A 57,136-nucleotide genomic window follows, 5' to 3' on the forward strand; every position below is an offset into this window, starting at 1 on the left:
AAGCAGGAAGGATGAATGTTATTTTTAAGCACTTTAAGGCACAATGGATATGTGAAAAAACACATTTTTATTTGGGTATGAACTTTAGTACAACCTCGGGTATTAATAAATGATTTCTTTTTTTTTCTTGGAAATATAAAGAAACAGTTTCACAGAAGAGACCTTATTAAAATGTCAGCACACAAGATATTGAATAAAGATTTGGTGTGTTGAGGACTTGACAAAGCCCATGACAAGTGTCTCGCTGTTAAAAAAAAAAAACAGATAATAAATAAAATGTAAAATAGCTAAAAAATGAATTACACACTTCATGTATGCAAACAATGCTCTTCTTCTCTTTTTAATAATTACACTTTCACATTGTCCAGAAAATGAAGATGCTGAACATTTTATGCAATTTACACAGGTTAACCATCCACTGAGGGTATTGATTTGCAGAGGCCATTAAAGCGCATTAACGGCTGTGTCATTTTTGAAAAGACCAGTTATTTGAGGGATTTAATCCAATATCCATCTTTTGTGTATTTGTGACTTAGACAAAGTTTCTTTTGCTGAAAAGTGTATTAAACATTTAAAAGAAAACCAATCTGTGAACTGCCATTGTTCAGCCTGCCTGTTTTACAGCCATAGTGACAAAATGACAGGATCGAACTCAGCCCTAGCATGATTGTTTTTTACTCTTTTCCCACAACCTATTTTACAGACTAAATAACAAAATTAGGGAAACAATGGTTTACAGTTGCATTACATTCTGTCTAAAACACAACTCTGCCAGTGCATTCATGCTTTTAAGTGATCCAATGAATCCCAATGAATCAATCTGGGGCCCGAAATGCTTCCTTAAAGCCTATTCCATCCTTCAAAGCATCTGCAAACTGATTATTAGTAAGTAAGGACCCGATCAGCACCACTAGGTCCCCTACTGGTAGCAGGAGTTTATCAGCATCCTCTCTCCAACAGACAGAAAATCACTTTTATGAAATACTTGGTCTGCAAAGAGATGTCAAAAAGTTAGATTTGTAGTTATCTGGTGCTAATGGCTCAACAAATTGCCACTGCTTTTTAAAACATGTTAGGAATAAAGGGACTTAAATTAAAGCAGTTTTCATAATTAAATAATAAAGATTAGAATAAAGTGACTGATCATAGCAGTCTTAAGCAATGTTTGCAATGCAGCTGCTAGCCCGATGTACATTTGGTTTGTGCTGTAGTTTTTTTTTCTGCAAGGTCATTTGTTTCCATAGTTACTTTGGCAGGATATTTTTACTTTACATAATTTATTTTATAATATGACAGCTTATAAATGCCCTCCTTGCACTCTTCGGACGTAATTCACGGTGTAATTTCAGCGCTATACAATGCAGTTCTTCACTTGGTTCATTTACTCTATGGAGCATACTGACGTTGTGAAAATGTGCGGTAAGATTGGAAAATGCCTCTTTAAGTCTATTTACAATATGGCTACTATTTGTAAAAGATGAGTACAAAATGACACTTCAGTTGGATCTGGGAGTAATCTAATCCTGAATTGTTTTTATTTAATTGTCATTTTATTGATAGAGAAAAAAAGCACACCTTTAAGTAAACAATGAGTCAATGCTTTTTGCCAATATATATATAAACCTATATACATATATTGGCCCTCCCACCACATAGGGCCATCTTTTAAAAGAGTCACACAAAGCTGCATTTTATGCTTTCAGAATGCACCTTTGTAGAATACAACGCTAATAAAAAAAATAAACAAAAAAAAAACATAATCATTAATAATTGAGGCATATGGTACAACACAAATGGATAGTTACAAAAAAAATCATGTTGGTGTGCAACCCATGGATGAATGAAGAAATAAGACAGGAGGTCTGCTTTTTTTCCCCCCTCAACGTAAGGGATAGCTGTATCTCTCGCACTCAGCTATCTTGACAGTGCATGCTTCTAAGAATCATTGGCAGCCCCGGGCTATTTACTTGCTTGTTACCGTATAAACAGCCAAGGTGAGCCACAGCAGCCCCGCCTTAACCCTCTCAAAAACCTTTGGCCGTCACATCCTCTTCTAAAAGGGCGGGGATGAGGCTGGCTAGGCTGTTTTGAAGTCTATTTTGTTACAAAATGATAATCGGGTAATTTAAGTGGCATCAGGTCGCAATATACATTTTTTTTCTAATAAAAAAAAAAAAAAAAAGCTTTTATGGTCAATTTCTGGATCAATCTCAAGAAAATACATGGTCAAAAATGTTAATTCTCTGCTGTAAACATACAAGGTTTGGTTTAAAAACTACTGTTGTTTGGCCTTGTAATGTTGGGTGTGCTCTGATAGGCTCTGTTACAGCCGACGCCCACAGAAGGCAAGGATTTGGTTCCTCCTTCTGTCCAGGGGGAATCCTTGTTAAGTTTCTTTGCCCTTTGCATCTTACTATTATACTCGAATTCAGTGGGGTCATCATATCAGATCTAACCGCTTTCTTGAGGCAGGCCACTATCCTGTGGCGTTTATGTTGAAAGAGGACTCTGTTTGAGATTCAGAGCATGCCAGTTCCACGTACAGAACCCTCCCACATTCAATTACGCCAAGGTGAAGTTTGATTTGCATTCGATGGCACATTTAAACCAATAACTAATAAAATTAAATTGATGCCAGAAATGAGAATAAATCAAGGCTTTAATTTGATTTATTTGTGTAACCCAGCCTGAATTTCTTGCTCCTGAATGTTTGTTTTCCCAACCGTAAATTATCACTAGTAATATAATTTGAAATCTAAATTCAATTTAGTTATGATTGATGCAGGCACTAACTGGGTACTGATTTCTGGGGTTTTCGGGATACAGGTAGTGTGGTAAACCATCCTTTCCCTCTTAAGATATCGCATCTTTTTCTTCATTCAACACCGGCATATATACAAAATAAATACCCTTTGCTTTGTAAAGACACTTTACAGTGTACACCATCTCAGTGATGTGGACAGGCAACGCCCTCCTAATCTCAGATAAAAACAGATTCTTTTCATCACAGGGGCAGAAAAGTACTATCACTGTTATCCCTAAATGGTGTTTAGGAATGACGCTAACCAAATAAATCTCCTTACAGATGTCAGAGCATACATGGATGCCAGAATGAAACTGGCAACGTCCCAGCAACATCCCAAGACCCTTTGCTGACTGAAACCCCCCACCCCACCCGCATTGAGCTCTGTTGCAATGGAAAAATCAGATCTGTGTCTCTTGAACATTGTCTTTCGAGCTGGCTTGGATTAGTAAAGGTTCATGCACAGAACTATGCAAGGAACAGATTGCGGAGGCGTGGCTATAGGGGGCCTTGTAAGAGTTGTAATGATTGTAGTGGTCATGCTCCAAAGGGGGCAGTGTCAGGTGACCTCCTATAGAGGGAATCCCAGTGAGCTCCTCATCCACGTTTATGATCTCAATGGTCTGTGTGGGACCATCGAGGTCTTGCAGATGGTGCTGCTTTCGCATCTTGTAGAATATTATGAGCATGACAGCAGCCATGAGTGTTATAGCAACAAAGCATCCAATGATTATTTTTGTAGTCTTCATGACCTCATCCAGGCTCTCCACGCCTTCCCTGTCTATGTCCGGTATGGTGTAGGCTTTCTCTGTTGAGATGGGTGTCCCCCTGGTCGTGGAAGTGGACACCCAGCCATTGGCTGACTGCACTGGGGTCTTTCCTTCGTCATTTGGTGACTCTATTGTTTCCACTGTGACGGTGGTGAAGTAGCTAACGCCGCTGTTTTCTATAGATGTGACATTTAGTACAGCGGACGCCGAGGTGTTGCCGGCCATGTTGCTGACTATACATGTATATATCCCTGTGTCCTGCTGCGTGACATTAGTAAAGTTCAATGTTCCGTCATTAAGGACAGAAATTCGTTCTTTGTACGCCCCATGTGTGATGAGGGAGCCATTCGGCGTCAGCCAGCTGATTGAGGTCAATGAATTTGTTCGACATTTAAGCTCAGCAGCCGTTCCCTCGGTTACATTAAGGTCTGTGGGGGGCTCCACGATGACAGGGGCATAACACTGAAAATAGCTGTGGTCTAATTCTCCGATGTAGCGACCCCTGTAGTTGGAAGGTGAGTAACAGCGGGCGCAACAGCTAACGTTGGCCGGGGCGACCTCCTTCAGCCACCAGCTCAGCCAAAGTATGTCACAGTTGCAATTCCAGGGATTGTGGTGCAAATGCACTCGCTCCAGGTGTTGCAAAGGAGTGAAGAGTTCGTGCGGAAGGAAGGTGAGGTTGTTGTGGGCCAGGTTGAGCTCAACAAGCGACTGCAGGTCATCTAAGGAGTTCCTTTCGATGCTCTGGATCTGAGCGTGCATCATCCACAGCTTCTTTAAGCGGCTGAGCCCTTTAAAAGAGCCAGGTTGCAGCACAGCTAGCTGGTTCCCCGACATCTCCAGTTCATCCAGCCGGACTAAAGGGGCAATGTTGGGGATCTCCTTGAGGTTACACATGCCCAGGTTAAGATACCGCAGATTAGTCAACCCTTTAAATGCTCCCTGCGAGACATAAGTCAGACGTTTGAGCTCGCCAAGGTCGAGTCTCTGCAGAGAGGGCAGCCTGTTGAAAGCGTACACATGGATGCTCTCAATGGGGTTGTTTCTTAACCACAGCTCTTTAAGCTTAGACAGGTACTCAAAAGCTGCATTGGGAATGGTCGTAAGGCGATTATCAAAAAGCTCCAACGTACTGAGACTGGCAAGGCCATTGAAAGCTCCAATCTCGATGTTCCGGATATGATTCTTGCTGAGCTGCAGGACCTCAAGATGTCGCAAGTGTTTAAAGCTGTCCACTTTGATGACTTGGATTAAATTGTCCTGAAGGTTCAGGAAACGTGTATTGCTGGAAATGCCATCGGGAACGTCCTTCAATCCTCTGCGGGTGCAGATGACCTTGCTGAATTGGTTGCTGCAGGAGCAGACCGAGGGACAGGTCTGTGCCCGAACCAGACCTGCCACCACCAGTAACTGGAGCGCTAGCAGCAGGACGAACAGAGGGTCTGACCAGGCTCCTTTCCATCTAGGACCTCTCATCATCTGGTTCCGATGGTAAGAGGTCATCGTGTTCAAAAGTCATAATTTATCAGCTGCAGTTTCTCTCTCTCCAAGTAGGTGTAACTGGGCATCCTGAAATGAAATAAAATAATTAATGGGTGTTAAACTACTATTAATTTCATATTACCATCATATTTACCAAAATATAATTTATCTAGTACATTTATATTTACAGCATTTATCAGACGCCCTTATCCAGAGTGACTTACAATCAGTATTACAGGGACAGTCTCCCTGGAGCAATTTAGGGTTAAGTGTCTTGCTCAGGGACACAATGGTAGTAAGTGGGATTCGAACCCGGGTCTTCTGGTTCATAGGCGAGTGTGTTACCCACTAGGCTACTACCACCCCTGTACCACCCCTACTACCATCTAGTATTAAATACAAATATATTTTAACATCAAACATATAATATAAAATATAATTCAAATGCATTGATGATAAATGGACAAATATAATTTATTTAATCATAAACATCAATTGTCATTGAAGTCAATTTGGGCTGCAATATGCTTAAATATGTTCAAAGGTCCATCAAGGTGACTGATTATATTAAAAATGTAATCATATTATCTGTAAGTCACTCTGAATTATTATTCAAATTATTAAACACACACAGCAGCTTTGAAACCAACTTTACAATCTTACTGAATTGCAAGTTAAGTGTTTCTCATTTTTTCCCCAGGAAGATGTTTTACTGCAGTCTCAAACTCTTCAATTTTGAGTTTGCATGGCCCAGGGTTGTGTGCTGCCACTGGCCTTACTGGGATTAAAATTCGTCCTTTGATTTGACCACTGCAAGACAGTCATATTTTATCTTGAGACATTTCAACATTGTTCTGGCCTTGGGATATCAGATGTGTATTCAGCAGTGTACAGTTTTCCATCCATGGAGTCTTCACATAAAGCGCTGAAAGCTACATTCATGGCAATAGGTTGCTCATGTGTGACCGGAAAATATTTTCTCTTTTCTTTCTTTACCCTAGAAAATGTTGATCTGTTATTTGCACAAGTGGCTCTGTCAATATGGTTTTCTAGAAAGAAGATATTATTTCTTATTCAGTAAAATCAGAACGATCATGATATGCATTCTGCAGAAATGGAATACCAAAGCCTGCTTCCACTTTGATGGGCAGTTCCGCATAAAGGAAAGTGCTTTCAATTTCTTTATCTAATACAGTACTGTGCAAACATTTTAGGCAGTTTATCTGAACAGCAAGCAATTTGGTTGGAAGAAGGTCTTCAGTAATGCACATTACTGTACAGTATATTACTGAAGGGGTCTTCAGTAATGAAAACACTCAAGTGTAAGGCCTATTATGATTTTCTTGGCAAATTTACCATGATATGAAATGAGAAAAAGCCAAAAAATAATATATCTTTTCTGATTTTGATTATGTTCAATCTATATATGCTTACAGAAGTTTGACAACCAGACCTGCTTGTTCTTATTTTTTAACTTTTAAATATATTTAGGTTGCATTTGACTTTGATATAATACCTGTACATACATCCATATAATATGAAAAACAGTGTATGGAAAATGACATTAAGTACTTGATGTAAGACTATTTACACAGTGACTTTTTGGTGATTGTTTCGGGGTTATGTTCCATCGGGGTGCATTGCATTTATAGCACATATATAGAATATTATCAGAGTAACACAGCAGCATGCAATGTGAATAAGGTGAACTGCCACATGTCACTGTAACTCCAAGATATGGCTGAATTTCAAAACCCTACATTTCACACCAGCAAGTCTATTTAGTGACAGTGCTGTAAGGCTGCAGTTTGTACCTTATTAGAATGTAGAATGCACCCTGAAATTAAAGGAATAAACATAAATTAATATAAAAGATGTTGACGGCAGAGCAACACATGTGAGATTAAATCGAAGCGTATTTCCCTTGTTCATCAGTACAGGTATTCTCATAGGAATATTTAATTAATTGTACCTCTCTAACATATGCAGCGTCGATTACCGTAATGAAATTGGTCATCAGATTAAATCATGGGAGAATTTTCCTGTGGCACCCGTCTCAGATTAGATTGTAGTAAATCCTAATCTGTATTTCCATCATATGTTAATTCTCATATGTGTGCTAAACCCAAATTATAGAAAATAATTATTCAGAAATGATCTACCTCCAGAAACCTGTGCATTTCAAGATAAAACCAGCTACAGGAACTGCTTTACTGTCTTGGATCATGTCTCAGGGTGAAAAAAAAATAGTGACCAGGGTTAATATTTTGATGAGCTAATATAAGTCATACTTCAGGTGTGTAAAAAACTGTCTTTCTCTTTAACTTGGCTTCATACAATTAAGGAAACATTAAAGAAATAGATATGTTTTGTTAAATGTATGTTTGCTGGTGAGAAACATGTGAAAGCATGAAGGTGGCAAAGGTCAGACCTTTTGATGGCACGTTAATAAATACCTGAATAACTCTTCACAATCAAACCAATTCTAGATATTATTCTATTATATGTTATAATAGTCACAGTCAAACATATTCTCTCAGATATTTCTGGGAAAGCAGAACTAGTAAAACACACGACAACTCATTACATAATGAAGTTGTTAATGAACCATGGCACAATTCTTAACAATTTATTCCACATGCAATGTGCTGCAAGATGTGCTTTTACGATGTATTACGACAGATTGTGGTATCGCACAGAACATGAAAATACAGCAGCAGGAGTCAATCTCCAGACATTATATAAAATTTTACTAGCAGTGCAGTAGTACAGGTGCCAAGGTGTCTCTGCGCCGTTTAAACAGAAGGAAATTCTGTTTTGGAAGTCCGTACATGCTTCAAGTTGCTATCTAGACATCTTTTGTGTAAGGGATCCTCGCCCATGGGGGGGCAGGGTGGGTACAGGCTTTTGGGATGACCTTTCAATATGTGAGGGATAAAGGATCCTCCCACAAAGATCTTTATTATTCGTTGACTGAGAGGTCTTCAAAAAACCTGCACCCACAACAGCCCTCCATGGATCAGATTTCCCACCTCTTCAAAAAAAGATGAGTGGGATTACGTGGACAGGGAGAAAAATATAAGGTCCTCAACAGCAAAGTGTGCAAACATTTTTTTTTTTTTGCAGAAGAACACATTCATATAACACAAAAAGACATGCATAATAATATCCTTTTTTTACACTGTAAAATTGTAATAATAAAACATTTACAAATAAGGCCTTAAAACCTCGAGTGGCCATTCATGAGAAATAATATTATTTAAGATCCAAAGTACTAAAGTGCTTGCGTCTTAAAGACGCTAAAAATAAGACAACTTGGGCCAGTGGCTTGACAGTGATCAAGTGACCTGCTGCTGCTAGAGCCACTAAAAAGAGCGAGCAGACAGAAGAGCCGTGAAAATGGGACCTACTGTTCAAAACCTGTTTCCTGAAAAAGATACTGAGATCCAGACCACGTCTCATTAATTTAAGAAGAATCGTTTTCATTTACTGCAATAATCCCATGTATATGGCCATTTCTTTTTCAGCATGCCACCTAATTTGTAACCGTGAAACATGGAAGCGTGTTATTTTAAATTCGTGTCCCAAGACGAATCCTCAGGCTAAGGGGCACACGCTGTGACTGAAAACTATTCCATCCCACCTGCTCCTTCCTTCTCATCCCAGAAATAGTCACCCAGTTCAACCACAGTGAATGGGGAAGGGGTGTGTTTATTTGGTAGGGGCGTCACAGAAACCTGCATCTGAATTTCGAGTGATATCCGGCCAGGCTGACATGACACATATTGTCCAAACACAGAGTGTCACACATTTATCAGCCATTCATGACACGGCTGCAGCATCCACTGGTACATTGATTATAACTTTCGGCCACAACTGCGCATGTCTCCTTCATCTTTTATTCCACATAACTTTAACATTTACAACAAAAAGCTTCACTGAAAGTCTCTGTTTTTTTTTTATTCCCTTTCAGACACACGCAACACATTACTATAGGAATTAAAGTGCAACTGCTGTATATTTATTGTATTTGCATGGCACTACTTCAGTTCAGGCCTCCATTCTGCCCTAAGCATTTCGACATCACTGTAATGTAATTTTGCTAAATGTGACTACTAGAGTACCTCGTATATTCTGCTATTACTGAAGTTATGTAAGTTTAGCCCAGACGGTGAGGCAGGATTTTCCACTCGACTGTGAAAGAAAGGAGGAGTTTCTGCACCCCCCCCCCCCCCCCCCCCCCCCCCCCCCCCCCCCCCCCCCCCCCCCCCCCCCCCCCCCCCCCCCCCCCCCCCAGAGAATCTGGCCCTGTCACCTTCAGTTTGGTCCTGAAACGGAATACTAATTGGTCCTAAGATTGTGTGACATATCTGCCAGTCATTTGCCAAAACAGTCACTGTCGGCAGCGAGATCCAAATTGTTGGGAGCATTTGCATAGCTTTGATCCAGCAAACACGCTTTACATTACAATGGCTTGCAGCAGAGTAGGACAAACTTTCATTTTGTGAAAGATTACATATGTGTTGGGGGGGGTCTTAAATGCGTGCTCCATTCAGACACGTCATAAAGAGCTAGTTAATATATCGGCCGACCTATTAGTTCTAAAATACATCCTACCACATGTACATACACACTTGTTTAGTTGGTTTTTGTGTCTTATTTCAACATTTTCTGTCTGTTGTGTTACACCATTTTCCAACACTGTCGCTGTCGGTTGCAGCAACATTTTAAAACCAAGGACATATTCAGGGTGCACGCCTTGATCACGTTATCTTCCATGAATACTAAATACTTTGCTGGCTTAACAGGGCATGACTTCTTCCTACCCTTGAACCTTCCACAGGGCACAACAGAGGCTGAGTGTCACACGAATAAATGAATATTCACTCAGGGATTTCTTATCAGCTGACCAGCCCCAGTATTGCAGCTTCACAGAGCTGGGGATGAACGGTGCAGAAAAAAGGTAGAAGGAATGACATTTGAAATTGCATTTATCCTTCTCTGGATGTTAGCATGCGTGTGTGTGTGTATTTACGGCTGCATGCGTGTGCTGGTGGATGTGTGAGTTAAAGGAACAGAGAGGGAACGCGATCAACTTTGGCATAATGCATCAGTAGTCGGAGCACATAGAGCATGGAGGCACATTCATTATTCATGAGCTAAGTCACCATGTATAGTAATTAAACACAAAATCACAGTTGGAAATAGAAGTAGCTATTATAGGTAAGGCCAGATTGTGCTGGCATGGTAATTTCGGTCATTAGATTCACAAGATGTTCATTTCAATATGCATGAGATTTAGTGTAAGGGGTTATTGCAAAAGAGACATTTTTTAAGGACATATTCCTAGAAAGCAACATAAAAATGGAAGCACTGGCTAAGATTCATCTGAAATGCTTGCATAGATCAATATATTCAACATGGTGACTCACGGAGGTACACAGATGGAAAGAGGGGGCAGGAAAAGAGAACGGGATGAGCAATGACTTGATCCCCTCGCATAGGCACAAAATGCAGGAGCAACTCTTCACATGGAACTCATCCCCTGCATACAGATTGCATTGCACAGTGCAGTCCTCTCAAAGAGGCTTTGGTGGCAAGGTACGCTGTCGCGGCCATGCATAAGAAAAGACAATGCGTGCCACTGCAAAATGTCCGGGCTGCGGACCCCCGAGAAGTACAAAGAAAGGCCCCATTTAGCACGCACGGGTCATTATCAGTACAGGTTCCATCACCTGCTTATCTAGTCATAGACAGAAAGGAGCGCAAAGGCCTGAATACGAACAATAAATGTCTGTGAGACGGCGCAGAAGGTGCCTTGGCCCCTCAAATGGAGGGACTTTCTGGATTAATAGGGAGATGAATGCAATGCCCTCTTCAGTGTAGGCTTCCATCAGTCCAGAGATAATCCTCCAGGACATGTTGACTCCATTTATGGGAATGAAATGTGACTGAACTGCTGCCACAGTCTGCCTATCCATCACCAAGATATATCCTTCTCATGCATGGACATGACTTACGACGTCTTCCTACATCAAACTCATATTCCCACTGCTGAGATTTGGAGAGTTTATCTAAAGACATATAGTATTTTGTGCAAATGCCCCGAGCTCAGAGAGAGAAAGACAGCGATGGAATGACAAACAGCTATAAAATGGCTTGATTTTTCCCTGCTTAAAATGATAATCTCAGAGTAGCTACACAGGCCCTTTAGTAATTAATATTGACTGCATGAGGCAAGGACAACTGAAACACTCAGCTGTGAGCTGTCCAGAGCACATAAATTCGGTGCTTCTCCGGCTTTTGAGTGGATTGTGTATCATAGGAGAACACAGCATGTCCCTATCTATCGTGTTAGCTCAAATTAATGCTCTCAGGCAGGGTATTTGAATAGCATCTGTTCATTTTAACACTATGAGGCAAAGAAAATAAAAATAAAAGTAAAACTGTAATTTCTGTAGTAAAACTCAATTAAAATTAAATAAACATTTAATGCAGATACATTACTGCCTTTAATGTCCACTCCATTTCCCTATTTTTTATTTTACAAATTTTAAAGTGTTCTGTCCTGGTGCAGGAAGAAAGGAGTGAAAGATGGTTGTGAGTAGTCACATTGGGCGTGAATTTAGTCCAAGGTGTTAAATTGTGCCGTAAATCAGTTAAACGGCTCAATCCCCACCTAGATGGATCTTTTCGCATCGCTCTCTGATGCTGCCTGGTGCATATCCAGTTTGCCAGATGCCCCTCAGACAGGGTATTCCAGATTGTCAGTGCATGGCGTCAGACATCTGCTGTAAGACTAAACTGCTGTAGCACTTTTGTGCTTTCACTTCATCTGCTGTCTCTTGGGCCATGTTCCATTTCCCAGCATTCAAATCTGACGTGTCAGGATGTACTTTTATAAATAATAATCACATTTCATTATTAACTCGCTTGAGATGAAAACAGATAAATATGTTAAAATGTCTGTGAAACCCAAATTTGTATTTGTAGCATTTTCCCCCTACTTTTCTCTGCTCTAAATATGAATTGCCTCACACTACTCAGTGCAAAACCGAACATGTAGTTCAATCAGACTGCATTTGAGATGAGTTTGCAATGATGCTGCATATAAATGTCGAGTCCAGTGGTTTTCACCATTATGACTAAAATTAAAGTGGTGTCGGGTTTTATGTTCTTACTATGAATATTACTTATTATTGACTGTCCATGGTCAATACTGCAGTCAAAGCATATTAACCGCAGTACATTGAGGATATTAAGATTAATAGCTACACTGCATTTAAAGACACAGCAACTGTGATCCCAAAAACCTGGGTACTCCAGTTCCGGCTTGAAAACCAAGACACTATATGACACAGATATGACACAACAGAGCCTTAATCACATACATCAGGGGTCACGAGATCTTTTCATGTTCCATCTTCAGGAAGCAGAGAGGGTGAATCCGGTCTGATGTATCAGGGGTTAGCCCTTCAGGACCAGGGATGGTACAGTATAACATCAACATATCCTGATAAACTTGTCTTCATTTTTGTGAACTGCACTCAACGTGTGTTTTTTCCATATGCAATCCCAGGTGTAGCAGGTTCTTTCATATCCCTTTCAGTTGATCATACTTCTGAATAGCAGATCATATTTTTAAGAAGCTGAAGATGAAATGCTGCGTGGTTATGTGTGACTCATATGAGTCAGGTAAGATAAGAAGTTGTTCATGCAGACATCCAGATGATTCCCAAAAGAAAAAGTATCTGCACCAGATGGCACATGTCTAGTCAAGTCATGCCATCAGAATAAATGGACATAACAAGCAGTTAGTTGTGCAAATTAAACCTACAAAAAAGGCTATCATCTTTTGTTCAATATTGGGGTTTGTGTGGAGTTCAGGTTCCATTTTAAATGATTACCAAACAGCAAACATATAATTCAAACCTGAGAATTCTTCACTTTGGCTAATTTTGACCTTTTCAATGACATCACACTAAAACCTGCACCCCCCGACTGGACCCCAAACAAGATAAACACCACATAAGGGTTAAGAATTGGTTCAGGTTCAGAGGTTTGACCTATAGAATAATACCAGGATAGAATCCTTTTGTTCTTTTCCCCACAATACCAGTATGGGACACAAGCCAGATGATAAAGTGTTTCTACAGTGAGGCAACTCAGCTATTTTGGAAGTTCCTCTTTTTAGCCAGAGCAAGCTCCAGCACGGACTGTGCTGTTGGGCCAGACTCACCTCTTCCCTGTTCCCTCCAAGAAGCCTCAGCTGCCCTCAATGGGAATTAAAGACCGATCACAGCTTTGTGAGCCAGCCAAGCTAGTCACTACACACCTCGTAAATATTTGGGGTAAATATTTTGTTCCAGACATCCTGGGCATAGGAGGAGATTTGGGCGAGCCTTTTATGAACATGCAATATTCTGCAGTTTGGCATGGGGACTAGCAGATTGTCTCTTTAATCCTTTTGGAAAAAAGCAGCATTTCTGCCATTATCAGTTGGTTCAGGACTGTATGAGTTTGGGTGTTGGCCAACGGTACTAGGAATTTAGGGCCTGCCCCAAGGCAGTTGGTCACAGCGTGGCGGACGTCTGGTTTCATGTGATGTACATTTCTTCCAATGATCTATTGTGCAGTGACAGACTGGCAGGATGAACATCAGCAAACGAAGCAAGTAATGAGTCTCTCATTCATAGGTTGATATTAATTCCATAAAGAGACCTGACATTGACATTCTCTACCAATTTTCGGGACAGAAAACTGAACATATTAGGTGCAACCTGACACATGCTACACCTGGAGCACATGCATCAATGTCCTCCGCAAACACCTGGTCCAGCCCATAACACTGGTAATTAGTGCACATTCATTAAAGCTTTACCCCTCCATTTACCTTCCTGAGCATTTCCTGCCAGACCGAGGACCAAGGACCGAGATGAGTAGTAGCCAGATTTATGGCACTCAGTGTGTATAAGGTTTTTAGTACAAAAGTACCGGTTCTGTCTTGTATGAACAGATTGGCCAAATTTCCAGACCCCCCCCCCCCCCCCCCCCCCTCATATTGGGATTATGCAAATTAATAATTTGTCTTTGCTTCCTGTCAAATTCTTCAAAAGAATTAGGTACTGAAGTACAATAATTCAAATAAAAAGTCGTAAAAACGTTTGGAAATACACTGTGGTCGTGCTCCTGCATGGGGACCCACAGCTCATTTAACGTTTCTCCCGCTCTAATGCACTTAGGCTCAGCTCAACTTGACTGCTTTGCTGCAGAGCGCCTCTACAACTAAATGCTCACCTAATTGCGCAAAACAATTGTTAGATAATTAGCTGAATTAGGTTGAATCGGGTGGGCTTAAATACGCAGTAATGTTCTCCCCAAAAGACGGCCTTCTGGAAATTACAGTAAACAAATGCTTTCGCCCACTGACGCGAAATGAGCAGCGCTTTGCCTGCAGTTAATGGAGCAGGTAGCTGGTAAACGATGGGAAAGTCACCTTCAGGTAAACTAGTCCACTTACTATTTAAATCTTTAGTGGATGTAGCATTGACTACGGGTGCATATTTAGATGCTCTGCAGCGTGGGTCGAACCCTGAGGCTCGCTGCCTTCCATCCTCGTGACCCCTTTGGCAAATTAACAGTTGACCACACAACTTAAAATGTGCATTTAGAACAGTTTCCTCTTCGTCTCCGCCTTTAAATCGGTGCACCGTCACACAGCGTACTAAATCGAGGCCACAATGCTGCGTTCATATTTTTGGGGGTTCGTTAGTCACCGATTACACGTTTTGGCTGCCATAAACGGCCGGCGCTTTCCTACGTCGGCCTCAACGCGTAACTCACAATCCAATCGCATTCAAAGTCATTTGAACCTTTAGCTCAATGGCAAGTAATTAAGTAACCCGGCAGATTCGGATTTGGCCTTTAAATATGAATCCTGGCCACGAAACAAGCCAGAGGCCTTTAAACGTGGCGTGTGCGTTCATTATCAGAAGGATTGAAATAATTAGCTCAACAGACATCCACGAAGTAATTGCTGTTAAGGATTAAGTGTGTATTAAGATAGGTGTGCTGCTCGCAAATATGCGCGTTATTTAACCCCTTAACCTTCCCAGACAAATCCTCTTAATTATTCATCAGCTACGTGGGACAAATGCAGCAACTATATGGAATAGACACGTGGAATGGGTGTTCTAGGCGAGTGGATGGATCCGGACCATATTTTATTAAAAGGCACATGAATTATGCGGTATTCCAGGATGTTATGGCCTTACATTTGTCTTCTTAAAACCCCACATACATCCATTTTTGTGCCACTTGGTGCGTTCTACGTTTATTTATTCACTGATCCTACCACTTATCCGCAGATTTGCACAACTGCCTCGCAGTCCCTCAAAACGAAGAGAACTGTGCGCTTCACGTTGCAGCACCTGCCTGGGCCGGACAGCTCCTTCCCTCGTCCCCACTCGCAGGTTCCACAGCAGCCCACCACCGTGAATCATCCCGGAATTACATAATGTCGGCGCAGGAGCCCCGTGGACGCGTGGAATAAATAACGGGCCCCGGCGGCGGCCACGCTGGGTCGGGATCTGGGGTGGAACGTTCCACGATGAGGGCGCACGGCGCACTGTTGAACGTTCCTGACGTGCATCTCTCTCTCTCTCTCTCTTTTTTAAACTTGAGCCTTACGCCAGCGAGCGTGTGTGTGTGTGTGTGTGTGTGTTTCTTATTGGACGGCTCACCATAAAGTGCATCCTTCAGTAGCCCACGCGTGATGTGAATATTAATGATCTGGTGTCGTAGTCTGAAAAAAAAGACGATAAATGTAGCAACAGAAAGGGGGATCGTTCCGGGCACTGTTGCACTGCCAATGCCGATCCCAAACGCCCCCCCATAATCGATACTAAATGGATAGATCGGCTGATAGATCGATAGATATACGAATAGACGTGAGCGTGAATAACGTGACCGTGCTGTATAACTTGTACAACCCCGGTACCTACAGGATCGACCCCCCCAAAAAACGCGTGAAAAACCCCACTCACCCATCTCTCCAGCCGAGATCTGCAGGCGGCGAGGAACCGTCATCCGCGCAGCATTTCCGCGGCGATCAACGTGCGCAGGACGGGGTCTGTGGAGGGGAGGGGGCGCGATCAAATCCGACGGGGAAGGGGGCTAAAAGTCGATTTTAGGACTGATTTCCTGTCTCCGTCGCCCCTCAACTGGTATTCCGGTGAGGAGAATCCGCGAGAAACGGGGTTCAGCCCCCAACACCACCCCTCCAGGAGCGTATCATTAATAATTATAATAAATATGACGCCAGTCACCCAGAATGAAAACTCCACCGTCCGTCTACCGAGATGTTTCCGCTGCAGGCAACTTTCGACGCGCCTCGTTCATTCATTTACGAGCTTCCGATATCCGTCTTCCACGAATAAAAATAAGGATAGAAATCCAGCCCCGACCGCGCAGGGTTCCACGATCCACGATCCACGATGCCTCGGAGGCCGCTCGGATATTCTGTGTCTGCGGCACAGAGCCTCATAACAAACCCAATATTACACACACACACACACACACACACACACACACACGCGCGCGCACCCACAAAAAGAGGGGGGGGAAGCGCCAGAGCATCCGTGTGTTCCTTTATTCCGATCTAGCCCAGTTTTTGCTGCAGTCCCCGTGAACGCAGGATGGACCCCGTCTCCCACCCACCGACCCACCGGACGCCGGTCGCAACTCGAACGGACACCCCTTCCCCCATCAGAAAAAAAAGGTGGCTGAATGAAGTTAATCCCACTTCATAAATACCACTTAAGCGTGATTTTTTTTATTTTTTTATTTTTTAAAGAGAGCCGACGAAGCAGCATTGCCACCTACTGGCGCATCAGGACCATCAGAAACCTGCAACAGCAGGAAAAAAAGGAAAAGATCCTCACCTGAGTAGGGCCAACACTTTCAATCTGGATGTACGATGGAACCCCTCCTTCATTTACCTTCTCTGGCCAGTTTCCTGGTGTCAATTAAGAAAAAAAAAAAAAAAAGCCTTAAGCCCGCCCCTCTATACGACTGTATAGCACTCATGGTTCTCGTTGAAGCACGCCGGGAGCCGAGGGGCCGTAAGATGTGGCCTGAGATGTGAGCCAAGGCCGCCCGACGCAGACAACTGTGTGCATGTGCCTGCGGAGAGGCACGCGCCCTCCTCATCTGGACGCGTCGTGGCGTGTAAATAAGCACCGGAGAGCTTGGCTGCTTATTATCCCCTGCACACACTTGTTAGAAAGGAGCCTTGCCTGATGCATTAGTGGCTGAACAGAGTAACCCTGTTGTGTCAGCACAAATCATTACTCCCCACTGCTGGAAAGTAAAAATAGAGCAGACTCACCTTAAATATTATTCGCACCATTCAGCATTTTTACCACTTTTTTTCCGTATAGTTTCATATATGTGCCGGTATGGCATTTTATTTATGTTACTTTACACACCGGTGTTCTTCTTCCAAATATGCAGCATGCAGTTGATGGGTGTTCAGGTGTTACGCCAGCGAGCGTGTGGCCTTTTGTGCATGTGACATATATGGCAAACCACCTGTACCATGACCTATGACCTTTCAATTTGATTAAAAAAACAAAGGTACAATTGGCTGCTTGCACAAGTGTGCACACCCTTAAACTATTTATTTGTCGAAGGTCCTTCTGATGGTCTCGTTTTTTTAACAGGGCTGTGTAGGCCTTTTTTATCAATCGTATGCAGGCAAGGAAGTGAACCCGTAATCGGAAAGTTGCGAGTTCAAATCCCAAACTGCCAAGGTGCCACTGATGTCCCCTTGATCAGGGAACTGTCCCCACACACTGCTCCCAGGGCACCTGTCGTGGCTGCCCACTGCCCCCTCAGGGGACGGGTTAAATGCAGAGACCACATTTCACTGTGTGCAGTGGGTGCTGTGCTGTGGTCTGGCACATGTGACAACTAATCACTTTAACCTTCATTTCCGAAGACAGGAATAAAACATTCTACAGTTTCACTGCAGCTACATCTATTAATGACATTTCTTGCATTGATTATGTGACATTTGTAAGATGGAGCTTCTTGCATAATCATTCAAACATAAAAGATAAACACGGCAGCGCATACTGTGTTGGACTTGAAGCATCTGCTCTGCGGTAGTGATTACCAAGCCTTTACTCTGTTTGTAGCGTTTTACCTAGCTGTCAGATCTGAAGTGGCAGGCCGCAGTGTGCTGAACAGAAGACGCCCATCAGGCACCTTGACAAGCCGCCTCGAGCCTTATGGCGATGAAGCAACAGATTCAAAGGGCGACTAGAGGAGAATCTGGTCCCTCAACTGGGCTTGTGGTGACAAGGCACGCCCAACCCCAGACCAACAGGCGGTCAGTGTCAGTGCATCTGCCACACAAAACACCTGCCTACCTACATTTATTCTAGAAAATACCCTCAAATGTAATCTGTACTGAGAGCCAATGGCAGATCAAATCATACTTTAATACATTATTCATTTTCAAAGAGTGTGGCCAGTATGCCCTAAAAGTATTATCATAACCACTGCAGACATTCTCCTCAGCATTCATCATGAGACAACTTATATTATTATACATATATTATTCTTTTGAATTAGCATGGTGATAATCATTGTGGAACAATGATCAATTATTGAAGTTCCAGACTCATGTTTTCATGAAACTGGGGATAAAAATGTTCCAAAAATGGTTAATTTTGCAAGACAGTTACTTTTTTATCTCCATCACATTACTCTGAAAGTGGTGAGAAGACACATATTGCCCCAGCAGTACATTGTACGTTATATAAATAATCAAGTATATTATTTCTTTACTTGAAGTGCAGAATCTTGAAGGCCTGACTCCCTTCCCTGTCAAAAAAAAGCATTTACAGCATAAACTATCATTTGTGATGTAAAGGTTCATCATAGACGCACTTTGGTGTGAAAACATACCCAAATTAGGATGTAATGGTGGTAGCACACTCGCCTGTGAACCAGAAGACCCAGGTTCAAATCCCACTTACTACCATTGTGTCCCTGAGCAAGACACTTAACCCTGAGTTACTCCAGGGGAGGACTGTCCCTGAAACTACTGACTGTAAGTCACTCTGGATAAGGGCGTCTGATAAATGCTCTAAATGTAAATGTAATGGGGAAAAAAACAGATGCATACAGTTCTCTTGAGACACCGGTGCACATTCATTCTCTCTGTATGCAAAACACTGTCATTAATGCCTGGTTGCACTTACATTGGACTGATGTGATATGTGTCATAATACAATTTTTTGGTCGGACAAATGTTGTGAGCGCAAAGAAAAATGTCTTAGAGGAAAGCTGCCTTTAAATTATTAATCTGCATTGCATTGCACTTTTCTTGATTTCATGCCTCCTCACTCAAATATTTACCAGCTTCCAGGAAAAGGGAAAATCCATACGATGAAGTTCATATGGACAGTAAATCTTCGGAAATCTTAAGACTCGTTCCACATAATGCATGGACATAATATATATTACAAATGTCATAAAAACGTCCGTCATAAAGCTCAGCCAATAGGATGCAGACCGTATTATCCTTATTGGGTGTATGTTTTGGATATGGATGGGATTTTATTAGCATCATGATAAAGTTCTGTTGTTAAGGTTGCTGTTTGCTGCTTTCCATCATAATATACAAAGTGGTTGGTGCTTTACTCATACAACTGATTCATATGTATGATGAACTGTCCTTTGATGTGCTGATGACATAACATGTGTAAGTCACTTCTTCTGCTCCCAGGAGACACAGTCTTAGAGAGTCAGATTGTGTTTCCTTGTACCTGTGACAGGAATATGTGCATGTGGATGGTTTAAGAGGCTTTTATATTTCTGAAGTCATTGTTCTTGTAAATCTTTTATCTGGGTGAGTAAAAGACATCTCATGGTGAGTTTCCAGTCAAGCCAGCCTCTCACGCTGTGGAAGCCATGCTGTCCCCAGCAGTATTATATTCCTTTATACCAGCAAAGACTCTCGGGTTCAGTGTACCAACCCACAGTAACACTTTTTTTTTTTTTACTTCTGAAGACTCCTAGGCTGGCACATTCAATGCATTTCTTCCAAGTAGTTACTGCATTAATAACATGCTGTGTATGGTGCTGATCCTTGGAGTGTGACAATGTGACAGTGCCAAAACACCCAGAAGGAAGAGTAGTGCGTCACAGGTTTGCTCTTGTCAGTGGAATTTATTTTCTTAATTCATAACAGTGAATAATCACCAATCAAACACGAATGCAGTGAGATCACAACTGGCCACATCAATAAATGGGCATTCTTTATACATTTACATTAATGGCATCAATCACGCTTATCCAGAGGGGGACAGTCCCACTGGAGACACTCAGTAAGTCCAATGGTAGTACGTGGGGTTTGAGCCTGTGACTTTGTGCTCTTCTGGTTTGAGTGTGCCACCCACTATGCTACAACCTCCCCTGAACATACGGAGAACATGGTGTTGGTTGTAGTGAAGATATAACCATGCTGATGGTGCAGAACTGTGGTTGGCCTTTTGTGTTGACATTCCACAACACAGTGTGCATGCACCCTGTATTGTGTTTAGAAGAGCACATTTTTTTTATCAATAACATGTAGAGCAGTGCTTTTATGTGTATGGTGAAAGAAATGCCAAATGTCAGGCTGGACCAGAACATTCATTTAACTGTCGGAAACAAAAGCAAGTTTTAATGAAGTTCAGAATATCACAGATGTTGTCTTACATTTTAGAAAAATGTAAGACAACAACTGAAACACATTTCGAATTCAACACACGTGATAATTTTTTTTTTTTATAAAATGCATTCAATATAATCTGTTTGCAATGTCATGCGTTCATAAGTGCATTTTAAAAGTCATGTGCATTTCCTTTTGAACTGCTTGTCCCCATACTTCTGAACGTGGCATTTTTGTGGCATTTGTGTTGCATTTAAAGCACAATAAGTCCATCCAGGGTTTTTAATAACTTGCCTATGTATTCCCTGGACACAGACTTTGTAGCCCTGATAAATCAAAAAATCACAACCTTATCTTAAATTGTGCTGGCGTAAATTCTGAGGGCTCATTCAATTTCCCTTGGCTTGATGCCCAGCGAGGGAGTCTATTGAAGTAGCCTGATTTGCATTCACTCGCAGAACCAGGTGACACAGTGTAACAGCGTAATATATTAATACTGAGACAGAGACAAAATAAAAAAAACTCCAACAAATGTCACAAATGTAGAAAAGATTATCACAACACAGATTAGTGATGTGTACTGACAACATTTATGGATGAAAACCACAACGGTGTCTGTTTGGATCCAGATTAGCCCTAGATATGAATTTCCAAATGCATTTCAAATTGTCAATGGACATATAGAAATGGAGAACATATTCTCTATGAAGATGTAAATCAGAAAAAGGGATTATGGCTCCCAGTGTTCAGATATGGAAGGTTGTCCAGGAACAAAATCTGTTTAATGCCTTATATCCATCACATCTGCTTCTATTGCTAAAAATTAATATCAGCAGTTATTATTAATATTAAAATAAAATGCACCCTTACATGATAAATGTCTTTTGAATCTATGCAAAATAACAAAAGAGTCGTTATACAACTGCGGTGGTGAATGTATGTATGTATTATTGTTATAAGGGATACACTAAAGAGAATGCAATAAGAATTTATTAATCATTTATTCTCAGTGTAACCTAACTATAATACATAACATGTTCATGAACAAAAAAAAGGCATCGTTCTTCGAACCCTAATAAAAATGGGAACTGGGTCTATACTGGGTCTTCGCACAACAGGAAAAACAGTCTGTAAGTTTTATTCTCCACAAATGGTAAAGAGTACACACTCTTAATTTTCTCCTGTATGCCATATGTGTTTTCCTATATGCTTCGAATGTCAAATGTTCTGCAGATGCAGAGTGTTTTGTATTCAGTTGAGGAACATTTAAATACTTTTGATAGCGTTACATTTTCACTGTTATGCTGATGCCTGACCCTTCTGTGACCTGGAATGTCAAGTTATTGATTGTGGCTGCTTCTTCTGACACTCCCACTGAGCAAGGCCCTGCTGACACTGTGATGAGGACGCCTTTGCTCCTGTCAACAGAAACAAAGCAGCAGAAAAATATGACAAAACCAACAGCAGTCAGGACAAATACGTCCATGCTGGATGCTTTGTGACACAAACCCTGAAACAAGTGCCATTTTGTGCAGCTTTGCACATGTCCAACATGAGCACCACAACATTTGGATCACCCATTGGGTGGTTTGCCCTTTTGCCACCATGTCAGCTCTGTCAAGTCAAGACATGGACTCCACTAGACCCCCAAAGCTATATAGTGATATCTGGCATAGTTACAAGCAGTTCCTTTAAGTCCAGTATGTTGTAAGGTGGTGCAGCCATGGACCTTCTAGCACATTCTGAATTTGGCGGACACATCAACAAATCAATTTTGTTCCTCAAACCATTCATTTACATGTTCAGAATGTGGCAAGGCACATTACATAAGCACATTGGTGGCCTGTAATTTACACAGTCCCATGCCTACAGATCTGTGTATCAGAAGCTGCATTAACCTATGTGAACTTCCCACAACGACTGCAGGTTTGGAGATGCTATGACCGAGCCCATCATAATCCATCATCTTCATGGCCAATCTCTTCACTCGCTGCCTAATAAATCCCTCCCACTGCCTAGTGCCATTGTAATGAGATAATTCATGCTAATGCTTTGGCTGATCATTTTATTAGTAAGATGTCATTTCATGAGATGTTGAGACTGGAGTAGCCAGAGGTCAAAGGCTGAGTCACCAGTCACCAGTCACCAGTGTAACGGTATAACATATTATTATTGTGATTATTCCACATTATGCCTACACCTTTGTCTTTTGTCCAATATGAAATTGTCATAGAATGACAATTGGGTGCAATTATCAGTAGTGTATTTGAAAAACTATAATGTATTTATGCAAATGTCATAATGCAAGATGTGCAATGCAAAATTAATTTTGCTAGTATTTTTTCTTTCATTTACATATAATGAGAATTGCTTTTCTAAAAAAAACTCCATAATCCATCAATGCAACTAATTCCCCTTTCATACATTTAAAGTTCATAAATCCATACACTGAAATCACTGAGGCATAGACAGACATGGATCTCGACAGTTCTTACTCCCCAAACAGGTAGAGTGGCCTATGAAATGTTCATTTTTATGCCTGTGCCTTTTATTACTGGTAACCCCCTGCAGAAAAGGCATAGCAGATGGCTGCTATAAAGAACAGATCCCTGAAGGATTTCCCCAGTGTCTCAGCATCAGAACTTTAGATAAAAGGAGACTGTTCTGATTTTTCCCTTTTTCCTATATGAACAGGAAATTAAAGTATCCACACTACCAAACCTAAAACTTTCTCTGTTTTCCAGGTTTCACAAACTATGATTTCTGACATAATGTTGACTTGCCCTGAACTGCCCTTCACAGCCTTGCTCAGACTCAGTATATATCAGACAGAATCAGCCTCAGAATCCCAAAAAGGGAGGATTTAGTCCATCAATAAGATACATGCATTACAAAAAACAGCAAAAACCTAAAAATCTTGGATTTTTTGGTCACCTGACAACATTATTCAATATCACACAACAGTCTGCATAATCCATACTTCTTCTGAAGTCAAGATGTTCAGCTACATTAAACTACAAAATGTAGAATTTACAGGCTTGTGCGTGTGCATGTACATGCTTGAGTATCATTTTTGTAATATCTTTCCAGCAGAACACTGCATGAGGACTCTATATAAACAGAGCCACGTATTTGCAGTGGAGTAATTAAGTAGGCCAAAGGACACATCGTATATTCATTCATCTGCCCTAGAAGGTTTCTGAACCTCTAGGGCCTAGGAACCACAGAGTGGCATATGGTCATCATATGGTGTCATCGGTTGTGTGATGACAGGGTGATGAAACTGGGCACTAAGTAAACCAGGTCAGATCACAGGCATCTGAAAAAAAAAAGTTCAATCGCACAGCAGTCTCCCACCAGCAAGTCCTAAAGTAATGTTTTGGACAAAAGTAATGGGGAATCTCACATGCTCAGTAGCAGCAATGATTCATTTGGCTGTTAGAGAGAGAATACTGAATCAGAAGAGCATACTGGGTGCAGACGGCAGGACGGGGCATCATTTTGAGCATTTTTTGACTGTGCCCTATAAATATACAGTTTTCATAACTGTGTCCATCCACACGCAATAATCTGGCATGCAGACATGATTGTTTTAAAGGGAACCCAAAATTGCTGTGGAAATGACAGCGCTGTCAGCACCAATGCTGTTCCTCAACAGGCGTCCCAATTCTTTTTGGAGACGCTGTCTGCGTTTCTGCCTCCGCACTTCAGGCTTTTAACTTTAAAGTGAATTAAAAGTGCAGTATGTCATCTGAGGTTGTTTTTTGTGTGTGTCTCAGAGGGAAAGCATGATTAATGTTATTCACTATGGCGAATCAGTCAGTACGCAGAAATGTATTGGGCTGACTCATTTTCCCAAAAGGATGGGTTTGTATTTAATCTTTTTCTCCTATGTGCACAGATTTTTACTCCCTCGGGATACATTTTCTAGGCGTAGTGCACTGGATGTGTTCAGGAATATCCAATTAACCAGATAATCTGTAGGTTTCATTTGGTAGCACTGGGTCAGCCTAGTAAGCAAAGGGAACCGTAATCAGAAGGTTGCCAGTTTGAATCCCCAACCGCCAAGGTGCCACTGAGCAAAGCACCGTCCCCACACACTGCTCCCCGGGCGCCTGGCATGGCTGCTCTCTTCTCACTAAGGGTGAAGGTTAAAAGCAGAGGACACATTTTGCTGTGCTGCCATGTTCCACAATGATAATCACTTTCACTTCACATGGTCCTCAGTGTTAACAGATTACTGCTTTTAAAAGAAAGTCAAATCAAAGTTAAGGAAGTCATCAAGGCAGAATTTTTTTATTATATTTTTGGCAGTGTATTTTTGTGCAATTTTGGGATGAAACAATCAGGTGACAGTGTTTGTGTGACAAATAGTGTTGTAGTCAAGACCACCTAAACCGAGACCAAGACATTGCCAAGACTGGCGGTTAACATCCAACCTCTGCAACTCATACAAAATGCAGCAGTAAAACTGATCTTCAACCTTCCCAAATTCTCCCTCACCACCCCTCTGCTACGTTCCCTACACTGGCAAACATGGAGTAGCACCATCCTACCTCACAGCCCTTATTAAACTTCGCACTGCACCTCGTATACTTCGAGCCTCCAGTACTGCTCACCTGGTCCCTTCATCTCTGAAGGTAAAAGGAAGACACTCATCTAGACTCTTCTCCAGCTTGGACCCTCGGTGGTGGAATGAACTTCCCCTTGAGGTCAGAACAGCTCAGTCACAGAGTATTTTCAAACGGCAGCTCAAGACCTTCCTCTTTAGAGAATATTTAGAATAACTTGTAACCTTCTTATTGTCTGACTTATGTACAGAATCTACAAAAAGATTGTATTCATAGTTGAGGGTCCTAGTGAACCAGAACTGATCACTTCATGGTAACTTGAAAGCACGTTGTAAGTTGCTCTGGATAAGGGCGTCTGCCAAATGCCTTAAATGTAAATGTAAATGTATCAAGACAAAGAAGACTTGAGGGAACCGATTCCAAGACTGCCAGCAAGACCAAGACTGAAAACAGACTAAAGCTAGAATCAACAACACATAACTCAGATCAATTGTAGACAAAAATGGCTCTCAAATGTTCAGTGACACTCTTAAATGCACTCTTAAATTCTTCTAGTGAATTAGTAAGGCAGTGCTGGTTTACTGATCTACAGACTTAACAAATGGTAGTGTACATAGACCCAAAAGTACCATGAACTGAGAACAGGTTATTTCAAATTACTCTAAATTCTTACTCTAAATTCATTTACATATCTCAAGCTCTCTAAAAAAGATACACAGCTCATGATGGAGAGGACTAATCAAGTTTTATTTTCATTTTGGAATATCATACAATGAAATAATTTCTGCTCTTGCTGCTCTGATTCTAATCAGCCAAACTCATTTTCTGGGTATGCTGCAAGATAACTGGTTCAGTGGACGGAAGGACCACACAGACTTCGGTCGTGTTATTAACTTCATCCAGGAACAATTACAAGGTCCGGGGAAAATTGCACAGGAGACAGTACTTCTCAAAGGGACCGAATTATATTTATCACATTGATGCATACGACAAGTTAAAACCTTTTGTCATGTGTATTAATGGGTGTATCAGTGGCTTCTCACAAAAAATCATTTGTCTGAATTACTACAAAACTAGCAGTTACCCAAGTGTTATTGGGGGCAATTTCCTAGAAGCTTTTTATAGAAGAATTATTAAATAACTGTCCTAAACATCTGCCCTAAACTAGTTAGTTATATTACTTTTCATTTTGCTTCATCTCCAGAAACTGACCGGTTGCATCTGAATTTAGGTGCGTAATAAATAATGATTCTGTTCAGTGAGGATTTTTTTTTACCCCACTGCTATGTCAGAAACCAAGACAAGATCGAGACCACATAGCATCGAGACCACAAAATATTGGTTGCGAGACCAAGACACTAGTGATAAATACATATGAGTGGGTTTAAATCCAGAATGATGAAGTAGGTTGTGTGAAAGCTGTCAGTCATCACTATAAAAACATCAGTAAAGAACACATTCTGGGAGGCAGATAAACACAAAAAAATAAAGTTTTTTTTAAAAAAAACTTTGTCTGTGCCATTCTTTCAGTCTTTTTATTATATGGAGCAGACACTGCTTATGCTGTGTCCTTCCAAGAACACCATATACAATGTTTTAGATTTTAAATATAGGACTGTGCCCTCAAGGGCAGGCACTGGAGGCCATTACATGAAAAGCAGGACTGTGCATGCGGGTAAGCAAGTATCCATTGTCTGGGGAATTGTTCATTTTGCATTACTCCCTGTAATTTGATTCTGATTGGACTGGACACGCATTTCCTCCTTTAATTGCTAATTCAAGGAGAAGGTGCTGGACAGGGCAATGAAGTCTCAGACATGATTTGATCTAGACGACTCAATTGTCTTGTAGAATCTTGTTTCTTTCTGCACAATGCTTCTGGGTGCTCCACATTCCTACACAATTCAAAAATATCAATGTTAGGTGGACAGGGGATGATGACATACTGGTGCATGTTCCTTGTTGAACTGAACTCCCAATCTTCTGGAAGGATGGATTTATTGTATTAAACCAAAAGCTGTTAATTCCAAAAAGTATAATGAGATTATTGAACAAAACACAAAAGCAAAAACACAAAAGGAGGCCAGACAGTGTACAAACATGACTTTATCTTGGAGTGTTACTGTAATCAGCTGCTATTAGAGTGAAGGAGATCTATTTATGAAAAATCAGTATAAATCAAATGGACAAATAAGACTGAGTTTTAATTTAAATAATTTTTTCTCAATGGGGTTTTGGTGTGGACTCTCTGATGGTCAATTTATTTGTGAAAAGGCTCCCTGATCCGGTCTTTCGCAATTTGAGCCGGATGAATCCTGGCACCGTCATCTTGGAATTTGCCTGTGCCATCAGGGAAGAACCAGCTACTCATTGCATCAGTCAGGGTTTAATAACCCTTCATGCAGTAATTATCCAATGTGAGGCTCTTAACTGGTAACTGTGTATCGTAAGCACGACAAAACCATACGTCTGTAACGAATGCAGCAAACTAATTTGTTGCAATCACACCATGTATTTTGCATACCTGCAACCTACAAATTTAATCTCTCACGAGTTTCAACAATCATAGCAGTTACACTCACAAACTCACGTCCAGGAATCTAAAACGAAGCACTTGCTGTCGACAAACAGTGTTGCATCCAAACCCCACAGCACAGCAGCTTCATTTGTCAACAGATTGTCCTCATCTACTCGAGTTTTTTCTACTGAGCACCCTTTAAAATAAATTGATTAGCAAATCACGACTAATGGCTTTCATGTTTTGTTCAATCGAACAAAAAAATTCAAGAACAGCAAACATTCCCAAAGCCAATTATTTTTACTAATGAGATTTGTTCCTTTTACTTCGCATTCATTTTCATTATATAAAGTTGCAACTGGCAATAGTCATTTATGAATCACTTAAAATTATGTGCCCCCAAATAAAGCTCTGTAAATTTAATCCAGGTTTCATTTAGGTAGTGTTGCTAAAAACTACTTCTATTTTTTCTATTACCAGTAGACACCACTGCTCTACACATTTCGCGGCCATGGCTGCATGCAAATTAAAACGTAGTGTTTCTGAAATCTCACATTTACAAACCCTCCTCATGTCTGATATAATGGCACTTAAGTAACCCCACAAGTTTTTTTATTCAACCATGGCATATCGTAGCACCAAATGTAAACAGAAAGAGCAACCGCATTCTGCCGGAAGCTTGTGCAAAGACAGCTGGACATTGTGAGTCTTCAGTGAGATTAATTGATGGCTTGAGATATTTATGAGACTCTTCTTTCAGACAGGGAGGCAGGGGGCAGTGGTGGCCTAGTGGTTAAGGAAGCGGCCCCGTAATCAGAAGGTTGCCGGTTCGAATCCCGATCCGCCAAGGTACCACTGAGGTGCCACTGAGCAAAGCACCGTCCCCACACACTGCTCCCCGGGCGCCGGTCATGGCTGCCCACTGCTCACTCAGGGTGATGGGTTAAAAGCAGAGGACAAATTTCACTGTGTGCACCGTGTGCTGTGCTGCTGTGTATCACATGTGACAATCACTTCACTTTAAAGGAAACCTTCTGACGGTTTAGAACACAGAATGAGTGTTAAATACAATCAAATGCATACAAAGTATGTCCGTACAGTTGAACACTTTTTAATATACTCTTGATAAGAAAAAAACATTAAAATATAAACCAAAATGTGTACTTCACATAATTACATTACATAACATTTCTCTTATGCATTCTGATCGTTCACGTTGAACATTATAAAATGTGTATCAGACAATGCCTTTTTCTTCTGTTGGGAGGGATGAAGGATCCAGACCACACTGTTTCATCTGCACAGCGATGTCAAACAGGTAATCGTAGCATTCACACCTAGGCAGGACAAAAGGCATGACATTTTTAATTCCTTCAGATATGCCCTTTCACGCGCCAGATTCAGACCTTCGGTTTACTGTGAGCTTCAAAAGCCCAACTAAATCATAGTAAAGACACTATACTGAACAAGAACTGATGAATATCTGACTAATACCACATCTTACATTGTTTTAGCTTTTTCCCAGGATTCTCCCCATACGTAGACACCATGTCGACGGACCAGCACTGCACACGAGTCTGGATACTGGTTCATAGCAGAAGCCATGCGCTCCTTCAAGTCTCGCTCCTCGGGAGTATTCTCCACAATAGGAACCACCAGAGTTTCATCATACCTTTGAACACAAAATGAAATTGTTACGCACGCTCTCACTCATCTTACGAAAGACATTTTAAAAATTTCTTTGTAATGAAATATTCAAATGGTCTATTCCCAAAACAGAATAAGCCATCCAACCTGTAGTTGGTCCCAGAGTTTCCTTTACGAATGCCCTTGATCATTTCTTGATGAGTGATACGAAATTCCTTGCCCGGAAACAGCAGTGTTGCCATAACAGCCGCTTTCGAATGAGTATGAATGACGGCCTGCGCCGCTGCACAGGAAGAGAAAAAAATAAAAAAATAAAAAAGGCAGACAAGCAAGCTGTATTCAAAATGCCTTAATAGGGATGAGGCTATATTCCCCTTATAGTAATGGTTTGAAAAAATATTCCTCAAATTTCATTAATTATGGTCAGTATAATTACACTAGAATTACTAGATGATATAACAGATATCTTACATTTGTGAAAATATGTCAGTGTGTCACTTTCAACGATTACTTACATCTCATGGTGTATGCATTCATGAACAAAGGAGTGCACTGGCTTTTCTTCAGCTTCTTCCAGGGGGGCGGACAGCTGATGTCTTTCTCCTCCATATCACAAACAAAGATGTCTTCTGGCTGGAGGGAGCAGTCAGTCATAGTTCTGTGGTTCTGCGAAATCCCGTTCGTTCGCCCCAATTCATGTGTGGCCCTCTGATTCACTGAATCATTCTGATGTGCACGCACATTTCTATAAACCATTACACTGCAGTATGACGGAGAAGCTGTTCGTGCGTGCTGGAGGGTTGGAAATAGATAAATAACGCGGGCATGGGCACCACGCACGCAACCCTGTCAAAAACTTACGTGTATTCTCTCCTTTTGCACTCCAGAAGGGGCTATGTAGATCTTGTCTCTGTGTACGACAGGTGTTAAAATAAAAATGAGATGATACGGCATGAGCTCAGTCTTACTAATGGCTGTAAATAAAAAAAGATCCATTAAGAGAACAAGAGAGGATGACACATTTACTAGGAGGGGCAGGGGGTGTATGAAGTGACAGGTTAGGAATATTGGTCCATAGGGTGCCTTTAGCAGCCACGGCTTACGCTACATGTGGCATGATGTCCGGAGGAGGAGTCAAAAAGAGAGACCCAAAATATATCAAAAAAGTGCTCTTCCTTTATTTCTTTTTCCCTTTTTCCCCCCAAAAGTGATAGAAAAACGGGCAAATATAAGGTATTTGGTACAGGTAAAAAAAAAAAAAAAAAAACTGAAGCGTGCTACAACTCTACACGAAAAGAACAAAAATCACCGACAACGCAAGACATAGAAAAAAAATTGGGGTCAGGCTAAACTAAATGGTCCGGCACCAATACTTATGTTTTTGTCCACCTGTAGCCCCTCCTCCTGCATCAAACCAACACTCCCCAAACACAATATACAAATTAAACCTTCAACATTCTTAATCAAAGAAAACAGAAATGGTATCCCCCATATTCCCAATCAACTCCTAACCAAAACACCTAAACGTGACAACCAAAGAGTAACAAGCAGCCAAGGTTTTATCATGCCGGCAGAGGTTTTATCATGCCGGCATAATTGAGAAGCACTGCCTTAAACCCACAGTAGTCACAGTAGTACAACTTTTGAAACCCTGCACCTTTTTTGCCTTCAGTTTTATCATTCACTCAATTTACTTACATATACAGTAGAGGCCAAAAGTTTGGACACACCTTCTCATTCATTGTGTTTTCTTTATTTTCATGACCATTTACATTGGTAGATTCTCACTGAAGGCATCAAAACATGAATGAACACATGTGGAGTTATGTACTTAACAAAAAAAGGTGAAATAACTGAAAACATGTTTTATATTCTAGTTTCTTCAAAATAGCCGTCCTTTGCTCTGATTACTGCTTTGCACACTCTTGGCATTCTCTCGATGAGCTTCAAGAGGTTGTCACCTGAAATGGAGTTCCCAGAGGTGTTTAGCACTTGTTGGCCCCTTTGCCTTCACTCTGCGGTCCAGCTCACCCAAAAAATCTCGACTGGGTTCAGGTCCGGTGACTGTGGAGGCCAGGTCTCTCCACATGTGCTCATTCATAGTTTTGATACCTTCAGTGAGAATATACCAATGAAATGGTCATGAAAATAAAGATCATTATGATGATAATGAAAAGAAGGATTAAACACTGAGCTGTACTGAGAAATAATTGTGTTTTGCAGACCCAAACAGACTTGCATGTTCTATGACCATAACACATGGCCATGAATTTGAAGCCAGACAATTTTAATAATTTGCCCTGACCCACACCTGAAATAATAGCCCAGGTTATTTAGCACTTCCCCATCCTCTCTCATTTACAGCATATCAGACGGACTCATTCAGACTTACAATCAGTAGTTACAGGGAAAGTTGCTCCCCCTGGACACAATGGTAGTAAGTGGGATTTGAACCTGGGTCTTCTGGTTCATAGGCGAGTCTGTTTCCCACTAGGCTACTACCACCCTCTCTCTCAGCTGAAGCGTACAAAACAGCCCTGATCCTGACCACTTGTTTCATCGTTCTATTCTCAACCCCAGTTTCTTACAAAATAAGAGCGTCACGCCGTAATGCCCTAAAACACATCCACGTGTATTTACATTTTCAGCATTTGGCAGATGCTCTTTTCCAGAGCCCACTGCTCACCAAGGGTGATGGTTAAAATCACAGCCCTCTCAGGTAGGAGGGTGCTGCTGACCATTCCCTTGCTTTGTAGGTGCACATCAGTATTTTGAACCTCATGCGGGCAGCAACGGGAAGCCAGTGAATTATAGATTTTTTTTTTTTTTGCATATTGCATCTCACCCATGTTTCAGGCTTATTCCTCCCCCTGTGCCAGTAACCCATCCGAGTTGATAAAACACCTTGCACAGCTCCGGGATCAGTACTCGCGGGTGTTCTTTATTCTGCAGAGAAGACGCAACGCAAATGTAATGCGAACTTTTACATGCAACGTGCAAAGACAACACGTGACCGCGTTGTAAACATTGCACCGGGCTTTTTTAAAAGTCGCCTGTCAAGGTACCTCTGGCTCGCAAGGCTGTAAATCCCCGTTGTCTGCGGCCGACATTGTTAAGGTGACAGGCTGACTGTGTTCCGGTAAACAGCGTTGCAGAACGGACGAAAAAGCACCAGCATTAGCACATAGCGCGAACCGCCGAACGCGGACCCATTTAGACGTCTTTACTTCGCCTGACGGTTTTGCACATAAAACTTTAGACATGGCTGCGTTATAAAAATACTAACTAAGAGAATGAACAAGTTAAGGTCGATTGGAACCTTTTACAAATGAGAAAATAAACGAATTTGTTAATTTTGTCGCTACTTCTAAAGGTTTGAAACGCAGTGCTCCTGAAAGTCGACCAATATATAAAAAAGACACATTTCATTTTAAATGAAAGATTCATTTAATCAGGAAAATAAATAATTTGGGTCAGGTAGTATATTGGGCACCTTCGTAAAAAACAGGTCTGCATAGAAAACCTACCGCTTGCGTTTTTAATAACGCTTTAATGCCATGTTACACAATCAAGCAAATTCGATTGCAAAAGCGTGACGTTGAACTTAGTTATTGAAGCGAACGTACAACAAGAGAGGGTATCCTTGTGTTTGAGCAAATAATCCTTTTACGGACAGCATTTCCCAGTGTTCCTCCCGGTGCAGTCACGTGTTGTCAAACGATGCGTCTAATTGGCTTAAATGTTAGCGAACGGTCCTTCTATTGGGCAAATGAACGCATTCATTACGCTTGTGTTGTTGGGTGTACAGTAGAACTTGCCACCAAGACGTGAATGTGAAGTGCAGTTGCGTGTTTAATCTGATTACTGTACGTACAGCAGAATAACGCTTGTTGTCAGTGTTTTATGTTTTTTTATGTTTCTTATTATTTATTTTATGGAAGCATGATGGACATTCAGCATGACATCATGTTAGATGTATGTAAGAGTTAGATGGAGGGGAAAAAACAACGAAAATGAACAGAGACAGTTGCCTTTATTTACATTTTTTTTCATATATATTCATACAAAATAGAGTAAATAAACATTTAAAAAGTGGAGCTTGATTATGCCTTTAATTCACATGTTTTAACATAAAAGGACCAAGCAGGTCAGTAAGAAGGTCAGTGAGAACAGCTACACCTGCCAGGTCCTGCCTGAGCACCCGACGTCCCCAATAAAGTACTTCTTATGGAAAAGACATTTGCTGAATGTATTCTCTACCTGAAACATTTTTTTTGCATTATTTCACGTTATAACATAAATATACAATAAAAGTATTTGAGTCAATAACTAATTCCATCCTATTAAAGATGAATAACAATTTACAAACCTAATTTTCATAATCCAATTTACCATGGTTGTTACAGACAGTTGAAAATGTTTTACTCATACTAGGCTGGTCTAAAATGTTAAAGTTCATTCATTAACAAAACCAGTGAATATGAATACTAAAGATAAACAGCATTGAAACACCAGGTCTAGACTATGCCAAACAACAGTACAAACATCATTTTGTTCCCATTGTTTTCCTATTTTCTTAGAAACCACAAAACAAAAATGCTATCAGATTACAAAAAGGTTAGAGAATGTCAACAGATTGCATAATTCAATGTAATATATGTTATATACACAAAGTGCAAGGAGGCACTTTAATAATGAGCATTTAAAATGGAGGTGCAAAAGAGGAATATCTGTCATTTTTGGTACAGCAGTCAGTTTGTAAAGATCACCCTTTGGTTTTACTTATTTTCAAGTTTATATAAAGTACAAATGATACTGTCTGTATCATTAAGAACATAGCTGTCAATAATTTGTCACACTATTTATTGTCTATTCTCTGTATATGCAAAGAGAAACATGCTATCAAGTATCATTTGCAGTAGCAATATGTAGATGTTTCATTACTATTGCATATAAAACTCATCAGTAACAGAGCTATGGGATTGTTATCAGCACGGTCATAATCAGTACACTGACTGTACAGTTCGCGACATCTTCAAGGCATGGTTTTCAATATACAGTAGCAAATAAACAAAAACAAATACATTCACATCCTAATAATTGAGCAAGCCAAATTACACAAACTTAATCCTGACTCATTCCATCCAACAACAGTGGGTACATTCTATTGTGGTCAGGTTCAGCTCATGAATTATTTCAGTTTTTCCATACACTGTGGCCCTTTTGCAATTGCTTATTTGGTATTATATCTAACAGTTGAGGGTATATGGAAGTCTTCCTTTACATTGCCTTATGTCTTGTGGCTGATCTTATGAGCTAACACCGAGAGACTAATCACCCCAAACAGACACCTACACACAGACTCTGTGCCCTTCCCATACCTTTGCCTGTCAAGCTGTTATGTCACCTTCACAACAATGGAGCTGCTACATATATTGCATGTCAACATTTTGCTCGTCAGAAGGCAGTAGGCTTAAGAATGAGACATTCTTTGTCAAAATACAAGTTAGCCAAAAAGGAAATAATTCAAATTGGGCTAATTCTTAGACCCACTCAAGCTTATTCAAATATAAATATGAGGTGTGGCCATTCAATTTACTTTAATATTTCCAGCAGACAAGGCCATCTCTCATCAGCGCACATGTAGTCAAGACTATTTTGCTTTCAGCAGAGCTTTCACTTTCAAAGTACATTTGCCAACAGGTAAGGCTCATAGGAACCCCTATTAGTGTGTAATATATTGCAAAATGTCCATCTGGTTTTGTTATTGAAAGCATTAGTAGTTCCATGGCAAAGTCTGCAATATGTAGAAACTGAATGCAGAATGCATAAACTTGAGGAACTCAGGATAAGGCAGTGCTGGATCTGTGTGATGTATTACTCGCGTATCCAAGGTTCCTCCTCAACAAGAGAGAACTCCGCAGGGGAGCCGTTTGAGGCCAAGGTTACCTGAAAGCAATTATCATGAACAGCTAACTATAGGACGAAGGCACAATAAAATGCATTTTTCTTTCTAGGATTTGGAGCAGAGAACCCATTTTGTTTGTTTGTTTTGTTTGTTCATTAGCTTATCAAACCCAGCCAATAATTTTGCATAATTTAAAATAGAATTATAAATTATGAATAATGTACAGCATATAGCACAGCATCCTCAATGCATAGTTTTGTCTGGATTCTCTGTCCAAACACATGTAAAATATTTAGTAGGGCCATGTTCACTGTCACATCAGCACAGGCAAAGGATTTCATGACACAAGACAAAGCTTTTCACACTACTGGAATAAAGCAAAAATACATACAACACCAAAGGAAACTTGGCATGTGTAAAAACCTTTTTAAATAGTGACCATGGAATGTAACCACTGGTACAAAAATACACTGCTCAAAATAAAGGGAACACAAAAATAAGACATCCTAGATCTGAATGAATGAAATATTCTTATTAAATGCTTTGTTCTTTACAAAGTATTTAGTTGATTGTGCTGACAACAAAAATCACACCAAAATTATTGATGGAAATCAAATTTATCAACCCATGGAGGTCTGGATTTGGAGTCACACTCAGAAATAAAGTGGAAAAACACACTACAGGCTGGATTCAGGTCTGGGGAATGAGGAGCACAGGGCACCAGTTCTCTGGCAAATGCCAAACGTGCTGCACGGTGTTGGGCTGTAAGCTCCCACCTGTGGACTTAGGGTCCTCATACCACCCTCATGCAGTCTGTTTCTGACCGTTTGAGCAGACACATGCACATTTGTCATATTGCAGGGCTCTGGCAGTGCTCCTCTGCCTCCTCCTTGTACAAAGGCGGAGGTAGCGCTCCTGCAGCTGGCTTGTTGCCCTCCTACGCCCTACTCTGGTCTATCTCCTGGTAGCACCTACATGCTCTGGACACTACACTGACAGACACGGCAAACCTTCTTGCCAGAGCTCGCATTTATGTGCCATCCTGGATGACCTGCTCTAAGCATGAGAAGTGGTCTGTGGTCACCACATGCAGAACTACGCCTTTATTGGAGACATTGTGATTGACTTGGAGTTACATTGTGCTGTTTAAGTGTTCCCTTTATTTTTTGAGCAGTGTATATTAACCCCAAGCACTGACTGTCAAAGCAAATTAAATAATATAGCAGCCTTTTTGTCTTGTATATATCCCATTTCTTTAAAATCGTACGAACAAATTGCACACAAAAAAGAAAGAAATGCAACCAAGTATGCTACATCTTTAAATACATTTCTTCCTCATCTTCAAAGAAAAGTGCCAAAAAGCAACTTGCCATTTTCAATAGAGACCATACAAACACATCCAAACAATTTGTTTGGTGAATTGTCCAGGTCAAGATGGCCTCAAAAACGTACTCACACAGGGATATATTTTTTTCATACAAAGGAATGTTCTGAAGCCAAGGGTCACAAGTATCTCTACATGCAAGTCTCTATATCTGTAAGAGTGATATGTACCTTGCAGTCATCTATCAGAACCTGTGGGCAGGAGTTGTGAGCCGCATATACACACTGGTTGGTGTTGTTTTCATAGAAGGACTGTGACTTGACCATCTCCAGATCATCCCCTCTAATTTGCTGGGCATCAAACATGTCCAACTCATCTTTGGAAAGGTGGTACACAATTCCTGCCCCGTAGGAATCTCCAACAACATTAACTGAAGTCCGGAAACGATCCCTGTTTTGGGCAGAAAGACACACAAAAACATGGACCCATGTTAAATTAGCCATTCACGTTGATGAAGAAAATCACGCTACTCTGACGGTACAAGCTTAAACTTTTGCGCCATGTACGGCTGTAATAACAAGCGAACGAACAATCATAAGATTTTATTTTATCATCTTGTATGTTATGGAATTTTGTGTTTGAAAATAATTTTAGAATCTCTCTCTTAGTTTATTGTCTGGTTCTTCATGTTTGTAGACCTGCTCTGTCTATAGCTATTTTTTTTTCCCAAATAAGCAAGTAAATGGATGTTCATCTTTCATATTAAATATAAAATTAAGGTCATCTGTCTCTTAAGCCAGAAAAATGTGTTTTACCTAAAATAAGGAATAATCGTGATTAATAATTGTGATTACAATATTGATAAAAACAATCGGGATTATCATCGTGGCCATAATCATGCAGCCCTAGTAAGTATGCACAGAGTGTACTCACAACAACCAGTCAACTGCCACCAGTAAACTGATGTCTTGTGTTGGCAGTCCCACAGCAGTAAGGATGAGGAGCATGGTCACCAAACCTGCGCTAGGAATGCTAGCAGCACCCACACTAGCTAGGGTGGCAGTTAAGCTAAAGTGAAAAGAATCAGTTTGATTAGGAGGACGGAGCAAACATTAACGGAATGTAACGAACATTCCAAGTCGCATGTCTGTTCAAACATACCTGACTGTGATGATCTGGCCGTAATCGAGCTGGATTCCATTCATTTGGGCAATAAAAATGGCAGCCACTGCTTCGTACAGGGCTGTGCCATCCATATTTATGGTTGCACCAACAGGAAGCACAAATCTTGTCACCCTCTTGTCAATGCCAAGATTCTCTTCCAGGCAACGAAAGGTAACAGGTAATGTTCCAGCACTGACAATGAAGGAATATGTAGGCAAAAGGTCAATGTTCTGCTTTAGATGATGAAACTGTCCAGTAATATGCATAGTCTTTACTCTTTTGCCTTGCTGCTCTATGAAGCTAGTGAAAAATGTCATCATATAACAAGCTTAGAATGAAAGACCTATCAAACAGTTATAGACACAGACATGTACACATGACGTATTATGAGAATTATGTTTTTGAACATCTAGGAATTGCATACAATTTTTAATTGCATGCTTAAATGGTTTATTCGTGCATATTTTAAAAGATAAATTTACCTGGATGCTGTACCCAGAGCAGTGACCCAGGCCTGGAAGAGGCCCATGAAAAATGTAAATGGGTTTTTCCGAACAATAACAAAGTAGATTAGAGGCAAGAATATGCCACCATGGATGATGAGGCCAATAATGACAGTAATCATGTACATCCCAAGCTGCCGGGCCACCACTTCTAGGTCGTTGATGGAAATAATTTTTCCACAAATGAGACAGGCAATTCCAATCGGAGAGTACCTAGAAAATGAGCACAGATGATCTTGGTTTTGTTTTAATTAAATCATAATTGGCTGATTATGGAATAGTAAGCAAAAATGTAATATGTTGTGGCTAAAGTAAAGTCAGAAGGTGAACAGATGTATTGTACTCTGTCTGCTTAAATAACCAGGCACATCAAAATATGAAAAATTACATCACGAATAGTATCTTTTGTGTATACAGTCACTTTTATACAGATAAAGATGGCCCTAAGCAAGGAGCTATATGCATGGGACTTGTTTGCTAGTGTAAGGTCAAAGGCAAAGGCATCCTCAGGAACAAAGTAGTAGTTTTTTGATGTGTAATTATTTCTGTCACCCACAACGTGATCTTCAATAATGTTTAAAATGGGAGGAGCCTGATGACTGGCAGTTCGAACTCATGCTGCTTCATCTTTAATGATTTAAACATGTGCATATCAATATGTTACATGTGCAAACATGATTAAAGATTGTTTTTAAATATCTATTTATGTAAATGTATGCAAATAGATAGACATAGTTGACGTGTTTGTAGAAACATTAGAAAACACCAACTGAGATCGTTGTTTTTTAAACCTAACCGTCAGACACTGACCACATTATCATCCCGACAATCCTCATTACGATCTCATTAAGGACATTGAAGAAGTCCAACATCAGTTTGGCCTTCTCCCCCATCTTTCCCATGCAGATCCCAAATGCAACAAAGAAACCAATGAGTCCTATGGGAAGACAAAAGAATCAATATGATCAATAATGGCCTCAGTCAGTAATCAGTTGAATAATCTCAGATTCAGCATTGGAGTGCAACGTCTGTAGTCATGACAGTCCCTTACCCAGCACATTCATTCCACTCTTAAACTGAAGAGATTTTTTAACAGTGTATGTCGGTGGTGCCTTGGTAACATTTCGTCCATTTCGCATAACAGTTGGAGCAGCAACTTCTATCCTGTTCGTAACGGTTTGTATCTATAAAAAGAAAATAAACAATGCTGGCTTTGATAGAGCAGGGACATTTAATTATTAAATAAATAATTATCCTTTCATTTGTTCAGTCTTGACTCTACCGTGTTAAAGGTAGTAAAGTGATTAATGACACAGTGAAGTCACTTTTTCCACCAGTTTCTACATGTAGGCCACCTGAATTATGCTTAATTTGAATAGTACATTTACATCAATGAAACAAAGAGACCTGTCTGCTGGGGATGATTGTCTACTAACAGCTGACTTAAGTATAGTAGAGAAAAATGGAGTGCAATATTACAGAGGCTCAGAATGTTCTTTCTAAATACAATATTAAACAAAATATTAGTTAATTAAATACATTTACATTGATAGCATTTAACAGACACCCTTATCCAGGGTGACTTCAGAAGTTACAAGGACAAGCAAGTCAGGGTTAAGTATCTTTCTCAGGGGCACATTAAAACAATTGCTTTCTTTAATTTATTGCACTAGTTCATTATTAAATAATTTTAATTAAATGTATGCTATTATTTCATTGGTTTTATCAAATATGTCATTAAAATGTCTATAAAATAGTTGTTTTCTATATTCTACATTCAGCTATTTTTACAATAATAACAATTGTTAATATAGAAGTTAATATTATTTCAATATTATTTGCATATTAAATGTTTTGAAAATGACAAAAACAAATGTTCTACATACCTGCTGGAAACAAGCCTGTACCAGATTCTCTGGAAAAAGGTTCCTGATGAGGTCAAAGAAAGCATCTAAACTTGAGACCTCATCATTTTTCTTGCCCTCTCCAAGGTTTGCCTTGAGCTTAGGGTTGCCCGGGTGGATGGCCAGTACTAGGACCACTCCCAGTACAGCAGCTATTACAGTGGTGGACATGTAATACACCATGGCTCTTGTACCCAGACGTCCACTAGACTTTGCGTCTAATCCTGCCAGACCTAAACAGAAATTGCATCCTGCTTTGACACGAGCATTTAAACTGTGACATGAACTTATGTCAGTGTGAGAATTTGATTATGATATGTGATGTCCTGGTTAAATACCTGTAATTAAACTTGAAATGATGAGAGGCAAAATAAGCATCTTTAACATCCTCATTAGAATGTCTCCAGGGAAGCCAATAATCATGATGACATCTGCAGGAAGTGGTGAGGCATAGCGTAGTAAAGAGCCAGCAACAGATCCCACAACCACACCTGCAATGAGAAAACCTGATCAGCTAGACAAAATAAATAGCCTATTCCATGTCAAAATGTAATATATATACGCCATGGGCTTTAACATAAATTAAACCTTGCTTATATCTCCATGGGCACATGCAGAATAATATAACAGAAATATGTCTCAATGTATGGGGCATGAGCTAAACATCCAAACAACATACCTAAAACTGTTAGTGTTAAAAGTAAGTTCTTCCTTAGTTTGTCACAGATGCCAAAACACATGGGCTCTGTTGGTTCCACAGGTGGCTCCAGGTGGCTCTCATGCATTCTGACCTCAACGTGCTTTTGCATTGTCTTGGCACTAGAAAAAAGAGCAAGAGATTGCATGATAGCTACATTTTGATCATTTTTTTTACATTTCTGTTTAGTGAAAAAATGAACTGTTGATGTTAGCAAAACAAAAGGGTGCACATATTTGCTGAGTTTTTGTGCATATAACTTTTTCTTATACAAGAAAATGTTTTGCACCACGAGCTTTCATGAATTTGGAATAACTGATTAATGTCCTCAGACTTGCATTAGAGGACAAAGTTTGGCCCAGGGTGCACCAAATAAAAGATTCCTGGTAATCTTGGATCACCCCTGCTTTCAGGTCGTCCCTGTTCAATGTCTTTTCCAGCTCCACACCCAGAGTAAATCTTGTCACATGACATAGTAGAGTCCTTCAGCTTTGTTTTGGTTTGGCTTTAAACCTCTTACAGTGTGTCCTCTTCTCATACCAGCCCTGCTTGTTATGTAAGAATATATCTTCAGATAACAAAAATGTTTTATGAATATATGAAAATGTTGCTGTTTAAACTTTAGTCCACACACAGCTTATTCATAAAAGACGGGGATGTAAACAGTTCACATGCTCAAACTGAATATGTATTATGATAAAATTAATTTATTAAGAATACATTTAGAGTAACTCTTAAACACATCAGGTAGCATGTGCATGTTGCAAGTATGCAACACAAGTCTGTGCATTTCGTGTGGCAGAAGAGGATTTAGGAGCTCAGTGCTGTCAAGTGTATTCAGGGGCTGTCTGATGCATCTTGCTCCCTTGCTAATGGGATGTAAGCCTACTAAGTGGTTAAATTTAACTTAACACTAAGTGTGTTGCATAACATCAAGCAGTATCTTGGGAAAGTCAAGGTGTTCATTACAGCAATGTTACAGAGATTAAAGAACTGTGTGTGTGTGTGCAGGTGTGCACTCTATGGGGTGGTAGTAGCCTAGGGGTAACACACTTGCCTATGAACCAGAAGACCTGGGTTCAAGTCCCGCTTACTACCATTGTGTCCCTGAGCAAGACACTTAACCCTAAATTGCTCCAGGGGGACTGTCCCTGTAACTACTGATTGTAAGTCGCTCTGGATAAGGGCGTCTGATAAATGCTGTAAATGTAAAATGAAATGAAAATGCAAATATAATAATTAACATAATTAATGAATGCAATATAAAACCACATGACAAATTTTACATTGCCACTGCATTAAAACAATGCATGAATATGCGATGAAATGAAGGTTGGTGATTTTTGCATGAAAATGCAGCACTGACGCAGAGAGCTAAGAAGTACGAGGTGCAACAATATCAACTTGATCCCATTTCTCCCAGGTAAAAAAATACAAAATTATTTCAGAAAGTCAGACTTTAGGCATCTTGGACGCATGGCAGAAGTGCTTTTAATTTGCACCATGTTTCCATATTAGTCAAATAGTATATAGTAGAAAATATATACATTTAGCAAGTGTGTAAAAATGCACGTGAGATAAATGAATACTAAAAAGCTTTGCCTGAAGAATGAAACCAGTCTTACCTCTCTGCAGTTGTTCAAGTGAATGCAAGTTGAATTACTGGTCAGCCATTGGCTGCGGTTGTATGCCGTAAGCAAAAAGAATAATTATTACAAATATTATGGCCTGTCCATCTCCATCTGGTCGCTCGGTGAAAAAATGAGATTTCGCCAAGAGAAAATCCAGTTGGACAAAATCGAAGCAAAGTAGAACTATTACGGATGAGCAACAAATGAGTCCAACCACCACAATTATCAAGGCCGTCTCATTCAACCATAAGTGCCACTGAAATCCCTGGGGAGGATCTGGTGCACCCCATCGAGCGAAGGGAGGAGTCAAGAATGGCAATTAGCTCAGACTGAAAGGTGAAAGTCAACGTGGCTCATGGTGCTTTGTCTAATCCCTCCAAAAAACCATGCTGAAAAATGTTCTTGGTCTAGTGCAGACCCACATTTAAACCCACGGAGGGGTCTAAACAGAGCTACAGACCAAACTTATTATTATTTTTTTTTTATCTGATTAAATGCTTCACTTCAAAACACAAAGACAAGCTCAGTTATTTAATATTCGTTATCAGTCTTATGTATATCAATCCTCGCAGAATATACACAACCATGTATCATCTACAAAGAGTTTTCAATGCCAAGATGGTTCACCATTTAAGACTCACATCCTTGATTAATTAATATGCAGTGGTCTGAACGGGAAATAACATACATACATTTTAAAGCTTCTGAATATCATATGACCCCAGGACTTTACAAAGCAATAAGTATGTTGATTTTCCAATACCAATATTTATTAGTTATAATTCCATTTATTCTGATGTTAATTTACTTCTAATTTGCACAAATAACTCATTAATCCCAGCCACACAATAACCATAAGGAAACGATGCAGCACATTCTCTTAAACTCCTAAACTTACTAAAACATGGACAGACACAAACTGTATTTTTCCAACCCCACCACTTTAAGGTTAAGGGTGGGGTCAGATGCTGTGCTTCTAAAGGACATTGCCCTGCTGGAGTCCTGCTGCTCCATGCCTCCCCGATCAGCTGCATCCCTTGTGCACATCCACCTGACCACACCGCATGCTTAGCTATAGACAGGTATCTATAATTAACTAATCTGTCCTGATCTTTTTCTAATCCAACACACTGCAGACACACACACACACACACACACACACACTCACCAACATGCATACAGTATATACACCAAATCATAGAAACAGACAGTTTTGACCTCATCAAAACTTTGGTCATGACATCCTTGCATGCACCTTGGTGTTTTGAGGTAACTGTGTTTTCTCAGTTTAATGCATTCCATGCAACACATACCACCTGCATAAATTATATGCTGCCACAATGTATGAGAAAATGAAAACCATTTGCTTCATTATTATTGGCTTCAATATTAGATATAAAACATGCAATCCCATTTACAGACCTTCCCTGCGGACACACTGTTCTCATTGCATAATTGAAGCACGTGGTTGCTCACATGCATGCCACATGCTTGTTTAACACCAAAGTGGAGAAGGTGATCAAATCTGAAGGTGGTATCCATGCCACCTTTAGGAATGAGAGAAGTTTATAGCTCTCATATCCTCTGCTATAAATAAACCAAATCTTAGGTTACTGAAGGTTTTCAGAAGAAAGATTTGCCAGCACATTCAGATTCAGTGGATGAAAAGCTAATTGTGTTCCAATTTACAATCACAACTGTACAGAAGAGCCAGGCAAAAAAGTGCATGCCATCTATGGTAAAGTATAAATACAACATATCTCCATGATTGGTGGTTATAAATAAAAAAAATATGAGAAATTACAATCATCATGTATGTCACTGAAATATTCTGATGTCCATTTGTTTCCCTTAAACATGTCTTTGAAATGCATTTCAATTTGTTCTCCATTACCCAAGCAATTTCATGAATATTTCTGCAAATCTCAGAATTTCCCTCGTTGAAATGAGAGCCCTTACTCAGCAGGACGCACAGTGGGACAGGGATTATGACTGCAGTTCGCTCTGCAGACATTAGATGCTTCTAATGAAAGAACCAGTGTTCTGGCATTCAGCATAGTCTGCAGGAGCGACACTCACAACCCCCTCTAATTAAACATCATTTTAATTATAGCTCTGTGCATATTGAGACAAGCAAGGTTTCCTGGCATTTGTATTCAAAGAAAGTATTTTACTGTCTAGTCTATTATCATATTGATTTATTCCACCAAAAAAATCCACTAGATCAGTAATATTTATATTCTTGAATATTCTAGATTTTTTTCACAATTTCAACATTTCTGAATAAGCACATTTATTACTAAAGGTAAAGTAAAAGAAAGACATTCATCTAGACTCTTCTCTGTCTTGGCCCCTCGGTGGTGGAATGAACTTCCCCTGGAGGTCAGAACAGCTCAGTCACTGAGCACCTTCAAACGACAGCTCAAGACCTTCCTCTTTAAAGAATATTTAGATTAAATTGTAATTTTCTTGTTGTCGAACTTTGTGTACAGAATCTACAACAGAGTGAATAAAATAGATGTATTCATAGTTGGGGTCCTAGTGAACCGGAATTGATCTCTTCATCGATGGTAACTTGAAAGCACGTTGTAAGTCGCTCTGGATAAGGGCGTCTGCCAAATGCCGTAAATGTAAATGTAAATGTAAATTACTATTTACTGTAACATAATTCAGGGTAACACTGTAAAAGTAGCCTTTCCAAGTCATGGCGGTACTATAGCGGTACTATGGTCCACTTATGACAAATTTTCCACTTACCTTTATATCCAAAACCAGTTTGTATGATGGAAATGCAGTTTCTTCTCTTTAAAAGAGGCACCACAGGATGCAAATTTCTTTTCAGGAAATCCGTTTGCAGTCCACACAGTGCATTTCAGTTTTATGTAGTTAAAACTCTGGGTTTCTTTCTGATGACAAATAAATCAAGTCCCTTCCACCAACTCACTTCCTAGAATGCACAAAGGGAAGCTGACAGAAATGCACTCACACACGCTCACAGGAACAAACAGACACTTGCAGCAGGAGAGGTCAAGAACCTGCGCAGAGGGTCATACTCCCAGGCAGAGAGTGACAGATTAGACAGTCTTTACAGTGCCTATTTAAAGCCCTGTGACATCACCTGGCTACACGGGAAACCCAAACATTAAGAGGCGCTGCAGTGAAATTGCTGAATGTCATGTCTGCACGCAATGCAAGTCACGCAAAATGTATTTAAATATATATTTACAGATTCAATTTTTACATTTTAATGCAAAATAACATCGTCATTGACAATCCATATAACAGAACTGAATTCATATAGATATTGAATTTACTTTTTGGCAAATTGTGAAATTTTCCTAAAATGTTTAAACAATTCAAATATGCATTATCTGGGGTTAGTGGTGGACAGCGGGTAAAGCAGCAGCCCTGTAATCGGAAGGTTTAAATCCTGAACCACCAAGGTGCCACCAAGGTGCAACTGAGCAAAGCACACGCGTCCCCACACACACTGTCATGGCTGCCCGCTGCTCACCAAACTGAGGGATTAAACACATTTCGTTGTGTGCTGTGCTTGCTGTGTATCGCAATGACAATCACTTCACTTTCACTTTAATCTGCCTTGTGCATTATAATTTATTTTAAAAACATCCTTGCATTGAAGACCAGTGCAATGGCCTATTTAACACATTGTTTTACATTAATGGTACAGATATAGTTAATATTATTCATAGTCTTACTGGATATTCTTCTCTATCCACGTTTTAAAGTTGGTGACCCGAGTGTACACTGTGTGAAGCTCTGCACTACATTGCTGTTCATTCCCAAAGCTTACTAAACCAAGCAGTTCCCACACACTTTCACTTCCACTCTGGTTGTTTGAAGACGGAGGGGAGTGAGGTGTGGGAGAGCGCTGGGACCGGATCAGAGCGATGCCCCCAGTGGCAACAGGACAGACGGGGGCGGGGCTTTGAGCACGGCCACACAGCATGTTGTCTGTGAGGTTGACAGGAAGCCCACTCTGAGAGTTCTTCCTTTCACAATGCATCACATCCCTCAAATCGACGAGTCTGGTCTGAGGCACCACTCTGTCCTGCCAAACGTCGCCAGGCATCTCTGGCAACGTCCACCCAATATCAGAGGCCTGCTCTGCAATCACTTCTCCGCCTTGATGCCTGGGTAAACACACTGGCGAAACATGGCCGCTGAGTCGAGCTTTGTCCCGCAGCTTCAGCACCGCGAGGTCAGAGTCCAGTGATGTGGGGTTGTAGTTCGGGTGAATTGTGATTCCGGCAACCTGAGGGCAGAAGACACGACACGAGCTGAATGCAGACAGATGCCATGTGGCACACAGAGCCAGTCTGTGTGAAGCAGGTTGCTTCACAGAACACCTGAGCTTTTAAAGCACCGTGACATTTAACGTCATTTTTTAAATATTATGGTCCAAAGGAAAAAAAATCTTAATAAATTAATTGATAGTATAGCTTGAAGTCACATACATGCAAGTGTTCCAGTTTCTCTGCCTTGGTCCGCATGCTGTGGTGGAGTTTTCCCATCACAACCTTGACGTGGGCGGATCCGACAGGCAGACCACTGTCCGGCTCAGTCACGCAGTGTGCAGCCACCACCACGTTGTTCTGGCTGACCAAGGCCCCGCTGCATGTCAGCTGCCAAAGCCAGCCTGCACTGGGCCTGTCCCCCCAGCCAGCGCTGCCTCTCTGGCTTTCCATCTGCTGTGTTTGAGCGCCCTCCCTGCTGGGGAGGCGGCGGTACACGGCAGCGTGCCAAGGCCAGTGTTCGTCTGTCATTGCTGTCCGTTTTCCACACACTCGACAGAAAGTAATAAAAAGGTGTTCTGATAAAACTTTTTTTTTAGATTTTGATTTTTTTATATTGTATAAGCAACTGTGAGTCTTCGTTTCAGTGACCACAATGTATCAACATATTGAGCAATATATCGGATTCTGATCTGATTATGAAAGATTATGTAATATAATAGTGATATTATTATACAATCATTTTTGCTGATTTTCCAGGACATACCAAAACATATTATATATCCCTAATTTAATACATGTACCTACTGTACTTACACTGTATTACATGAGTGAATTCCCATTTAATTTCACCATTTGTTGATTACTGCCCTCACCTGGCAGACAGTAGACATGGCGTCCACTCCACTTCCCTGTTTTCAGACATGTCCGCCGACTGCTGCCGACGTTGCGATACAACGGAGAGGCGCATTCGTACTCTATCTGGGTATAGTGGGCGTGAAACCTCTCAGGAAGCTGCCCCAGAACAGCTCCATCCTTTCTGAGGCTGGCCACTCCCAACGTCCTTTGAAGAGATGAGGAAAATTGTCTGTGGACGGGACTCCTTCTACAAGAGAATATGAGGTGTCACAAACATTTTTAATGCAACTTTATTTTGACTATTTATGGCGTACAGGGAACTTGCTGGTGCAGTCATGTGACAATGTGCTAATGAAGTTTATTCATTTATTGCCCCCACCCTTTTGCCTCTATTGTTGTTCTGTTTAAGTGTCGTTTCCATATCTTCATTTACATTTATTTACATTTACATCCAGAGCCACTCACAATCAGTAGTGACAGGGACAGTCCCCCTGGAGACCCTCAGGTTTAAGTGTTTTGCTCAGAGACACAATGATAGTGAATGGGGTTTGAACCTGTGACTGTTGTCTTCTTGCTCATGGGCTTCTCCCACGGTTTTTGTTTTGCTGGACATTGTAAATTATTGGTTCAGGAAAAGACCATTTTGTCTGTTCTGTGTGCTGCAATGTGTGTAGCTGAGATGACAATAAGCTCTACTGTCACAAAAAGTACAATTCCTTTTATTTAACATTATGGTAATACCTTAATAAATTTGCTTATGTGATCTCAGACCAGCCACCACACAGGAGCACGTCCCTCATGCCATGTATACTTACAGTAGGGGTGGTAGTAGACTAGTGGGTAACACACTCGCCTATTAACCAGAAGACCCAGGTTCAAACCCCACTTACTACCATTGTGTCCTTGTGCAAGACACTTAACCCTAAATTGCTCCAGGGGTTACAGTGTCCCTGTAACTACTGATTGTAAGTCGCTCTGGATAAGGGCGTCTGGTAAATGCTGTAAATGTAAATGTACAGTAGTTTGGGAACCTACCTTAATGATGGTTGTGGTGGTATAATCCACTGTCGCACAAGTTTAGATGACCTTGGCTCTCGACATGCTGCAAAAAGCATTCACACAGCATGTGATCAAGTATTTGTAATGTTGTAATATTGACAACACCAAGGCGCTTTGACCAAATGCTGCAGAACCTCTAACACACTGTGGCTGCATGCCGCTCCAGGAGCCGTCGGTAAGGCACTTCCTTTTGGCATTGCCGTGAAGAACATAGGGGTTTTTGCAACTGAACTCCACCGTGTTTGAAGATACAAACTTGTGTTGGCCATGAAGAAGTGTGGTAATTCCAGGGCATTGCTTCCTTGGCGTGTCTTTAGAACAAACATGGAAGGAAAAGAGGCACTGAAATCACAAGTGACAGTAAATGAAATAAGCTGCAACATCTGGCTGAACACGACATCATTTACATCAGGGGTAGCATGGACCTTTGACACATGTGGGTGGTCCTCCACTCCAGGTGCTGTTTGGTAAGCAGGTTCTTTGTGAAGCCCCGTGTAGCTCGTAGGGCTTGTAGCACAAGTATTGAGCCATGCTGGCCGCACCTTCTGAAGCTCCGAGCAGCAGAAAGACGTCTCCGTGGGCAGGCTTTGGAGGAGTGCTGCATGTTTTCGTCTCTGGGACCCATAATGCAACATTGTGTTTATGTGACACATTTTATTTAAATATACTATATATGGATCATGGATGCTTCCAAAGCCTGCTCCTTGAGGACTTCCTGACAAAATTTTTCAATAAAACCCACACTGCTTGCAACCTTTGATATACATTACTGGCCTGATTTTGAAACATGGTTTTATTAATTCATGAACCGTTTTCTGTCAATTTCTTTTACGGTCAAATAGATGCATCATAATAATTGCAAAATTGGTTGTCTTTAGGAAAATCAAAATCAGTCTTTGAAAGTCAGCGAACAGAGTGGCGCCTCACCTGAGACTTCCTGAAACATGGCAAAAAAGCCATTGAAATTATTATATCCGTCCGAAACAAAGCGAATGTGAAGGGAGTTTGCAGAGCCTCTGACTGGCGAAGGAATTTGATTTCCACAGTACTGACCAATCACACGAGAGCTGATGCTCTCTCCGTCTCGGACCTCTATGTAGTCATAGCGACAATTGTGATCAAGTTCCAAGTCCACCATCGTGAACCTAAGGATAAAGATAGAAAAACTGCTAAAATTGTATTTGATATAAAAAAATGGATAATAACTTTTACGACATTGTGTACAGTACTTTTGAAATACCTCAGCTCTATGGTCTTTCCTCTGTTTACTTGCAAGGTCCAGTCACACCTGGCATTGATGGGGTAGCTTTCTAGAGCCACATGGCCTTGACTTCTCCGAATAACTCCTCCACATGCTTGAAGAAAGTAAGAGAATAATTTAATGTACTGCAGCTTATTCTTTGCTCCAAGTATGTTTTAATAAGAATATTTAGAATGAATTTTGGCTCAGGCTGCCATGCCATTTGCTACTTAGTTTGGCATCACATTTTGGACATCTAATCTAATTTAGTCATTTAATTCACTTATATGAAGTTCTTCATATTACTCATAAAAGCACTTTTGTTATTTTGAAATCGGTATCTGCATTTCAAAGGACATTACGCAGAGTAGGAAACTTACTCATGCAGTCACCACCTGACCATCCCTGGCGGCAATCCTTACAATATTTCTTTTTGATGTAGAAATCATCTTGAGCCTTCCAAGTGCCATTATTGCAGCTTTTACAGTTATCAAAAATATTACAACCTGCAATTGGAGAAGGTGGGAGGTTTAATATACCACAGTCCCTTCTTTCTATTATAAAATATATATTTAAATGCAAAGAATGTAAATGCATTTTCATTCTTTCCAGTTTGTAGAACAGCATTAAGTGTCCTCACCCTGGTGAATGATGCAGGGGTCACACTGGTCCAAAACGTTGCGGCAGCAGGGCACAGCAAACCCCACCCGTGTCCCCTGCACTGGGCACTTGCACTGGATTTGTTGATATTCACAACAGGACCGGCACATGGCATTCCATTCCATACTGGGACACTTGTCGTCCTGGTCCCTGGAGCCTAACAAAGCACATCAGTTTTTTGGATGGGAATTCTGTGAGAGTGTTGTGCATAAATACGTCAACAACAGCAAAAAAAAAACTAATGTTATGCGCATGAGTACACATAGAAATATTGCCAATTTTATAGGGTTTTTTGAATCCTTTAATATTCATATGTATTCTCACATGTAGATGGATTCAATTTGACACTAGTGCAAAAAAAAGTTATTGTTCAAGCAAAATCTTCATTGTTCATTAAATTCATTAATATGTTGCAACATGTTTTACAATATTTCCAGATGAATCAATAAAACATTCAAGGATCAAAGAAGAGGCACTTACCATGTTGCCAGCCTGTTACACAACCGGAGAACAGAGCACAATGAAGGAAAAATATCCCGGCTACACTGTGGCAGAGGTACTGATAAGAAAATGTCCCCCTTCCTGCTGTCAACAAGGACTGCATGATAGCATTCAAAAGCAGAGAGGACAAACGTGCTTCTCCTTCTCTCAATCATATACACACGAACACAAACGTGCACTCTCTACCCCCCTCCGACTTCTCTTGTAACCTCAACTAACCCCTTTCCCCTCCGATTTTCTGTCCTTCAGCAGCCAGGGTGTTTTACGACTGCAAGGTTTACTTCAGAAGTGTGGGATATACATAAGTCTGACTGTCCTCTTACAGACTGGACTCAGCAACATTTATATGAGCTTGCACATAAGTTTTACACACTGTATGATTACATTTTAAAGCATATGTTTATGTATGTATGTGTTTTATGAGTAGGAGAAGGAATGAAGGGATAACGGGGTGCCAATAACATGGAACGTTAATGACGAATGCAGGGCTGGATTTTATGAATCATCTAGGTTGGAACATTTCTGGTTTCTACCTCAGGGCAAACTTTAAAGCTGGAAATATACTGTACTTCTACCTTTTAACAGTCTTAGCTGAAAGTTCAGTGCATTTTTTAATCATACCCAGAACACCAGAGATTAAAAACATGAATGCTTTGTTTTTCATCACCATGGACACAGATTTTCCATATACTGAAACTTTCCAGCATGAACTAATGACAGTAAAGATGGTTTTCTCTCTTGCTGATCGTGCACGAGTAGAGGAAATCTTTTGAAAGAAAACAGATAAGTTAAAGACTAGCATCAAGCAGCATTTTACACAGCAATTTCAATACAGATAGAAACTTTTACAATTAAAACTGGTTTTGAAATAGTGATAATGTCACATTAGGTTAATACAAATATTTAGTTACATTTTTTATTATATGATACATTTTCTAAATATTTCGTATTGAGTGAGGTGTCTTATTCTTTATGGTTTACTGATTAGGTTTTTCCGATGTATCTCCACTAGGTGGAGCTCTTTCAGCTTTATTTGGTGACTGAATTATGTGACGATAGAAATAAGATTTTATTATTTTTAAAATTATGTCACAATATATAACACTAGTACACATATAGTTGTAGATATTAATAATGTGAAATTAAGGTGTACAGGACAAACTGTATTTATTTGTTAAATATACAATTTGTCTTCTAAGCCATTGCTAGTGTTCCATCAATATAAATGCTTTTTGTTCTGAAAAATGAGATTGATTTGCTGATTGATTTTATTATTTGGCAATTTTGACCAAAGAGGCAGGAATTTTTCTTCACTGGGCTGTCCCCCACTGAGTGACATACTGCATGTGTCTCACTCTTGACTGCGCATAATAGCAAACATACCATTCCCTAGTCAAGAATGATACACCTCCTGGGAAATACAACACTCAGCATTTTTGGGCAAATACATCCTTGGAGGATTACTGCCGATGCAAGGGTGTGTGACAAAGATGCTGAATCCGTGGCAGTCATGCTATGACTTTTTCTTTAATTAAGCAATGAAGAGATATGCATTTATTTGGTATTTGCAAAACAATGTACAGGAATGGTATTCCTTACTGTTCCGAATTAGTATTTTTGATCATGGCAGACCAGTTATAACACAGATTATAATGGTATGGCTGTATATAATCAATCTATATCATTCTACAGATCTTCCCAGCACAGCTTATTTGTTTGATACTGGAACTCAGTAACTCCACCATCTGACACCTCTGGGAAAAAGACATGCAGCGTGTCTCCGGTCAGGCACACAGGCACACACTGCCATTCACAATAGCTGCCTACTACCCATAACCCATCTGTCACGGTGACACCCCCATCCTTGAGAGCAGAGAAGAATATCGAACTCCCGAAAGTTCACTTTTTGTAAACCGGCAACCTAATTCTTAGCATAATGCACCCAAGAATAGTGAGAAAGAAGCCAGTGTCAGATCTAAAGCCGCACCCCAGCCCCCTCAAGGCCCCTGGTCACCAGCAGTCGCTCTCAAAGGGGAATAGGCAGCCTAACCCCCCACTGCTCCAAGAGCACAACAATAACCTGGTGTCCGTTCACGGATGAAATGTCTACACATGACTACGTATCAACACACACACCAAAAGAGAAGCAGTGATACTGATCGCTGAATTCCCTTTGCTTTCAACAAATGCCTAGAGGTTTACTGTGGTAAAACATTCTGAAAGTGCATTGTCTAGAAAATCTTGAAAGTAGCCACGAAATTATCTGAATATCAAATGAGTATTTTTGAAAATACTACAGAATACCTACGTTGTCATTGCTATGTTTCTGTATGAAATTTTATTAAAATGTCTTCCTCGTTCTTTTCTCAGGACACAGGCGTGTGTCCAGTGTCACAGCACTGTCAGAGGAGAGACAAACCCTATGCAATGGCCATTGACCCAGTGGGAGAAGAAGGATCCACAAGCCTCGTCAACTCAACTCACATTCACCCTGATCCTTTCACACACCCAGGCCTGGTGAGCAAAGAGAAGAAAGAAAGGATCATTCCTCATGCATCCAACAATGGCTTCGGGGACCCCCCCCCCCAACACTGCCAAGGGATTGTTTGAGGGACCGGTGGGTGAAATCTCATTTGGGCCCTTTCATGATTTAAGTTTCCAAAAGATTTTCCATGGTTGTCTTCAGTTAACGCAGCTGTACTTTTAGAGGACTGGAGCCCCTTTAAAAACTGCCAGTGATTTGGTATGGGAGGATGGTGGAACTCTCATTAATTAAGGCAACTGAGATCTACCATAACAATTCCATTTTATAAGTTACCCAGGGATTTCTAGATTGAATGAAGACATTTGCTGACTGATACAAGATAGAATAGAAGTTTAAAACAAGTAACATCAATGCTTTAATGATATAGATGCATTTGTAGTACGTACGAGAAGAAACATCTTTGTGATGGCCACTGGAACGAACAATCAGAATGTGTAGGTCAATATGACATTGCACTACACTTCAACAGGCCGACCAGGCATGCAGTTGCGGCAACTGTAAATTGCTATGAAACATGCATTCCATGTATTTGACACATAGATCACCTTTTTGGAGTTGACCTTTGACCCTCAAGCAGCTGGCCACCCCTGCAACGTAACAGAGTTTAAAAAGTGCATTTTTCTGGTACTTAGGTTCTGATCTGTGCCCTGATGAAGGGGGGTACCAGCAGCCGGCCCGTTAAGAGTGTCCTTAGCCCGTAATCCACAGACTCAGTGGCTTCATCCCCACTCTATCCTCATTTTCACAAAGACCCTCCCTGGACACAGATGATGAGAGGGCTTTCCAAACAGACAAAAGTGGAGGGGTATTCCTCTCTAACCCTGTGACTAGTATTCAAAGGGTACAGGGAAGCTTCATCTTCTTAATCTCAGGGCTATATTCTGTTTTTTAAAAAAAAGCTGTAAATCCTCATTTCAAGAACCTTCCATAAAAAAACCTCCTCTAGACGGTCTGCCTGATGGAAATCTTGGGCACAATGCTGTTGAAACACGGCCTTATTTCCCCTTATATCTTCCTTCACCGACTCATCTCCTCAGAACCACAATTCCCCTGCTATAGTTTTATTATGGTGTATTTTATTTACATAAAATTATTTACATACATATCAAGTGAATTTTTATTTAATGGTTTATCCATTGTATGTGAATTGTTTTCATATTTTCTTAGATGCCTGCATAGTTGGTCACTTGCTCCAGCTATATTTTTGTTTTTAACATCTTATTATAGATGTTAAATACACTTTTTATCTGTAATCTTGACAAGTTCGTGTGTGAATTCCTCTTTAATGGTTAAACGACCGTAGTCCATGGCCATATATAATCTTTTAGCTTCTTTCATTATGCTTTAAACTTAAAAGGCAAAAACGATGGAGCCACAGTCTTGTCACTGAAGCCTCTGAAAGACAGATTTCCTTTTCTTTGATATATTCAGGGTTGCCCAAACACGTCACAAAGTGAGACAACCCTGTGTTGCTTGCTTTCAGCCCAGACCATGGTGGCCCTTGATAAACGAGCAAAGGACGATCCAATTATCTCATTTGCGGACCAGCACCTGTGGAATCTGTCTGCTTTTCTGTCCCCGCTGACCTCTGTGAGTTTGCAGGGTCGAAAGGGCTTCCTTAATTCCTTTATAAGATGAAAGGAACAAAAGCGGACTGTCAGGTTGTTCCATATATTATCAAGCCTACTTTTTTCAACAACAAAAACTGGAATATTTCACCATTCTGTGTACCCGGAAACAGACTCAAATAAAGGCATTATTGGGGTTCTGGCATCAGTTCGTCCCATCATCTTTTCTATCATCGTAACACAAGATTTTTGGCAGACTCGATAAAAAGCATGACATCAGCGTATGATATCACTGATTACAAATGATAAATCATTTACATGATCATGAGATATATAGAGGGTTTAAAAAGTGTACACACCAGTGCCAGGTTTTTTATGGTATAAAATAAATAAGTTAAGACTACAATAAATAAGTTAAAATTAGCCACTTTAATGTAACCTACGGTCAAGTTAGCTAAAATGGGCCCTGCTGGCTCACCACAAAAGCCGTGCATGAAATCCATACTGTTGTACGCACGGCTAAAATTCAACAACAAGTTTACAAAAAGCATGTTGGAGGATGTGATACGGTCTGATGAAACCATGGTTGATTTTTTTGTTTAAAATTCTTAAATGTATGTTTTACATTACTTTTTTTGCATATGTTTCTTCAGGCTGCAAATAAATATTATGGAGCAAAACACTGTTATCTAACTGAACAGTCCAACAGTAGCAAATACATGTAATTCGTCTCGTGAGTCAGATGAAAGTCTGCACGTTAACTGTAAATAATCTGCTTGCTCGGACTTGCTGCAGTTCGTCCTTAACAAGCACGACGTGGAGTATAACCTAAACAAACGAAGTCCGTTCCTAAGGGTTGTGTATTGCACCAAAACAAAGCAATGCGTCCTTATCAGCTCTTATCAGATTATGAAATATTTCAGTTGTCCCCAAAAGATGTTAATGCCTTCAGTTTACACAACACATTAGGCAAGACATGGCAACTGAATAAAACTGAATGATTCTCTCAGTTCTCCCCACAGGCTTGATTTTCTATAGAAAGGACACTGATATTTTTCTAAAGAACTGATTGGAGTGAACTGTACTCCGCCCTGCACGTCTACAGGATGAATGCATTTTTTTCAGTCCTCCAGGGAGTATTTCATTGTTACTGCCTTGTTATTCTTTGAAGGTCTTACATTGCTTTGTGACATATGTCTTATTTCCAAATGCAAGAAGCAGCAGTTATTAAATGGACAGTATTAAAACATTTGACATTCATTACCCTCATGTTGTAGGATCACAGTATCATGACCAGTCGTAGTGTGAAAGCCAGAAACAGGTTTACACAGGACATTGCTTTGTTCTCAGTGTCATTTGTGTATAACCATTCAGAAGGGACTTTCCGCAAACTCTGTTATAAATTGAACCAAATCAGGACTGGACTGATGGCTCACGACTGATAAAAAAAAAAGTAAATAAAACCACAGACTCCGTGCCTTAGGGGTATGCATCATTTTACTGCTCGCGAAATGACCGAGAACAGGCACCGACAACGGCTCAGAGACCGTTGGTACCTGTGTGAAGTGTAAACAGAGCCTGTGGCAGCGTGCATTCAGATAATCAAAGCGTATGAGCATTCGCTGGTCTATTTTCTGCCAATTAATATCACTCTATTAATCTAGTGATTGTTAAAAACGTCTGCATAGCATTATGCCATAAATCAAAATGACTGCTGAAAACCACTGAAAGCTTCTACGAATGAGCCTGTGAGCATCATTACAGGCTCATACACCATATAGAGGTTAAAGGATCTTCTGCTCA

At 40.5% G+C, this 57,136-nt stretch overlaps 4 protein-coding genes across 7 annotated transcripts; all 4 read right to left on the reverse strand.

Moving 5' to 3' along the window:
- Positions 1 to 227: 227 nt before the first annotated feature.
- lrrc4cb (leucine rich repeat containing 4C, genome duplicate b) lies at positions 228 to 16,745 on the reverse strand. Of its 2 annotated transcripts, none has more exons than XM_028956397.1 (2): positions 16,101 to 16,745; positions 228 to 5,142 (listed from the first exon to the last, which is right to left on the reverse strand). In XM_028956397.1, exon 2 carries the CDS (start codon positions 5,074 to 5,076, stop codon positions 3,205 to 3,207), a length of 1,872 nt encoding a protein of 623 aa, XP_028812230.1. In that variant the 5' UTR covers positions 5,077 to 5,142; positions 16,101 to 16,745; the 3' UTR covers positions 228 to 3,204. The 2 variants fall into 2 exon arrangements, with proteins under 2 accessions (XP_028812230.1, XP_028812231.1); XM_028956398.1 differs by lacking the exon at positions 16,101 to 16,745 and adding an exon at positions 15,798 to 15,837.
- A 12,214-nt stretch (positions 16,746 to 28,959) lies between these two features.
- Positions 28,960 to 32,724, reverse strand: apip (APAF1 interacting protein). 2 transcript variants are annotated; one of them, XM_028956584.1, is made up of 7 exons: positions 32,581 to 32,724; positions 32,361 to 32,461; positions 30,377 to 30,425; positions 30,031 to 30,148; positions 29,663 to 29,798; positions 29,373 to 29,540; positions 28,960 to 29,205 (listed from the first exon to the last, which is right to left on the reverse strand). In XM_028956584.1, the coding sequence occupies exons 1-7, from the start codon at positions 32,623 to 32,625 to the stop codon at positions 29,106 to 29,108; spliced, it is 717 nt and encodes a 238-aa protein (XP_028812417.1). In that variant the 5' UTR covers positions 32,626 to 32,724; the 3' UTR covers positions 28,960 to 29,105. The 2 variants fall into 2 exon arrangements, with proteins under 2 accessions (XP_028812417.1, XP_028812416.1); XM_028956583.1 differs by having other exon boundaries at positions 30,031 to 30,307.
- Positions 32,725 to 33,531: 807 nt separating this feature from the next.
- slc1a2a (solute carrier family 1 member 2a) lies at positions 33,532 to 45,699 on the reverse strand. Of its 2 annotated transcripts, none has more exons than XM_028956419.1 (11): positions 45,404 to 45,699; positions 40,998 to 41,137; positions 40,657 to 40,809; positions 40,301 to 40,551; positions 39,466 to 39,598; positions 39,225 to 39,351; positions 38,394 to 38,627; positions 37,909 to 38,103; positions 37,681 to 37,815; positions 36,978 to 37,197; positions 33,532 to 35,464 (listed from the first exon to the last, which is right to left on the reverse strand). In XM_028956419.1, the coding sequence occupies exons 2-11, from the start codon at positions 41,125 to 41,127 to the stop codon at positions 35,393 to 35,395; spliced, it is 1,650 nt and encodes a 549-aa protein (XP_028812252.1). In that variant the 5' UTR covers positions 41,128 to 41,137; positions 45,404 to 45,699; the 3' UTR covers positions 33,532 to 35,392. The 2 variants fall into 2 exon arrangements, with proteins under 2 accessions (XP_028812252.1, XP_028812253.1); XM_028956420.1 differs by lacking the exon at positions 45,404 to 45,699 and adding an exon at positions 42,641 to 44,089.
- A 497-nt stretch (positions 45,700 to 46,196) lies between these two features.
- On the reverse strand, positions 46,197 to 51,375 carry pamr1a (peptidase domain containing associated with muscle regeneration 1a). Its single transcript, XM_028956734.1, has 11 exons — positions 51,200 to 51,375; positions 50,700 to 50,876; positions 50,440 to 50,565; positions 50,060 to 50,174; positions 49,747 to 49,964; positions 49,245 to 49,433; positions 48,954 to 49,130; positions 48,796 to 48,862; positions 47,778 to 48,007; positions 47,125 to 47,453; positions 46,197 to 46,922 (listed from the first exon to the last, which is right to left on the reverse strand). Exons 1-11 carry the CDS (start codon positions 51,321 to 51,323, stop codon positions 46,362 to 46,364), a joined length of 2,313 nt encoding a protein of 770 aa, XP_028812567.1. The 5' UTR covers positions 51,324 to 51,375; the 3' UTR covers positions 46,197 to 46,361.
- Positions 51,376 to 57,136: the final 5,761 nt, after the last annotated feature.

Source organism: Denticeps clupeoides, chromosome 16 (assembly GCF_900700375.1).
Source record: "Denticeps clupeoides chromosome 16, fDenClu1.1, whole genome shotgun sequence".
Classification (NCBI taxonomy): domain Eukaryota; kingdom Metazoa; phylum Chordata; class Actinopteri; order Clupeiformes; family Denticipitidae; genus Denticeps; species Denticeps clupeoides.

Coding starts and splice junctions, on each gene's coding strand:
- pamr1a (XM_028956734.1), bottom strand. CDS start 51,323: ATGCAGTCCTTGTTGACAGCAGGAAGGGGGACATTTTCTTATCAGTAC. Junction 50,566..50,699: donor CCCCTGCATCATTCACCAGG/GTGAGGACACTT, acceptor CTCCAATTGCAG/GTTGTAATATTTTTGATAAC. Junction 47,454..47,777: donor CCATGTCTACTGTCTGCCAG/GTGAGGGCAGTA, acceptor CTTTCTGTCGAG/TGTGTGGAAAACGGACAGCA.
- slc1a2a (XM_028956419.1), bottom strand. CDS start 41,127: ATGCAAAAGCACGTTGAGGTCAGAATGCATGAGAGCCACCTGGAGCCA. Junction 39,352..39,465: donor GAGTGGAATGAATGTGCTGG/GTAAGGGACTGT, acceptor GTCTTCCCATAG/GACTCATTGGTTTCTTTGTT. Junction 38,104..38,393: donor GCTCTGGGTACAGCATCCAG/GTAAATTTATCT, acceptor CTTCATTGTCAG/TGCTGGAACATTACCTGTTA.
- lrrc4cb (XM_028956397.1), bottom strand. CDS start 5,076: ATGACCTCTTACCATCGGAACCAGATGATGAGAGGTCCTAGATGGAAA.
- apip (XM_028956583.1), bottom strand. CDS start 32,625: ATGTCGGCCGCAGACAACGGGGATTTACAGCCTTGCGAGCCAGAG. Junction 29,799..30,030: donor GAATGCATACACCATGAGAT/GTAAGTAATCGT, acceptor CTTCCTGTGCAG/CGGCGCAGGCCGTCATTCAT. Junction 29,541..29,662: donor AACTCTGGGACCAACTACAG/GTTGGATGGCTT, acceptor TTGTGTTCAAAG/GTATGATGAAACTCTGGTGG.